The sequence below is a fragment of the Protopterus annectens genome, chromosome 11.part0 (assembly GCF_019279795.1).
Source record: "Protopterus annectens isolate FY-2018-M chromosome 11.part0, PAN1.0, whole genome shotgun sequence".
Lineage (NCBI taxonomy): Eukaryota > Metazoa > Chordata > Ceratodontiformes > Protopteridae > Protopterus > Protopterus annectens.
In genome coordinates, this window is record NC_056745.1 from 1,029,273,705 (window position 1) to 1,029,345,793 (window position 72,089).

Below are 72,089 nucleotides of genomic sequence, written 5' to 3' on the forward strand. Positions count from 1 at the left end.
CTGAGATAAGGGGCAGACAAATTGAAAGACAGTTGACAGAAAAAAAAACTTAATTTCTGTGTGACTCATAAGACACAGGGCTGTGGTCTCTTCTTACTGTAAATATGCAATTAAAAGCAAAATACAAGTACAACATAGTGTAAAGAAAATAAATCACAATATACAACACAGAAGAAGTCAATGAAGCCATACAAAATACAAGAAAGTACAAACTAACCTTTTACCCACAGCAAGCTGTGGCAGAGTCTGCATGAGCTTTTCCAGTAAAGCTGAGTTATGAAGATAAGTGGACTTTTTGTAATGGAATAATGGTTTACGGTTTGAATGCCAATGGAAAAATACCTGTAGTTGGAGAAAGATTAAATATATGAGTAAAGGATTTTGCATTTTTTTCATCTAAAAGTTTAAGAAAAGTAGGATGCAATTTGCTGAATTTTGTTCCTTGGGGTTAGGCTTAGAAATTAGGATTTAGTTTGGTTGTCCATTATGGCAGTAAGTATGTCAGTGAAGTGAAAAGGGATAGCATATAAGGCTAGTGGTTAGAGCTGGGGAGTATGGGTATCAGTGTCTTGTGTTTGTGAGGAGAATAAGCTGGTAATGCCTTTTATTGATGTGAGAAGATGGTTCAGTTCTGGAGTCAGTAATGTTTCCTGAAAAATATCTGATGTCTCTCCAGAACAACTTAAGTTTTGATTTGAGGGTGTTTTATCTTTGGCTTATGTATATGGCATTTGTTTTGTCAGTTCTGGAGGCCTTAATGTCATGAATTGTTAATGGAGGTTTTGATTGAAAGGTTACTGTTTCCAGGTATTCCAGGCCTTCCTCCTTTCCTTAATGTAATATAATCTGTAAGCAAAGGACATTTTTTCCCTGCAAGTCTTCTGCATGTTATGAGAAAGAGAGTTTCCTGGATATTTGAGATGGTAAAGGAGGAAAGAGCAAATGTGACATTCATTTTGGAGTACACAGGAAATCTTTCTATATCAATAAGGTTATTATGTAGAAGTGGAAGTTTATTTTGAGGGACAAAATTAATCTGATATGATAACCAGGACACTTTTTTTTAATTTGGAATGAACATTCTAAGATGGTGGGACAGGGATCACTAATAGAGTTGGGAAGAATAACGATATTTGTACATATTTGTTTTACAGTTGTTATTATAAGATCAACTGCATGGTTACCAGTTCCATGTTTGGTCTTGTGGCCTGTTTTGCTTGATATTCAAAGCCCAATATAAGAAACATTCTATTAAATTTTGGAGCATCTGGTCCAATGCCATTAAGATTAAAGTCATCAAGAGTAATAGAGGTTTTGTTTATTATTGTGGGAAACATTCTTTTAATTGTTTGCTGTATAATACTAATGGAAGAGGGTTTAGTATTTATACAAAATCTATGAAAAGACTGAGATAATTACCTAAGGTAATGCAATTGATTATCCAGTTGAGATTGCTATCATCTTGTGATAATGCAGTGGGATGGTTTACAGTTGTGAAGGAGAGGCTGTGTTTAATGAGAAGCACAGTATCTCCCTCAATTCTAATATGAGGCCTGTTGTCCTGCAAAATGTTACAGTTGTCATGAATGAAAGCAGATAGGCACAAGTTATCTTTAGTTCATGTTTCACTAAGGGCATCAATATGAGTTTGTTTATGAGAAGACACAAGCTTCATGTTGGGTGCATTTATTCTTAATACTACAGAAACTGATGCTAGCTGTTTTTAGGAGTTTATTATTGATTTTTTTATGTGAGAGGTGGAACAAGTTGCTGCTGTTTGTGATGGCTCTTGGGTAGAGGTGATATATACCCAGGTAAGCACTAGTTTATGTGCAAGATAATGTAGCTTAAATATGCGGCTATTAATTTTGCATACTATTGCTTTGGTGTTATGGATAAGATCCATTTGTAGTATGCATTGCCTTTTAGATATATAATTCAAATGCTTGATGTAGTCCTTATAGATAAGATATATGCCTATTGTAATCAGAGACTTTGTGAAGTCTATTTTAAATGCTGTAGTGCATGGAATATTATCAAAGATTTGGGCTGCCAGTGTAAGGAAGGTGTCTCAAGAGTCATCAGGAATGACCTCCAACACAGCCACCTGCTTGCTGCCTTACCCCCACTTCCCAGGTAGATAAAGTCCGGCCAAAGTTACTTGAAAAGGTTTCTGACCTAAGGGCCTAATTTGTTTGACTTCCCAGCCAATTGCTACTCCTGTCTGACCACTGTGGATTTGGCTATGGTTATGATTGAGGCTCTCTCCATCTTGGTAATGTCATCCCTCCTTCCCCTTTAATAGGCTATGAAACAAACTTTTGTGATAGCTGAATATAGCTGTTGTCTCTAAGCAGCCAACCACTGCCATTGTATTAGTTTTGTTTGAAGTTTCTTGAAACTATTGTTCTCCCCCCAGCTTAATGAACAATGAAGCTGTACATGTTCATTTGATTATATATGAAACATCTACCTGAACCTGTGGCTTCCTCCCTTGTCATGTATAATTGGTTGACTGTGCATTCACCCATGGGTTCCTATATACCCATTTACAGTGCTGGTCCCCTCCTATACAATGGCAATCAACTAGCTTAGTAGAGATCCTCTTTCCTCCTCATATCCTCAGCAGTGTTACACTTGTGGCCTGCCAACCAAATCTTCTTGTCCATAAGCATAATAATAATAAGGGTTTTTTCCCTAAACAAAGATCTGCAAGCATTTTAGATGTGCTGATCTTACATCCACTTACCCATCTGTAAAAATAAGTGCTGTTTTCTGTTGTATATTCTGTAGGACTTCCTCGTCTTTTCCTGTATTATCTAAATTTCTTTCTCTACAGCTCTGTTGTCAGTTTATAACAAGCAAGTGAACATTATTTAACTTTGATATAATTTAAACAATAACTTCAGTGAGTTTAGATACTACATGCATTGCTTTCCCATGAGCTAGAAATTTAAAAGCCTCTCCCAATGGCCTTGCTCAAATTGGTGGTGATTACAACCCCAGCAATGACCATTATAAATCTATCCAAAGTCTTCCCCTCTTTTAATTAATGAAAAAGATTTATACTAATTTGGGTTATTTGGTATGATTTCCCCAACCCATGACTTACGTGTCTCCATGTTGCACTCGGCACAAATCTGCCACCATCTCCTCTCTGTATGTATTATCCTACTGGCATTCTTTCACTTTTCTTTGTTTGTCCATGGTGTCACTGAGATTTTAGCATAGTTCTCAGAAGACTGTGTTTTCTGTTTATAAACAAAGCTGACTCAAAAATAAAATTACATGTCTTTATATTTTATCTTGCAGCTATGATGGTTAACACACACAACCACATTTGCACACACCTCTGGTAACAAAGCTGATTTAGGCTGAACAATTTCAATATCCTCACCACTGACCACCAATGTGATGGAGAAATCACTGCCACCACTACTAAAGGGAAGATGATATAATTGCCACCAGCGTGGCCTCCAAATGGCATCATCAGGTTTGACAGCAATGAGATCTGAATCACAAGGATGAAGTAATTGCAACAAAGTGAACATATGTCTGTTTCAATAATTAAATCACAAAATGCAACCTGGCCCCAAGAGTTCTGCTGCCCTGGATATGGCCTTCCAACATTCTCACTCAGACTGGACTACACACAGGCTGCTTACAGATCTGTGTCCTTGGCCAAGCACCATCCCCCAAGGCCCTGCCTCACCACTCTCTACAAGAGCCCATTGTCTATGGTGGTGATTTATCCACTGCCTTTCTTGCAAAGAATTGTTTTGACATCCACACATAGTCCTCATGGAAGCCTGACAGTATTCTCCAATTCCTCTCAGCTTTTTTTCCCAGCATGGTAGTTTTATATATATATATATATATATATATATATATATATATATATATATATATATATATGGTTCTAGGTTATAACTGACAGCTACTTTCACCGAAACCCATTTCGTTTACAGCTCATTTCATTGACAAAAGTATTCAAGGCAAAAACCTGGGTTTTGCCCCCCTCCCCACTGTTGTGCGACTGTGGATTTGTTATATATAGTTGGGCACAGCCCCACATTGGTGAGGGGGCAGCCCCATCCTAGAATGTTTGTCAATGAAATGAGCTGTCAACGAAATGGGTTTCAGTGAAATGGGCTGTCAGCGAATAGAAGTAGACCCATATATATATATATATATATATATATATATATATATATATATATAGATACATAGGAATCTACTTTTAAATATCAAAGATCAAAATACCGAGACTAGAATGTCAAAATCTCACAATATTGAAACTTTCAAACACGGACGCCCAAAATACTGAAAGTTTAGACTACAGAGTGTGATAACAATGAACTTTAAATTGGCAGTGTCGGAATACTGATATTACCATAGGAAGTCCTTATTTAGTGTTTGTAAATTAGGTATGTCTCTTTAAATTTGTATTGGAAGTATGTGAACAATTATGGCAGACATTTCATATGCTCCCGGCAGTAGTAGAGGTATGTACAGTACTATAAGGTAAGAAAAAAGTATATGCCTTTTTCCCTATTTATTTTATTGATTTTATTTTACATTTGTTGACCGGGCTAGTCTAATTGGATATATGTCCATTTTCAGTAGAGGCCCAGGGAGAAAAGCTCCAGGAAATAACATACAATGTAAGGAAAAGCATAGAGACAGTCCTATGCAGCTATAATAAGGACATCAAAAACAGTTTTAAACAGCTATAATTATAACAGAGAGTTATATTATAAATTCTATATAAAAATATAGAATAACATTTTTTTTTTTTTTGAACAAATCTTAGTAGGTCTTAGTTTGATAGTACACTTATATAATTTATAAGGGAGAAAAGGATATTAAGGTATTTTAAGAAGTTTAGTATTTAAAGAAGGTAGACGGTCAGAGACAAGAAAATGTTAGTCAGGGTTACAACAGGAGCATAACCAGTGGTTATTGAAGTAGTGTTTTAGATGTCTTTTAAAAAGTGGGAGAGAGGTCTGGCATGTAAGATCAGGTGGTAATTGATTCCATACTTTTCCAACAGAGTTGGAGAACAAGGAATCACCTGCTAAGTTATTAGATTTAGTTATATTCATAAGGATTTTGTTTGAGGATCGTAAATTTTTGAGATTACTATATGGTGTAATAAAGCTAGACAGTATGGGAGTATTGTTAGGCTGATTAAGGGCCTTGTGAGTTATTGAGAGTTGATGAAATTGTATCAGATTTGGAAGTTCAAGCCAGCCTAGTTTTTTTAGATTAAGACAGTGATGAGTTCTATAAGGGGAGCTAGTAGCAAATCTGGCAATGTTATTATAGGATATAGCTAGTTTGTTGAGGTTCTTTTTGGAGAGGTTAGTGTAGATGGGAGATGCATAAAGAAGGGTTGAGAGTAAATGAGTTCTAGCTATAGTGGATTTAGCTAATGGTGTTAGATATGGTTTTATTCTATAGAGGGATCCTAATTTTCTGTTGACTACTTTTATTGTGGTATTTATGTGTGGATCAAAGTTGAGGTTATTGTCAATTGTGACTCCTAAGAGTTTAGTGGTCAGATCAGGGGAAATAAGGGTGCCATTATTAGATGTGAGGGTGAAGTGTAAAGGGGTAGTCCTTTGGGCAGGTGTGAAGAGTAAAAGTTTAGTTTTTTTAGCGTTACGTAAGAGGCAGCAGTTGGAGAACCAGTTTTCTACTGTATTGAAAGCTTTTTGTGTTTGGGATTGTAGTTCATCTAGAGAGGAGGCTGTGCATACAATAGTAGAATCATCTGCATATTGAATACATGTGGAGAGTGGAATGGCTGAGTGGAGATCATTGATGTAAATGGAAAACAAGAGAGGGCCTAGTATGGAGCCTTGCGGGACACCTAATGAGATAGGTAGGTGATTAGATAGAGTGTTTTTCCAGAGTACAGCCTGCTGTCTGTTTTCTAGGTAGGATGTGAAACAGTTCATGGATAGTGGATTTAGTGAGTGTGACTTTAGGATGTGTAGAAGGATATGGTGATTAACCATGTCAAAAGCTTTTGATAAGTCTACGAAGACTGCAGAGGAGAGGATATTATTATTGTGGTTTTTGTTGATATAGCTTGTAAAGGAAAGCAAGGCAGTAGAGGTGCTGTGAAAAGGTCTAAATCCATGTTGACAGTTTGCCAGTAGGTTGTGAAGGAGAAGGTGGTTCATAAGCTGTTTTTGGACACATTTTTCCATTATTTTTGCAATAGGGGAGAGCAGTGCTATGGGACGAAAGTTGGACATTTCATTAGAGTTTCCACCTTTGTGTAATGGGATAATGTGAGAAATGTTCCAGATGGATGGGATTATACCTTCATTTAGGGTTCTATTTATCAGTATGGAGATGGGATAAGCTAAGGCTTTAGATGCTATTTGCAGGAATTCTGATGGGAGTTTGTCAGCTGAGGGGGTAGTTGGTTTTAGCTTTTGGAGAAGTGAGCGAATGTATGATGTCGGTACTGGTTCTAACTTGAATACTGGGGGAACCTTGGAGGTGGGAGTTTGTAAATTAGTGATATCGGGGGATAGGTGGCTGGCAATAGTTTGGATAGTATTGGTAAAGAAAGAGTTAAAGGCATTCGCTATATCAGTTAAATTGTCAGGGTTACTGCCTAAGGGGTTGGGGGTAATAGTTTCTACTGGATGAGTAAGTTTATTAATAGTAGACCAAAATTTTTGAGGTTCCTTGAGGGAGGATTGTTGTAGGTGAAGGTAGTAATTTTTTTTGTCTAGCATGATGGCTTTTTTGTGATATTTCTTTCTTGTTGAAAGGTTAGATGGTCCGTGGAGTTCTTAGTAGTTCGCCATTTGGCCCAGGATTTGTTTCTTTGTATGATTAGTTGCCTAGTTTTGTTTGAGAGCCAAGGAGCAGGTTTAGCTTTCATTCTAATACAGCGCATAGGAGCATGGTGGTCCAGGATTGTTAGGAATGTAGAGTTAAAGTATTCAACTGCTTTGTTAATTGGGAGGGATTTTAGAAGAGACCAATTACATTGTTTAAGAGGTCTGTTTGGAATTGTTCAGGGTTAAAATGTTTTTTGCTGCGAACTGTTCTAATAGTGATAGAGAAGGTTGGGTTCATTTTATATCTGATTATGTATGTTAGCAGGTGGTTACTAAGGTCATCTGGGAGGGTTCCTGTGGTATACGTTTGGTGAGGGCTATTAGTTAGTATCCAATCTAAGGTGCTTTCTTTTTTATTTAGTTTGTTGATTCTGGTGGGTGAATTAATAGCTTGTGAGAAACCATAAAGGGTAATGTGGTTGGAAGGGTTTGTATTGTTACATGGATTCCAATTAATGTTAACGTCTCCTAGAACTATGGTTTCTTGTGGGAGTTGAGAAGACAGTCCATTGAGTATTTTTTCAAGTATACCAATGTTGTTACCTGGGGGGAGATAGATGCATATAATATTTATAGTTTTATGTCTGTTGAGCTGGAGTTTTGAGATAAGTATTTCACTGCTGAAATCTAGAGGTAGGTTAAGATTAATGGTACTAAGTTATATGTGTGCTTTGTAGAGAATTGCTATACCTCCACTTTTTGTCAATGTGCAGTCAACACGAAAAATACTGTAGCCTGGAGGTGTGATTTCACTATCTTTTATTGTGGGTTTTAGCCATGTTTCTGATAAGCAGAGGATATCAAATTGATGGACATCAAGGAGGGCATGAACATGTGGTATTTTATTGCAAATGCTACGTATGTTAAGATGAGCAATGGAGAGAGAATTGGGTGGGTTGATAAGAGGTCCAGTGTTATATTTGGTTTGGGAGTTATTTATGGTGGTAGGTTTAGATGTTGGGGTGGGATTAGGATGAATGTCCCCATCTTTTAATGTGCGGAGAAATATAAAGTATTTTGGTCGGAGAGGTTTACAGTAAAAGTGAATTGTTTGTTTAGTTTTTAGTTTGTTATATTTAATGTGAACTATTCTATGAAATTTAGCACTTAGGTAGGTAGGTTGAGAAGTACTAGTTTGAAAGGTAGGTTGGTTTGGTATTATAGGTGTTCATAGGAAGACAAGAGATAAGTAGTAGATAGAGTTGTTAGGAGTGTAATAAGTAATGGTATTTGTAGTAGGTAGGGCATGATTAGGTGGGATGTGAACTAGTGTTAGAGGTAAGTGTTTAAGGTTGGAGGGAGGTATAGAGGGGTATGTTAGGAGGAGTTCTTGTAAGAGGGACTAATTAGACAGGTAGGAGATAGGTGAATTATTGGTGGAAGAGTGATAAGGTGTGAATGGGTGTGGAAGTGAAGGGAGGTATATGATTGGTGTAACATATGGTGTGAGTGTGTCTAATGGAGGGATAAATGTAGGAACACTGGGGGTGGGTGGGAATTGGGGGTAGGGTAGGAGAGTGGAGTGAGCCCGCAGAGCGAACGGAGCGGGTACAGACAAAAGAGTAGAGTTTCAAGGAGAACAATCTGTTAAGTGGGTGAGTTCAACAAGTAAGTCACAAGTGAGAAAGGGTGGGAGAAGGATTGTGAGACTAGCTGGAGGTTAGAAAGGGTAGCAATAGAGCAAAAGTGTAGGAGACAGTATGAGAGGGAGAAAGAGTGAGTTAAGGGAAAGCAATGACTAAGAGAGTGGAAAATAGAGGTATGGTACAGAAGATTAGTGTAGGAATAGAATTGCAGATAGTTAGAGGAGAGGTGCCAGTTAGTGTGTAGTCACTAAACAGCTTTGAAGATACACTTGCAGGGAGTCTGGCAATGGCGATATGGGGTATATTACTACCTGAGAGGGAGAGAGAGGTTGGCTGTAGGGGAATGTTTAAGAGATTAGAGAATTAGTGGTTTGATAGACTGGCTGCTGGCAGTCCTGCTAGGGAAACTTGTTTAACCTAGCAGTGACATTAAACATTAGGATAAGCTCAAAGTTCTAGGATCGGTTGTAACACATACTTTCACTGTCTTGTAGTCGGCTGGCTTCTCAGGGAGGTGATAAAAAAGGTTCCAGCTCGGACAAATATGTTGAGGTTTCCAGTTAGGTGAGGTCTAGTAATTTAGTACAGGGATGTACTGGGTCACAGGTTTCACTGTCTTGTAGTTGGCTGGCTTCTCAGGGAGGTGATAAATAAGGTTCCAGCTCGGAAAAATATGTTGAGGTTTCCAGTTGGGTGAGGTCTAGTAATTTAGTACAGGGATGTACTGGGTCACAGGTTTCACTGTCTTGTAGTCGGCTGGCTTCTCAGGGAGGTGATAAATAAGGTTCCAGCTCGGACAAATATGTTGAGATTTCCAGTTGGGTGAGGTCTAGTAATTTAGTACAGGGATGTACTGGGTCACAGGTTTCGCTGTCTTGTAGTTGGCTGGCTTCTCAGGGAGGTGATAAATAAAGTTCCAGCTCAGACAAATATGTTGCAGTGCGATCCCAGAGTTGTTATATATAGTTGGGGGGTATGGTAGCGCAGCCCTGCACATTGGGGTGTGGGCAGCATAGCCCACCACTTAGGTGGGTTTTAAATAGTCCAGTTTGCAGAGGGAAGGTAAGTGAGTAGTTATTTAATTTTTTAAAGAGTTCTTTGTTGTTTTTTGAAGTATACAGTGTTGCTCTTCTCTAGTACTGGTTTGGTGCAGGGAGGTTGTATGTAAGGTTTGCACATTTGTATTCGGTATTATGGGCATCTCTATTTTAATATTTCAGTATTGTGGGATTTCAGCATTAAGATCTCAGTATTTTGGTCTTTAGGATTCTGAAATTAAAGTATTTAAAGGTAGATCCATAGATTCAGAAAATAAATATAAAAATATAAATATATATATATATATATATATATATATATATATATATATATATATATATATATATATATATATATATATATATATACACACATATATATATATATATATATATATATGTATGTATGTATGTATATATAAATCAACAGTGCAAATAAAGATTAAAGACATGTAAACTGGCCCACACAGTGAAATATAATAAAATAGATAGGATGCATACAGAAAAAAGTTCCCTGGCTACAAGTTACTGCAGAAATACTGCATGTAACTATCATAAGTAAAATGAATTAATAACTAGTACTCATAGATTAGTCCACCACAAACAAGACAGCAACATCATTTTTCCTAAACTAGCACCCACCATTAAATGCAATGTTTTTTTTTCCCAGCCCCAGTATTCATCATATGATAACATTATCCTGTTACAGGGCCTTTATGTATCATGGCAACAATAGAAATACACAACCAAGTCTGCATCCTTCCCTTGTTGTGTTAGTGATGTGAACACCATTAAGTCCATCATCAATTGCAATAATTTCCTCTCAAAAGAAAACGTTCCTGGTCTTTCATCTTCTTTTCCTACATTCACAAGGAAAGAAAGGTAATCCAGAGATCCAGCAGACTTCAAAAGATAATCCGTGTTATTTTATATTCAAAAAGACCCATTCCTAACTCATGAGAACAATACACTGATTGAAGGTGAACAACAAGGACAGAGAAAGAATACATGTTTTACTTTTTTAACTGTTACCTTAGACCGGTAGCATCCACATCATTAGTGATCATTCACAATTTTCCTTATAATCAATAATTAAAGGACCTAAACTGAGTACTGTACTTTGCCTCTTCCTCTTCACAGTTTTCATTAATCTATTTAAAAATGAGCTTTAATAAAGTGAATAGGTTCTACTATGCTAATGACCTGTTACTTACATTAACTAAGGCTGTACTTCTTATCCATCTAAAAATCTGTTCTCACAAAGAGGAGCATAGAATTCTCTCTCTTTCTCTCTCTCTCTATATATATATATAAATATATATATATATATATATATATTTTTTTTTTTTTTTGCGGGGGGGGGGGTGGCTTCATTTTAGTGATTTAAAGTTAGAAAATTTAGGTCTACCCTAAGAAGTACATCTTAGTCTAAGCTGCTCAGAAACTGATAGGTGTACTTTCATAGGGAAATTGAGATTATCTATCTATCTGTCTATGTATCTATCTATACATATAATATACATATACCTGAGACCAGGGATCTACACTTTCCTACCATCTCTATAGTAAGCATAGTAGAAATGGTTATCCTGAGATAATGGAGAAATTATCTCATATTTGCTAACAACCATCTAATTCTCAAACAAGCCAATACAGTATGTGACAGATGTAATATATATAATCTTTGGAGACAAAGCTCTTACATACAGTCACTACAAATACAAAACAGGTTGTCAGAAATACACAACACTACATAATACCTGCTGCACACTCACTATAGGACAAACACATAGACCCACATATGCTAAGGCTCTTAAGATTAATCTACCCAATCCCAAACCACAAAGATTTCTCAGTACAGTAAATGCAATCAGTACTCTTAGCAATCTCAAAAACACATCACCCAAGCAACACTCATAACAAGACATTTATCCTCAACTCACAGTATATCTGTGCCAACGGACACAAGGCACACCACCACACAAATCCAATGCTTTGGTCATAAGAGACTCCATTGTGAGGCACATTGATGCCTCTCTCTTCTGACTGAGCAAAGAGAGGTTATGGTCAGTTGCCTATTAGGGACCAGACATGCACTCATGTCAGTGAACTACAAGTATCATTATGACTGAGTAATATTCCATGTGGGAGTAAATGATCTGAAACATACCTCCCTGGACTGTATTAAGAAAGACATGGTGGAGGTCTCAGACTATGTGTACCAGGTCAGCATGACCCTAGCAGTGTGCAGCATTTTACCTTCGCCAATGATGATGGCACAATATGAACAAAAACTAGTTCACATTAAAAATAGGCTAAATCACCCAGGGGAGGGATTTACCTAGAAAAGTAAACTAAACTGACTGTCCCACTTTTTATGTCAGAAAGACTGAGGAGGTCTTACAAAGAAGGATGCATGGACACAACATCGATATGAAAACAAAAACACTAACAATCCATTGTATAAACATTCTGTGGTATGCCAAGGTTTCAAGAAATTTATATTTGGCATCCCTGAGATCACTCCTAGAGGTGAAAGGGAGGGAAATTGGGAAAATATTTTGCAACATAAGGAGTTAAAATGGCAACTTAAGTTAAATGCTGGCAGGCTTCCCAGGACTCAACAGACATATTTCCATTACATCTGCACTGAAGATGAAAAATGCGATACTTTGAACACTGCCACATTTTTAATCAGTTTTTTGAAAGTTTCTTATCAGCTTTTTACAAGCTTTTTAAAGTTGTTTCTTAAACTTTATATATATATTTTTAAATTCTTATAAGACTTCAGTATGACTATTCATTATTGGTATGACTAACACATACTTTTTTTACATATTTATTTCATTTACTACTAATGTGAGTGGAGAGTACTGATTTCTTTGTTAGGAAAATGAATGACTATTGAGATCACATTATATCCAATGCTTCTACCAGTTTTCCATGGTGACTGAATTTTGATTGGTTCCTTCTAGTCATGTGACAACTGAACAATGTTATATAACAACAGTATTATGTAATGGATAACTAATCCTGATGAAGTCCTACCAATAAGGATGAAAGCACTTAACTTTGAACTGTTTTGTTTGAAAGATACATTTCTTGAACAAAATTAAAACTATTCTTTTTGTTTTAATACACTCTTTAATGGTCATTTGTTACTTAACACCAACTTAGTGATTTACCAAGACTGGGAGAACACTGTGTGAGCAGTTTTGATTTATTTGGTTGTTACTTGACTTTTGCTGCATGGACACATGCTACTTCTTATGATTATTGGTATTTTTTTCAGTGTGCCAGTGCTTCTCCCTTAGAACAAACCAGTCCTTTGTTGGTATGGAATCCTTTTCCCAACCTAACCCTTTTGCTCTACTGGTGGAAAAAGCTCCACTAAACAATATTGATAGGATGGACACTAGTCAAGGAGACCTTGCTCAACTGATACTACTTTTAACTAACAGGTGGCAGATATGTCCAACAAAACTGAAGAAATTTCCACCACCCCTTTTAATGGTGACAGAGCGGTGTGACCTAAAATGAACAGACACCAAGAGGAATCAGTTTCTCTACCAGATAGCAGAAGGAATGGTACTGTCTCAGCAGAAAATGACAACAACAATTTAGATTTAAACAATGGATTTTCCTGTGAACCCCCCAAGGACCTCAACTTCGGGTTAAATCAAGAATTCCATATGTCAGCCTTATCAACAAATCCTAATACAGATTACTACACACTGGCTGAACTTAAAAAGACAGTCAAAAGAAAATTAACAAAGGTGTGTAACCTTCAATTAAAAAAACTGTTATCTTAAAGAATGTATTATGACTAGGAGGATACTCAAGGAGCTGAGAATTTACAAATTCCTTAATGGAATTGTTGCAAGGACTAAAGACTATTTAGAATTACCATGTTCTGTAGACGTGGCTGTGAATTATTTGGCTTTATTATCAGGAAAAATGCAAACTGCAAACTTTATTTCTGATTTATTTGAGGAAATTAACACGTTAAACCAGAGAATTACAAATGTCTTCTTCTTTAACATGTTAAAACCCGATTATAGTAATGTTTATAAAAAATATAGTTACCTCAAACAACAATATTTTACACACCTTTAAAGGTTTCAACATTTTTGGGATCACAAAAATTTCTGTCAGGATATATATCTCACACATCCACACAGCCCAGTAACATACAATAAACATTGAAACTGATAAAATAAAAGAACGCACTCAAAGAAACAAACTGTAACTGCAAAATGATTTATTGAATGGTTTCGTCAATTTTTGTACATGACTTCTTGGGAATAACCATGCTGATACTATTGTAACTTTATAAAGCCAGACAAATTCATGTGACAATCAATTAAAACCCATTCATAACATGACATTCTTAAAGTCACAGTAAATTTACAATGAATGTTCAGTCTTTTTCAACAGTCTAGTACTAAATCCCTAATTAAAAACATATGTCCCATGTTCACACAAATCATATACTACTATTTAATATACTTAACAAAATCCCACTACATTAAACAACCTGGAAAATAAAAACATAACAATCTATCTGCACAATAAATACAACTTACTTTAACTAGTTATACTCTATTTACAAATGTTAGTTGTTATTGTTTTTTTAAATGATAATAATAACAGTGGTCAGGCCACCTAGGAAACACTTTATAAATGAGACTTTTCCTTCAATTTTAAATAACTGGTGAGGGAGACAACATAATTTAGTCCTGGTGGGCAGGTGGCATTGACTCTTAATTGCCACATAAGCTCTTTATATTCTAATAACAATTCAGTAGGACCACCTCTACTATTGTGTTCAATTTTTTTCTATAGCCATCAATCTCAATTTGTGGTGAGGAAATTTGTTGACATATTTTGGCAAGGCATTGTTGAGATTGCCTTTAATAATGTCATAAACATAATGGTAAATATGTTGCCTAAAGGCATTTTTGTTTTACCTATGTAATGGCATTCACATTGCTGACATTTTGCAACATACACAATGTTTTTACTACCACAGTTGCTTTTGTGATTTAACCTAACTATACCATGTTGGGGAATTATGATGCTATCACCCTACAAGATGTACTGGCATTGTGAGCAGTGTCCACATTTTTTCATCTGCCCTTTCCTTTTATGCCTATTACTCTCCTTATTCTGTTCAAGAACATTCTTGAAACTTAGATCTTTTTTGTATACTACTATGGGTTTTTCCCCAAGGTTGTTCTGTAATTGGTCATCACCTCTAAGGATGAACCAGTTCTTTCTCAGGATATCCTTAATCCCTGGAAACTGGGGATTATATGTCAAAATGTCAAAATCATAACATTTTTAAACATTATAACAGTGGTGGTGCTTAATCCCCTATTGGTAGATGTCTCAGGACAGGAATTCTCTTCCTGTATTCCTATCCCTAATAAAGGGGAAAAAAATGACCTGTCATCCTTTTATCTGTAATCTCATCCAAAATAGGTTTTACAAACCCAACCAGATACCCTCTTCTCACCAACATCTCTTGTGTTATAGTATGTCTCCAGGTCACTGACCATATGTGCCAACCGTACTCCTTGGCATTTGAGCAGCCTCCTTTTTTGATACAGTGGGTGCCCACTCTTGAAGTGTAGGAGAGAGTTGGAGTAGGTAGGTTTTCTGTACATGGTAGATGTAACATTCTTTTGCACTCTGTCCTTAGTAATCTGGATATCCAAGTAACTAATGGTGCCAAAATGTGTTCCATGGTAAAACAAAGAAAGGAGGTGCTAGAGATCAGATAATGGAAAAAAAAAACTCATTTAACTGGTCTAAACTGCTGTCCCACAAAATAAGAATGTCATCAAGGTATCTACCATAAAATGTGCAGTGTCTGTACCCTAGAGATGTAAAAACCATGAATAACTCCCACTGCATCAAAACAATGTTGGCAAAAATTGGGGAACAAGCTGTCCCATAACAACACCTGATGTTTGTTGGAACAGTTTACTGTCAAAAATGATATAATTATTTTCCAAAATCAACTCCATCAAGGTCCTAAATATCAATATCCTAGAAAGTGTAAAATTAGTATGCCCACAAAGGAACTCATAAAACATCTCTGTACCCTCATCATGTGGTAACACATTAAATAGAGCTTTAATATCTATAGTCAGTAAGATGTGTTCATCACCATATAAATGCTTACTAATTTTCCATAAACAATCCCAGAGATCCTTAATAATGTGTTGGAATTTCTTGAGGGCTGTTTTTAAACAAAAGTCTATAAACTTCACCATAGTCAAGGTTTTGGATGCTTTTGCATCAACAATAGGTCTGAGGGGTGGGTTTTTGTGTCTTTGTGGATCTTAGGAATTCCAAAAATCATTAGAATTCTCAGGTTGATCTGTAATAAGAAATGTAACTCACTGCTAGTAATCTGGTGGTTAAGAAGCAAGTCGTTTAAAGCTATATCAATGTTCCTATAAGCGATATTAAGTTAATTCAACGATACTTTCTCATATCCATCACCATAAAGAAAAACTAGCATCTTATCCACATACAGCTGTTGATCCATAACTACTAACCCCCCTCCCTTGTCGGGTTTCATAACCCTGATTGACCTATTGTTGGAAATGCTACTCAAAAGACTATGTTCCCTCTCTGTTAAATTTTGTTTTTCACTGGTAACATCACTTCTCCTATATAGTTCTCTGATGTCATTCATACATATGGATTCAAAAAGTTGAACTAAAGGGTGTAGGAAAGGATTATATACACTTGACTTTTTACACACAACTTCATTATCCATGAAATATTCATTATTCATGATACAACTAAAATTCAGTTTCCTGATATAGAGCTTAAAATCCAACACGGTTTAATCAACCTGAGCATTTTGTGTTGGCACAAAATTGAGCCCCTTTTGAAATAAATTGGCTCATTCACTGGTTACTTGGTGACTGCTCAGGTTATAGATTTTAAAGTCATGATCCTGATTTTAAACAATATTTGGATGTTCTTCATCTGGTAAAGTGGTGTTGTCAAGGATATTGTAATTTAATGCCATCTTGTAACTCCCCCTCCCCCTCCCTGTCCCCATCCGTCGAAAGCCAGTCCCTTGATTATGGCCATTCCAGTAAGTCCTCTGGTGTGGCCAGCTGTTGTTGGAATCCTGCTGCCTCTGATTCCATATCCTGTCTGACCTCCTGAGAGGTACGCCTAAAGGGACTGCTTTGTCACTAGTGTTGTGGTTGTAAACTTCATTAAATTCAGTGCCTTCATCTTGCTCACCCACAAAACCACTGTCATTATGAACATTTTGCTCATCATAAAGTCTCATGGGGTTGTTACCTTTATGAAGAGGAAAAGTATTCCCTATTTCATATTCAAGTTTGTCCCGCTTGACTTTTTTAACTTTTTTGTTTTTTATATTACAAATTGTTTTGTCCACATTTACAAATAAAACACTATACTCATTCTGTTTAAAACTAAAGCTTAAATCATGTTTTATACGTTCATTCAAAACGTTAACAGATTCTTTGAGATTAGTTAATTTTTTGTCATTATCCCTTACCAGGGTTTCTAGCAGCTTGCATCCATGCTGGTTGAACATCGCTAATAGCTCTCAGTGCAATTCAAATCCCCTCACTAAGCTGTAAGGGAATTTCCATCAGCGGAGGCCCTTAGGGACATGGTCGCTTCTCAAACATTCCCTAAGGTACTTATTTTCCATCTGCAGTTTTTTTAATTTTAATGCATCCACTTCCAAGGCCTTCAATTGCTGATCTAAAGTCCCATTTGTAACTTGTTGCTGTGTTTGTGTAAAAACATAGTCTCTCTTGTTATTGATCCAGTCTGTGAGACAGAAGCTCTCCTGTGTATCCACCCAGTTGGTAGAATTCATATCTTGGTGCCGCCCTCCCGCATTCATGGATTGGTTGTACTTCCCAGCCAGGCTGATGTTAATGGGACTTCTCTGTCCCCTAAGAATAGAAATAATGTGGGTCCCTTGCATAGCCTGCATGCCCTCCACCATATTGGCTCCAAAAGTAGTAGGAAAGGGGTGAAGTCTCCTTCCAAAACCGATGCGTTGCTGTGTGAGCACTTCTTTAAGGACCAAAAGGTTCCCCGTGGATTTAACCAATTTTGTGTTGGAATCTGCAGCTCCTGAAGCTCCTTGTGTATCATCCTCTATCCACAAAATCCGGTAACACACGATAAACACTGAAACTGATACATTAAAAGAATGGACTCAAAGAAACAAACTGGAACTGCAAAACGATTTATTGGGAACTTTCATCAAGTTTTGTACTTGACTTCTTCAGAATAACCATACTGATACTATTGTTACTTTATAAAGCCAGGCAAAATCATGTGATGATCAATTAAAACCCATTCATTAAATTACATTCTTAAAGTCACAGTAAATTCACAATGAATGTTCAGTCTTTTTCAACAGTCTAGTACTAAAGCCCTGTTAAATGATAATAATAACAGTGGTCAGGCCACCTAGGAAACGCTTTAGAAATGAAACTCTGCCTTCAATTTTAAATAAACTGGTGAGGGAGACAACGTCATTTAGTCCTGGTGGGCAAGTGGTATTGACTCATAATTGCCACATAAGCTCTTTATATTCTAAAAACAATTCAGTAGGACCACCTCTACTATTGTGTTCAATTTTTTTCTATAGCCATAAATCTAAATTTGTGGTGAGGAAATTTGTTGACATGTTTTGATAACGCGTTGTTAAGATTGCCTTTATTAATGTCATAAACATGATGGTAAATATGTTGCCTAAAGGCATTTTTTTGTTTTACCTATTTAATAACATTCACATTGATGACATTTTGCAACATACACAACGTTTTTACTACCACAGTTGCTTTTGTGATTCAACCTAATTATATCATGTTGGGGAATTCTGATACTATCACCCTCCAAGATGTACTGGCATTGTAAGCAGTTTCCACATTTTTTCATCTGCCTTTTCCTGTTATGCTTATTACTCTCCTTATTCTGTTCAAGAACATTCTTGAAACTTAGATCTTGGCTTTATTATCAGGAAAAATGCAAACTTTATTTCTAATTTATTTGATGAATTAATACTTTGAACTAGCGAATTACAAATTTCTTCTTGTTTAACATGTTAAAACTCAATTATACTAATGTTTTTAAAATATATAGTTACCTCAAAACCAATATTTTACACACCTTTAAATTTTAAGCATTTCTGGGATCGCAAAAATGTCTGTCAGGATATATATCTCACACATCCACACAGACAAAGTGAGACATCATCTGGCTTGCCTTGCTTTAGTAAGTAATTGGGGAACAGTAATTCTTTAGTTAGTCAGGGATATTTAGTGAGAACACTTTAGTATTGTGTTTTGCATCAGTGAGAAACTATCCAGCTCAATTCTTTTTATATCTCTGTGGTTGAAACGCTGTTGTTTATTGTATACAGTATTTTCCTATTTTCTGTTTTATTATTTATCATTAAATATTTTAATACCTTTCATTGTGGCTGGTCCTTTAGAGAATACTTTTAACATCTTGAGAGTACTTATGCTTGTTTTGGTGACACTGTGGCTGCTCCTGAATGCCTTGCTGCTTTGGACACACCCTACCATTTGTATTAGTATTACTTTTACATAGTATAATTGGGTACCCTTTGTAAAAACCTTAGGGTAGTTGACTGGTGGCAGTGTGATTACCTCAGAGTCTGGGCAGAAAGGGGCACAGCTAGTATTTCTGTGCCAGCTTTTCCCAGATGTGTATATGTGTGTGTGAAACTCAAATATCCAAGTGTGTGTGTCAGTTACTGGGAAAAGGGACACAGAGCTACAAAGTGGTCAGTGTGGAGTTTTGTGTGGGTCTGGAGAGAGAAGGAAAGTCCAGCCCCAGGTCTGGAACCTGCCCCCTGTGTGCTCTTAAGGGAAATTGTGCTTGTTCAAAATAGCCACATCTGAAAATACTGTTTGTATATCCATCTTTGCTCTTAGTGACTGTCCCTCACCTTTGTCAGTAGTGAGGATTGAATCACCTTGATTGTTGGCCCAGTGTAGGGACCTGTCACAGGGATTCAAACCAGTAAGACACTCTAGCTACAAATATGTATCCAGGTAAAATGTGCAGGCATTCTGTTCGCTGCTGTCCCAATGAATCATGGGAAAGCAGCAAACAGCACTTTAGATAGGGTCACTATGGCTGCGAGCAATTAGTTATTTATTTATACTTTTAGGTAAGGAAATATTTCTTTACTTAAAAAATAAATAAAGAGCCCAAGCTGAACACCTTCACCAGACTATGCCATGTACATGCAAATAACAGGCACAGCCATAGGCTCACAATATCTGTCATTTATTTTTTTTTCTTTTCAATTAAGCTGTAGCCCTTCTTTGGTGATTGATTGTTATCATTGTTATGATTGATTGTTATCATTGTTATGTTCTGCAGATAAGCTAAATCAAATGAGTAAGCTGTGCTCAGCATAACAAAAATGACTAGAATCTGAAAGGTTTTAATTAAAATGATTTCCTTTTCTGGCCATGGGCCTCCTAGAGGTCTGGGACCTGGCAACTGCCCAAATTGTTCAAATTACCCCTGTTATAATCTGTCACTGACCAAATATCTGGTTGGTCTAGCCACTTACCACAGAATGCATGGATTACAAACAAATGTAGCTAGGGCAACAATAGCTCAGTACAACATGCTTTACCAGTGTTTCAAAGCTCAGCCAGCAAGTTAATAGATAAAATGCAAAACATGGAAAATAAAATCTTCCAAATTGCAACTGATGTTCCATGCAGACAGCTTCACTTCCACAATCTTGCTGAGGCAAATTGGCTTCTGTACAATCAAGGGCTAAGATCCTTCTGTGGGATTCCTGAACATTCTGCCTGATGGAGCAGGGCAGTACACATTAGGACTTATGCTAAACCCCTTTGTGACTGATAAATAGTACACAATGTATGCTCTCTACGTGGAAGGAAATGCCCCTTCCAAGTATCATATATAATTCACAGATGCTACATTGACTGTGTATAGTCTTATCTCAGAGAAGTAACTTTCAGGATTAGAACCATGTACCTACAGATGGCATAGCATTTGTGACCATACCAGATCCCCTTTCCTTCTCATGTGTTGCTTGACTATATTTTGCAGCTGTTTTACCATTTGTGATTGAAGTGTGTTTATTTTAGCTATCTTTTTTAGCATGAGTTGCCTCTCAGGTTTCTAGACTTTCCATTTTCGGTGACCATGCTTATTTATTTTTATTTGTTATAACAAGGCATTAAACCTACCCCAGACTCACTCATGTTGTTTTGTGACTCTTACATGCTGCTTTTATAAAAAGTAAATTTCAAAGTAGCAGTTGGCTTCTTGATGCTGGGGTCAACTTTTCATGTAAGTGTACTGTGCTCACCAAATGAAGTTTGACAACAAACTAAGTTGTCCCGGGACATCTTCATGGGGGGGGGGGTTGGGTTAATATTAGGAGGAATTAAGTGGGTTGGGGAGGTGAAAGGGTTAAGTGGAGGCAGGGAGGGTTGGGAGGAAGTGAGATAATGATGGGGAGGGGCTTAAGAGGTTTAGTCTAGTGTAGTTGGGTTAAGCAATCACATTTTGGTGTGAACGTGCTAAGTGCAGAATCACGTCCATGACGACCAGAAGTAGGCTGGTGATCAGGTAGGCCTTGGGATGGTTTGGAGGAATGGGTTGGTGAGTATGGGCCTTTGGCTGATTGGCAGGATTGGAAGAGTTTAGGACATCAGTAGGTGTAGCTGAGTAGGGGATTGAATTTTCAATTGCCTGCTGGCATGGTAAGTTAAATGATGAAAGGAGCAGGCCCAGTATATTGGAGTGCATTGGAACATTTGTACCACAAGGGTTTTCACTCTAGAGTAATTGTCACTTTAAAGTAGCAGTGTAATTCCTTCCACTTCACAAATCTGCCACACAGCCTAAAATAAAAAAAAAAAATAACTATATATGTTTTGTATTTACAGGAGGGTTGTCAGGGGTGATTGGCTGGTCTGGGATGAAGTCTTTTTAATGGGGGGGGGCTTACAATTACTGCTGCCCAGCTGGGCCAGAACTTTGTTAATTTGGTAGAATTGATGTGGTATGGCTTGTAAAGGAAGTAACGTTGCTGTGGTGGTGTGCCTGTTTGCTCCAGGACTCGTGCGGTTCTATGAGTCCTTGCTGCCTTTGTGCAAGTGTGGTTGAGCTGTTTGTATTGCTCACCATAGACAGGGCTTTGCTCATCGTACAATACCGGCCTCTTGCCTTTAAGACTAGTGAATTGCTTATGGTTTTGGGAGTCCTCTTGCCTGCTCCAGTTTGGCTGCGACGTTGATAGCATCTCTCGGTAATGTAGGGTTAGGGCTTGGGGGGGCAGGGCCATACTGCATTTTGGTAGTTGCAGATGGTCTGAGGGATTTTCAACTGTGCGTGAAAGCATATTACAGGGGACTGAATGGACTAGATGCAACCATACCTACCGACATAGCAATGCAGAGTAAATGTTGTCAGCAAACTAACTGAGTAATACTTATCTTCCTGTCAAGAAGAAGACATAGTTTGCTAAACAATAATTTGTTACACAAGGGAATGAAAACATATTTTAGGGTTGTTGTGAAACTAGTAAAATAATAATCTGAAGGCAGAATCCATTTCTTTGGAGGGGGAGTACACTGGCAGCTCTGGAGGCTTTGCCTGGCATACCTTTTAATTGGACAGGTTTTGTTACAGTTTTTCCTTTTGTTGGGTCGATTACATTGGTATCTTTCTGGTAAAGTAGTGGAAATTATTGAAGGTTGCAGTTAGTTATAACCACTTCTTGCCCTTCCGAGGACTCCTGATATGGCTAAACAATTAGATGAAGGAGGAGAGTGACTCAGATCTAGCGCAGCTTGACATGCAGCTGCTGTATGGGTAGGGAGTGTGAAATGGTGTTTGTTCTTGTAGTTGGGATTTTTGTTTCGGGCTAAGTCCCAGCCTGAGTGGCTTTTTATGGGCTGTGACTGTTAGGCAACAAGTGCTCCATGCACATGCATGCTACAGCAATAACTTTTATGCGTGACAGCAGTATTCTTTTCTGTGGTGGGTTACCATCAATTGGTTTTGCAGCCGTTCTTGGGCACAAGTGCCATGGGTTGCTGTACACAGCAAGCAGTCTGGTTTCTGGGTGATCCATAAGCTTTTGATCTTACTGGGAATGTTTTCTTTCAGTGTGTTTTGGTGTAGTGGGTGGAGCGGCCTTTTCACATGCTGAATGTCAGCATGAGTAATGGTTATTGCTGTTTGTGGAGCTGGGTTGTCTGGGAGTTAAGTAAGGGCCATGTATCAACTGTACTGTTTCCACAGATGCCTACAGAGTTTTGCTTCATGCCTTTTATAGAGTAGTGGTTTTGACACGTTGCTGGTGGAACATTGGAAATGAAGTTAGAAAATAGCAACAAATATTTGATTTTCAGACTTTATGCTCGTCGGGAAACTCATGTTGATGCAGAAGATTACATTCCATAATCTGTTAGGTTTGTAGAAGTATTATCAAAGAGTTGCTTCTGTTCTGGGCCCTTTGTCACACTCTTATGGAAGGTGTCGTGATGTGGGTATTAACGCCTTTGGTTGGTGAGGTTAGTTTGCATGTGCTTCTAAACCACTTATCCCTTGCACAGTTGGCTCACTATGCCATTGCACTTGTCTGGTGTTCTGTTTCTGAATACCCCTGAGTCGGTTTCATCAGTGATGGGGGGAGATCTGAGGTGGATGATGTCTGGTTTTATTCCTCTGGCGGGTGAGTGGTGTGGTGTTGGGACTGGTATTGGTGCCGGTGTCTGGCGTGGGGTTGTGGAGAGCCTCTGGTTCATGTGTCATGTGTGAGCAGATGTTGCCTTGCATTTTTGGTGGGTTTTCTTGCATTGTGGTCTTCTGGCAGGTTCTGGCAACTCATTAAGCAAACAATGACAGACGCTTGAGTTTTGCATGTTGCATTTTCAGAAGCTTTATGTTGAACAGGTTCTGCCAACTTTTCAAGTCAGCAGCTATTGCACAAGTCTGGCTTTGTTCAAGTATGTCTATATCTGAGCAAGTTAGTGGCTAATTATTACATATTGAAGCTAGATGTAACATTTGTTATTGTTCTATGGGCACTATAAAGCTTTTCCCCAAGGTGTCTGCTGAAACACTGTCTTGCTTTCTGTTAGACTTCTCTGGCCAAAAAAGGGGATGGGCTTTCATTGCTGTTCATGCGCATTTGTTGCCATTGGGGGTGTTGACCATCAGTAGTCAGTGCTATCATGGGGGGGGGGTTCGCAGCATTCCTCTTCACATTTTGCCCATTTATTCCACATTATGAGTGAGGGCTGATGTTCCTCATTTTGGAGAGGGAGGGTTGAGAGCTATGATTTTAAATATTGCTCTCTTTTAAATTTGTAGAGTGGCTAGAGTAACAGGATTTGTTTTACCATACATTGCTCAGAAACCCCGTTTTCTTCAGACTTTGACAGGATGAGAGATTGCGCATTAATACAGTGTACAGATTTTTGTAGTATGTCCGTACTTGAAACCTACCTGTAACATGAGCGTGTTTTGTACTGACTGCTTGGGAAACACAGCAAGGTATTTCTAGCTACAGCCATTTTACATGTGAGGTGAGGGCATGTGCTTGTACAATTAGATACTAAAGCAGGCATCTTGTGCAGTTCCCCTTGGGAACCTTGTCTACTAAGCACGGGGACACTTTGGTTTATTAATTTTAAATGGCATAGAATAATTTAAGGTTGCCCTTATGTCATCAGGTAAGCACTAGGGTGAATTATAATATGTTATGCTTGGGGGGAAGCTATATTTGAAGCTACCTGGCAAATCAATGGGGTTATTTAGAAGGGTATTGACCACATTTCAGTGATACAGATTTCACAGAAGGCCAGATTTGGCTTATATTTGGACAGTTTTGTATAGGTTCATAGGTTCATAGGTAGGTACTAGGCTATCGACCCTGGGGCCTATACAAGCCCAGCCAAAAAGGTACCCTGGCTTTTGCCACCCAAGAAAATTATTTTCCTGTGCCACTGTCAAGCAGAGCCACAGAGGTGATCCCCGGGGTGAATTTCTATTTCCCATCCAATCATCAAGATTTTTCTTGAAGAGTGCTAATGAGGAGCTTTGTTTGATATAGATAGGTAGTTTATTCCAGAGTATGGGAAGTCTCTAGGACAGGAATCTATCCCTCCAGCATGTTCTGTTTATTGTGGTGACAAGGTTTAGGTCCCTAGAGCGTGTAGCTCAGAGGGATTGGGATTTCTTTAAGTGGAGCATGTCCAACAGCTCTGGGTTTGACATAGCTTTGTATGTTAGGCAGAGATCACCTCTGAATAGGTGATATGCAATGGAGTAAAGCTGGAGTTTTTTGAGACGGTCTGCATAGGGCATCTGTCTGAGGCTGGTAATCCTCTTTGTGAGGTATTTCTGCAGCCTTTCCAGTTGTTGTAGATGTCTTGTGAGGTACATATCAAAAGGGGTGTTGTACTCTATAATGGGTCTAATGAGTGATGAGTAGAAGGGAACAATGAACTCTTTTTTACTGGATGAGAAACCTTTAGTGATGAGGTGTGCCACGTAGAAGGATTTCCTAACTACTGTGGCGATGTGATTATCAAAGGAGAGACTACTGTCCACCTGTGTCCCAAGGTCTCTTATCACACTTTCGGTGTTAGGTATACTACCGCCTATGTTGTAGTTCATGGGTACAGAGTTTTTACTAAAGGGAATGACAATGTACTTTTTGGCATTGAACTTGAGGCCATGGCTTTGACACCAGGCATCTGTCTCAGTGTGGCCCTTTTGTAGGATATCCACATCGTTAGGTGTTTCGATTATGGCTCCAAGTTTGCAGTCATCTGCGAACTTCATTAGCCAAAGACCTTCTGTGTTAGCCTGTACTTCAGAGAAGTAGATACCAAACAGTAGAGGACCCAGGACCGAACCCTGTGGTACTCCACTTGTCACTGGTCTGAAGTCGGATTTGGAGTCTGCTACTTTCACAGTGTGGGTTCTGTCAGTGAGCCAGTTGGCAACCCATCTTGTGACATAGGGATTTATACCTAGTTTAGTGAGTTTATCTATAATTCCAGGGTGGAGGATGGTGTCAAAAGTCTTGGCAAGATCTAGATAGGCTGTGTGAACCACCTTACCCTTGTCTACGGCTTTGGTGACTGCTTCAAAGAAGTCTATCAGGTTTAGGAGATATGATCTGCCTTTTACAAACCCGAACTGGGTGGGGTCCAGAGTTTGGAGATTACCAATGTCTTTGTTTATAAGTTCCATGATGATACGTTCCATGGCCTTGCAGACCAGGCTTGTCAGGCTAATGGGGCGGTAGTTCCCAGGTTCCATGGTGGCTCCCCCCTTTTGGAGTGGGATAACCATCGCTGTGCACCATTCAGCAGGCACAAAGCCTGAGGTGAGGCTATGATTGAACATGGTACTTAGGTGGGGTGCCAGTTCGTTCTGTAGTTCATGTAGAATGCAGCCTGGGATGTTGTCTGGTCCCATGGATGCTGTGTTCTTGGCTTTGGAGAGTGTGGTTTTTACCTGTGCAGCCGTGATTACAGGAACTTTGCATTCTTCTGGTATAGAGATGGGCTCTTTAGGGGGTGAGAGGGAGGTAAAGTTAGCACTGAACCTATCTGCCAGGATGTTGGCAATATCAGTTGGGTCTGTATATTTAGTGTGATTGTGCTGTAACTCAGAGCAGATCTGAGTATTGCCATTGAGATTGTTGACATAGCTATAGAATGCTTTGTGGTTGTCTTTAGAATCAGTGGCGATTTTGTTTTCGTAACTAGCTTTGGAGGATTTTATCATGGATCGCAGCTTCTTACTGAGGCTGACCAGGGAGCTCCTCCACTCATGGGATTTTACTCTCCTTTGCAACAGTTTCTTCCTTCTGTTGTACAGTTTGTTTATGGCAGGGGACCACCAGATTGGCTTCCTTATTTTGGAGGATAGTGTCTTGGTTCTGTTTGGGATAGCACAATCCATGCACTCATGTAAGTGCTTATAAAGTGCAATTGTGTAGGATTCAGTAGTCATAACTGTATTGTCCATCTGCATGGGTGTCATGAAGTTCACCACTTCTGTCTTAAGAAGCATGAAGTTGGCTTTGGAGAAATTTTTTACCATGGTTTCCTTAATGGGAGGTGGGGTCAGGATGTGGATATCTAGGGTAATTAGCTTATGGTTGGATCGGACCAATGAGGCGTTGACTTCAGGTGTGGAACACCAGTCACTCATGTTGGTAATGACTAGTTCTAGGATATTGTTGCCCCTGGTGGGGGTGTGGATAAGTTCATCCAGGGCATTGGGGTTTATGAATTCCAGAAAGTGTTGAGCAAAGGAGTTGATAGATGAGTAGTTTTCCCAGTTAATGGTGGGGTAGTTGAAATCGCCCATTATTAGGGTGCTTGGTTGAACCCTAATATTTTCCAGTACATCAAGAAAAGAGGAGTGGGAATCCTGGGGCATGGTGGGTGATCTGTAGCAAGCTACAATTTGGATTGCAGTTTTGCCCAGAGTTAGTTGCACTTGAATAACCTCGGCTGCATTATGCTGAGCAACTAGCTCTTAATGAATATGGACACACCTCCGCCTTTGGTGTTCCGGTCCAGGTTACATGGCTGAAAAGTGTGGTATGAGTTATAGCCTGGTAGTGCAGGGGTGCTCTCTGGAGCCTTGAACCAGATCTCAGTCACTACACATATATCGATGTTCTCCATTTTAAGGAGTGCCTCGAGTGAATGCATTTTGAGATTTAGACTTCTAGCGTTGAGTAGCATCACCCTCAGTTTTTGCTTGCCTGTTCCTGTTACGGTTGTGAATTTGTCATTTGAACCTTGCCTAAAAAAGTCACTATAGGGGCGGCAAGAACCTTAGCCAGTATCTGGAATCCCAGGGGTGACAGGTGCATGCCATCTCTGGCAAAGCATCATGGTCTGTCGACCATGTCATCCCAGGCAGACAGATACTGGATCCCTTTAGAATGGCACTAGAAACTTAGCCAGTTGTTGAAGTCAATCATTTTGTCCTTGTACTGCGGCATCATTCTGGGTGATGGCAGAATGCTACTCAGGGCTAGGGTCATACCTGCCTGGGCTACAAGATCAGACAGCTCTTCCATGTCTCTTTTCATGTAGTCCAGGGAGGTACGTCTCAGGTCATTCACACCAACATGGACAATGACAGAGTCATATTTGTACTTGTTGTGGAGTGACCTGAGTGCGTGGGTTATGTGGCAGATCCTGGCACCCGACAGGCAGCTGACAGTAACCTTCTCCTTGTTTAGCCTGGTGAGTGGGACATCAGTGTGCCTGACTATAGAGTCACCTATGACTAGTGTGCTGGGTATGTTGTTTTGCCTTATTGGTTGTGGTTGAGTGGCACACTGAGTCTACGGGCTATGTGTCATTTGGGTTGTGTTGGGGGGTGGAGGTTGCTTGCATTTCTGCTTTGGAGGTCTCTGTTGCTTGAGCAGATTATTACTGAGAACCTCTGCAAATGTTTTTCTGTTTCTATGTATGGATTTTGGTGGTGTGGATTTAGTGAGACTATGTGATGAGTGTAGTGTGGTGCAGGTGTTTACCTTCTCTTGACTGTCAAGTTCAGACTTGATTGGAGAGAGCTTTACCTCCAGTTTGACTAGATAATTGCATCTCTCACATGTTGTAGTGTTGGGTGGTAGGAGGAGAGGGTTGTCTGTGTACATGAGGCAATTTCTACATTGCTCCAAGATGCCCAGATTCATCAGATAGACAGGAGGGAACACTGGGAGCTGACCTTTAGACATGCCTGAATAAAAAACTATTTTCCTCTAGATAAGTGAGGAAAGTGAATACAAGAGCTGTTTTTCTCTAAGCAAGTGAGGAAAGTAAGTACTAAAACTGTTTTCCTCTAGGTAATGAGGAAGGTTGAGTGCTGTAGTAATTAGTAGGTTATTTAGTGCTTACAAGTTCTGAACAAGTGCTGATCATGAATAAGCAAATTCAAGTGCTAAAACTAAGAATCTGTATCTGGACTAAACTAGTTACAGGAAAGGAGGGAAACAATTGCAAATGCGGGCTTTTAAATCAGAAAGTTGAGAGAGATGGAAAAACTGCCCAAACTACCAATAACTACAATTTCTGGGCCAGAACCACTCCTTATGTGGTAGATAGGTTACCTAGTGCTTACCACTCCCACTGATAAGCTAGAAGGCTTCCCTCCAACACAGAAAACTTGGGGGGGCTCAGAAGCTTACATACAGTCCTGGAAGCAGCAAATCTGAATCTGGACTACACTAGTTACAGGAAATGTATATATATATATATATATATATATATATATATATATATATATATATATATATATATATATATATATACAGAAAAGTAGCTAAAACAGCAGTAAAAGCAATTCAAATGCAGTGCAAGCTAGCACACTTGAGTATGTAGCAATGTTAGACCAAACAGTTTAAAAAATGCAATTAAATTAAAAATGACTAAAAACAAGTGCAGAGGGAGTCTATTAGGTAGAATGAGGTAAAGAGATAGGACTGGGGTGAGTGTCCCAGATCAAATCTACAGTGGGGGTGGGCAACTGCAAAAGCCTCCAAATTTAAACAACAACATGGGAATAGGGAGGGTGAGTATAGGAAAACCAACACCTTCAGCAGAGATCTGAAAAACTATACAGTGAAGCAAAAATAACAGTGCACAACTCTGAAGTCAGCCAGCAATGATATAAAATTAGTCAAACAACAATTACCAGTACACAACTCTGAAGTGCCAGAAAAATATACTCAGCTCTGTATATCTCCAGATCGTTTGAAGAGCACTCTGTCAGGACACAGGAAGTCTCCAGCAATGATATCTACATAGTATACATTGTGTTTCTGGTAGAATAGCGGTAGTCATAGTGGACAGGATTTTAGGAACTAACAAACATCTGAGTTTGAGACATCATACCCTGCTGGAAGGCAGATTAAGGCAAAAACTTGTCATGTTATTGACTTAAGTTTGTAAAAGGAATATAATTGGGACCTGGGTATGGGTAGATTAAGCTATGAGTTTTTCTACTCGTATTAACCAATTGGGTAAGGATAGTTATAGAACTACAGGCATTAGGGAAGATGGATAAGGTTAGGTAATCATTTAAGGAAGTCATTGTTAGCTACATTAGACCCAGACTTGAGTTTGGAATAGCAATATGGAAACCCTATAACAAAACAAGCATAATTAGATGGGATAGTTAAATTTATCTTGGGTATTTGCTAGGGTTATTGGAAGCACAGCTTCCGTTATGGTTGCTTTGTCATAGATGTGAGTGGTGGTGGTATATTCCTTCCTATGTTGGTGGGATAGGTTGTCGTTGAAGATGTCTGGGAATGGGGTTTATGCATTTTGGATGATTTACATTTCTTTTCTTTCTTGCAGGTGGGGTCTTGGAATGCTGCAGAGGTAATTTGGAATAGGTGGGTATAAGATGCAGCCTTTTCTTTACATTTTAGAAGGTTTACTCTTCTCCTTTTCTTTGTAGATGTCATGCGAGGAGATTACACATGGGGAGCACCAGTGGGCAACAGTTAATTATGGAAACAGTAGTGTGCCAAATACCAGCTGTGGTGATACACAGGGAATTCACAGGAGATGGAAGCAGTGGCAAGTGAGGAGGTTACACAGGGGGACCGTAAGGTGGCAACAGGTACTGACTGAAGTGGCGGAAGTCCGGAAGTTGATGGGGCATTGGTGGTGATCTGAAGGAAAGTAATTGAAAGGTGATGGAGGCAGTTGCCATGGAAGTCCTGGTCATTTTGGTACTGCACAATGGAGGCACAGGTGGGCTACTGCATAGAATTGGAAGATAATGGATTCTGCTTTTGATTTTGTTAGCCTCATTGCATTCATCAAGGGGATTTGCATTAGGGGGTGTTTAAGGCTGGATAGGTAGAGTACTTCTTTGTTGGGTATAGGCGAGTTTTCACGAATCAGGTCAAGGGGTGCTGGTTGGGTGTGAGACTTGATACAATTTTTTTGATTGGGTAAGAATTGAGTTCAATGGGTTATAGTTTGTGGTTTTGTGGTGGTTATAGGTTGTCAATTCGTTCAGATTGAGTCGCGATTTCAGCTTTGAAGGTAGCGGGCTGAAAAGGTATGTATTCTCTTGGTGTGAATGTTCCAGTGTTACAACAGGGTCATGGTAATCCTACTTAGTTTCATTAGGATGTGTTTCAGTGATGGCATGGTATAGGGGTTTCTAACAGGATTTTAAGGTGCTTTACAGATGATGGGTACACTAAATGATGTTTGGCTTGACCCTTCCCTTTATGGGAAGTGGATTGAACAATTTTGGGTAGAAGGCAGGGGGAACAGCCTGGTCAGGCTGGTTGGCGGAGCAGAGGGATAAGCTTGCCCTGTTCTGTTCCCCCTCTGATGTCTGGATGTTCATTTCAATGATCTGGGGAAAGGAAATGAGTAGTTGGAGGAAGCTTGCTGAATAGATAAGCAAGCTGAGGTAAGGATGGTGCTTATTTGGTGGAAGGTTATTCAATGGATGGTATATGAAGTGAGTTGGGACACTGCTTCATAAGTAAAGGAAGCGAGCAGAGGTATGGACCCTGCTTGGGCAGGGTGAGTAGGTACGCTGCCCTGATTAACATTGCAATGAATGGTGTATGACGTGAGATGGGATGCTGCTTCATAAGTAAAGTAAGTAAGTAGAGGTATGGACGCTGCTTACTGGGGCAAGGAGAGTAGGTACACTGCCCTGGTTAACATTACTAGGATGTTATGCTGTATTTAGAATCATTTATATCATGAATAGTTGTAATTAATAAAGTTGGTGATCAAAGCTATGTTATGGAAATTTAATAAAGGTCGTCAAATGTCATTTGGTGTGATGTGTGTTATTGAAGGGGATCGGGACAAAGTGTATGCTTTCCCACAGGATTCATCTCACTAGGGAATTATTTTGTTCAGCATTCTGATGCATTCTTTCTGAGTACCTTAGAGATAATAAACAGCAGCATCTTCTAAAGCAGCTGAATTTCTGACTTTGCTAGATAAACGCTGTGTTTCTAGTTTCTAGAGGTGGTTTTATAATATATATTAAACAAAGAAATGCTTTTATTGTTACTTCAGGAGCTTAAATTTGTCCTTCTGCTAATAAGAATAATAAATATTTCTGATGACAAACTTTCATGCATAAAGCAAATGCAGGGTGAAGTGCTTTTTGTCTTCCCTGTCTTTGTGTTATCACTTGTGTTATCTACACAATGTTTTGCATGTGCAATCATTATTCAAATATCTGTCTAGACAATAGAAAAACTGAATATTTTCTTCCTAGTTTTTATTTCTGAGGCAGTTATAATATTCCAAGAGGAGTTACAAGATATCTTTCCATTGAAATAGCACTTCTGCCTAGATTATGCTTTGTTTTTAGCTATTGTATACCACAATGTAATTAACATTCATTGTTTATATTGCTTTATATCCACACAATGAATACGTGCATCCCTTCAATTTCACTGTTATTTTCCTCATCTGCTTCTATAGACATAATTTTTATTGCATATCGGGCTAGTTTTTTTATGTTTGCATGTTATTTTACTCATCTAATATTCTTTTACATGTGTATATCATCTTTCATTGCTTTATTAGATTACCCACTACTAAGGTAATTATGTATACAGGTTTTTACTGAATGCATCCTTTTGTGGTGTCATAGCTAAATTGGAACAACTCCTTCCTGAGCAAAGTTTAGATGAGCCAGTCTAAAGGTATGTGTCTACAAGCAGCTCATCTCCTATGTTTTGGATCTAGCTGTCAAGTTATGTGTGTGTGTGGATCCACTATATCTCTTGTAGAATTCAGATTTTGTATTACATTTAGTGAGTCACAAGAAATCATGAATACAAGCATTGTCATAATACATGTACTCCTTATCATGCTTTGAAGGGCACTTGCCACCCCAAACTAAACTGTTTGTGTAGGATTTTACCCAGCACACACCCTTATTATACTGTCCTCACTCTAATGCCGCAATGTTATTGCACCTTACAATAAGGGTGACCACTGATGGGCAGCACATCTGTCTTGCAATTTCTCTGAAATGGTAAGATAATTTCAACAACCCCCTCAAAAAAAAAAAATACCCTGAGAGTATCCACATGGAAGGACTGAAAAAAAATAATGGCCAAGCTCCAAGACAGTTGTTGAATCTTTAGATAATTTTATTAACACAATCCACCAGCAAGTTTAGCACTTTTGTTCCTTACATAGGAGCTTCTTCAGAACTGGTGACATATAAAAAGCAAAGCATTTAAGAAAGCATACATAGTCCACGTATGTAAAGAACAAAAGCACTAAACTTGCTGGTGGATTGTTTTAACAAAATTATCTGGAGATTCAGCAACTGCCTCGGAGCGTGACTATTATTTGTTTTTTAACCTGAGAGTAATATGATCTTGTTCCAGTATGAAGTAGCAACTGTTCACAAGCAGCTGCTATGTAGAGAGATCATGCTAGAGCAAATGTGACTCAAGCTGATTTGCTCCAGGACATATAAGTCTTATAATTTCCTGTATGTTCACCAACATTCATGAACAATGGTTTGAGCTAGAGCTTTACTAGCAAGATTAAGGCTGAAATGCAGATTGAGAAAGTCCTGTCCATTGGATGACAAACCTGGATTGGATTACAATTACATGGTCTACCATTTGGAAACTTCATATGATACGGCAACATTCTAGCTTAACAAAACTTCATGCAGTTGTCCAGCGAAGAATGTCCATATCATTGGGAGATTGTACATTCTGGAATCTGTAAAGTTTTTCAGTCTCAGACTTTAAAACAGCTGCTTGCTTCTTCACTGAGTCAGACATAAAGACATGACTCCTTATAAAATGTTTCCATACGCACAGCTGTGATCCAGCCAAAGAATCTTCTGGTTGTTTTGTGAATTACTTTAAATATATCATTTACAAACGTTGCATTGGACTTACAAAGCTGATATTTTTTCTTAGTAATTCATAAGTCCGTGTATTTTCCCTATTGTGTCATTATCTTTAAAGACTAGTAATTTTCTGTGCTTTTCTAAAAGATATAATCATCACCTGCATTCTTAGGAAACCACAACTTGATCTGCATAATTTGGAAAATCTCCATCCCATCTCAACTTTTCCTTGTATAGACAATTTTATAAAGAAGGTGGTATATGTTTAATTATAATCTTACCAATTTTCAAATATTCTCTTAGTGGTATATGTTTAACTGGAATTATACTTATTGTATTCTTTTAGATTCATCTCAGCCCAATTTTAGACCAAGATATAGTGGTGAGGGTATCTTCCTTTGGGTTGTTAAAGACAGCCTAGTGGCAAGTCATCAGTGGTTTGATTACATGTTGTCATCCTTATGTTTGTTAGTATTTGGCACAATGTAGCAGAATGTTTTGACTAAGAGATTGCTTTGTTCATGTGGTCTTCTCTCCAAAGTCTTAATTTGGTTTGCCTCTTACCATTTAGGTGAAGCCTGCAGATTGTCTCTTGTATACATTTCTTAGGAAACATCCCATTGCTCCTACATGGCTTCATTTTAACTTTCCTATTACTAATGTTGTACACGCTTCCTCTCAGAGATTTCATACAAAGTAGCTGCCTAAAAAGTAACTGTTATGCGGATGCTATCCAGGTGTACATCTCCTTCTCTGAGGAATAAACACCTGATTTAATTCCTTTCAGTGTCTGCATGGAACCCGTCCTTATGTGGATGGACAGTAGCTGATTTAATTTCAGTGGGTCAGTACATAGACAATGAACATGTATGTTTGTGCTCAGCTTTCACTTCCTCCAAACCTGTCTTCTTTACTTTACAATATTGGAACTGTCTGGAATTTGTGACACTTATGTGAAATCTGTTTGTCTACCTGGATATTATGTCTTTACTGAAGGACTAGGTAGTGGTTGTTAGCAAAATGTATTATTACCAGCTTATGAACACTTTTGATTTCAAATATTTAATTCATATGACAGTCCTGACTAATCTGAATTATTGCTTTACTCTTTTATGTTAGGCTATATGACACTGACCTAAGCCCTTGTCTAGATTTCTGCTGACAGAATAATGACTATGATATCTTATCACGGTATACCACGTCACTGCAGTGGAAGTTGCTCTGGTGGCCAGTATCTTATCATGGTATATCACCTCAGTGCAGTAGAGGCTGCTGTCATGGCCAGTATCTTAGCTTGGTATATCACCTCAGTGCATTGAGAGTCAATCTGATGGCAAGTATCTCATCAACGTATACTATCTCAGTGCATTGCACTGACATGGTGTCTGGAGATTCAGCAACTACACTACAGCATGATTGTTATTTTTATTTAACCTGAGAATAATATAATCTTGTTCAAGTAAGAAAAAGAAATTGCTGTGGTGACCACTATCTCACCATGGCATACAACGTTCAGTGTAGTGGAAGTTGCTTTGGTGGCCAGTGACAGTGATGCCTTTAAAACATTGATAATAACAAATTGTGTCTTAGCATGGTATATCACTTCAGTGTAGTAGAATTTGCTGTGATGGCCAGTATCTTAGCATAGTATACCATGTCAGTGCAATGGATGTTGCCCTGGTTGTCAGTATCTTAGCATCGTATATTACCCCAGTGTAGTGGTAGCTGCTCTGGTGGCCACTGTCTCAGCATGGTATACCACCTCAGTGGAGTGAAAGTTGCTCTGGTGGTCAGTAACAGTGACGCCTTTAAAATATTGATATTAACAAAATGTGCTTCATTTATTTTGTGCCCTGCTATGTCAATTATCTTTTGGTTTCTTACTGTGAGCTCTGCTCAAAAGAAGAGAAACTGCCAGTGTTTCACAAGATGGTTCTAAAATACCTGATAATCATGTTTCTATATATTATTTTCCTATGATACGGAATATATGCATATGACTCTTGCATATGAAACCGAGGCTTCTTTTAAGAAATCTTCAAAATCTTACTTATTCATGTACACTTATGAATTTTCACTTAGTGCAGTTTATTCAGAGTTGCTGTTGTAACCACACCTCTCAAACTCTTAACACAATACATCTTGATGAAGCCTAAAATAATGGGGGTGGCAAAGGCCTAAAAATAGTGAGATATTTTAAATATTGCTCTAATAAACTTAGAAAGTTAATAGAATAACAGGATTTGTGTTGGCATGCATTTTCTGAAGGATGCAAAGTCTGACACTCAAATGTATATCATTATTTCATGACTTCAGTTCTTAGTGATTTGTCTGAAGAACAGGTGATAGATATGACACAAAAATCTGGATATACTGTGAACATCTGCACATTTGAAAGGTATGATTGCAACTGATAGTCATGTTAACTTCTGTGCAGTGTACACATAACACAAAAGCTTTAATTATATTAATGTAAGTAACATATTTACAATATATCCATTTTTATTATATATGTCTGAGCATGACTAACACACCCATACTCTGGATTAATCTACATTCCCAATATATGCACATCAAAATAATTAACTAACTAAATAAATAAATACATAAATAAATACATGACTAAATAAATAAATATATACATACATAAGCAAACCTGGACATACTTAGAATAATTCTAAAAGTTACAACAAACTTACAGGTCAAAGTGGTATCAAAATTATCTTTGAAACCTGCTTAGGAAAGGTCCTCACAATGGAAATCAAACTTTCTACCCAAAAATACATGCTATTTTCTGTCAGTTTCGAGTAAGCATTTATGTGACCATTATCCATCAGGCTTTAAGAACTAGAGCTGGTGTGGAATTTAACAAAAAGCTAATTCCAGTTGAACAGCTTTATGTCTGATATGAAAAAGTCTTTATTGAAGGATGAGAGATTCTTGCTTTGATTGTATCAGTGTTCCTTTTGCATGAATAAGTGACCTCTGATTATGTACATTGATACATGGTCACACAGAGTTTCTCAAGGTGAGCCATTTGAAAGTATTTTATTTGATGAGTTCAGAAGAATCTAGTCTATTGTGGACTCTCTATTGCTACTCTCATTATAATGGGTGGGGTGGATAAAAGCTGGGTAAGGTCATGCTGGTTTATTCTGTTTTGGAGAAGTTGCTTTCAACATTTAGCCAGTCTATAGTATTGTTTGCTAATATAATTGTGTCATACATTATATTTGTAGCTACCCAATGGAAGAATTCTTCAGCAGTATCATTATTGATTCCAGGAAGAATATATATATATATACCTATAATATTAATTCTTTTGTTTTTATTAAGTATGGAAAATGGAATTATTGCATTTTGGAGAGGTGGTGGTAAGTTGTATATAAGGAGATATCTAGCTAGCAATTCCTCTCCATTTTTGTCAGCTCTGTCCTATCTGTGGATATTGTAGCTGTGTGGGGAGATTTCTTCATTTCTTTGTATCATGCTTTAGCTATTTTTCTGTAGCTATGTTTATATTTGGAGATAGTAGCAATATCCATGCATAGAATTCAGGAACCTTGTTATATATGCTACAGAGTTTTATGCAGTAGAGGTGTAAGCTTGCATTTTTTTGACTATTTTGGGTATGGCGTGTTGGAGCTGTTGCATGATGAGGAAGAGGTGTTTGGTGATGGGTTTGGGTGGTGGATTTAGCTGTATATCACCATTCAGAAATAGTAGGTGATTGGAAAAAAGATGTGAAAATAAGTGTTTTTGTTTTTTTTTTTTTTTTTTGTATTAGACTTGGTGTATAGTGTTTGGAGTGTTTGGTTACTTGCAGTATTTTAGGATTACGGATGACAGTAGAAGTTAAAAGAGTAGGTGACATATAGAAGTGGTATGAGGAGTCTTATTGGTTATTGCCTTGTTGCCTTAGAGAGGTAAGGGAGACATTAAGGTTGGATGTCGTAGTACTATGGAGGATGCTAGTAGTGACATTGGTAGGAGTAGGGAAGGAGCGCATGTCGATAATATTAAGTATTCTTGTTTGTGAGGAAGAATGTGTAGAAAGAATGTGTATTTTTGGGGGGGGGGATAAAAGAATGGTAAAGAGAAATGACTGTTTTAGGAGAAGAGATAGTGCAATTAGAATATTATAAAAGATAGTGAGATTTGACAGGTACAGTGAGAAGGTGTTCAGCTTGATAGGATAGACAAGGTCTTAGCTTTTGAATTCAATCTGTTGTTCAGTTGGTAACATACCTCCCAACCATACTGATTTACTCGGTTTTTACCGAGTTTTGGGGTCCAATTGAAGGGGTGCCACGATTCTCGAATGGCACCCCTTCATTTCCGATTTTTTTGCTTTTTTTTTTTTGTTTGTTTTTTTCAATTTTTGCGCTGTTGGAGCTGACATCATCATGTGTGCAATGACATCAGCTCCACCGGGGCTACCAGCCAGTCAGAATTGAGCTCAAGGAGCTCATGTCATCATTTCCGGCTGGCGGGCATTAAACAGCTGCTTTGCTGCCAAGAATGGGCTTGGCTGGCTCTGCTTTTAAACAGCAGGGCGGGAATTACAACGGGCTGGCTCCAGGCTTAAACAACTGGGTGAGAAGAGCTCTCAGGATCAGTTGTAGGACTTTAATTTGCTGCTGCAAGAATGGAATGGAAGGCTTAGGCACTCAGTTGCAGGACTTTACTTTGCTGCGAGAATGGAAGGCACTCCGTTGCAGCAGGACTTTACTTTGCTGCGAAAACAGAATGGAAGGCACTTGGAATTAGGTAAGCAACAAGTGTCTGTGTGTGTGTGTGTGTGTGTGTGTGTGTGTGTGTGTGTGTGTGTGTGTGTGTGTGTGTGTGTGTGTGCGTAATCCTGGCTGCTCCTATGACAGTAGTTTTGTTTGTACCTTATTTGAAGTTTAAAAGTTGGTGGGAGGAGTCGTAACCAAGGCTTACAAACTTTATATATAAGGTTATCCTGAAGAAAAGTGCCCCTAGTAATAGGGAGCTAGTTTATCTTTTCTAATATGATGTCACAATGACAGTTAAGGTTGGCCAGAAGAGCAAATCGAAATATTTTGTTTTCAAATTTTGAATGCTTTTGGTGTTATGTGAACAGTGAAGAGTACTCAGCTTTGGGAATTGATACATTGTTTTGGCCATAGTTATACATGCAGCTGTGCACAGAAGTTGTGAGGTATGATAACATAGTCTTAGCTGTTACAAGACATCTGTGATGATATTGTGTATGAAAGTTGAGGTTGAGTAGAGGGTCAAGTGTTTGTTATTTTTGCTGAGTAGCATTCAACATTACATTCCCTTTATTGTTGTTAATTGTTTATGTGGGAAGTACTGAAGAGTCTTTTTGTGCAGAGATCATAGTATTTGGTTTTATACTTGTTAATAAGCAGTTTGTTTGTTGGAAACCAATTGTGCAGCTCAGTGAAACTAGATTAGAACTTGTTCTGTAGGGAACAAGTTGCAGAGTATCATCTTCGAACATAATTATATTAAGGTTGGGTGGGGCCTGAGTAAAGTCATTAATGAAAAGTGAAGAAAGAAGTGAGCTAAGTGTGTGAAAATGCCCACAATGTAATATACCTGGTGGCTAGAGGTATTTTGGGCTCAAGCCCTGCACCACTGGTACAGGGTAAAAAGAGCCTAAAGTCCCTAGCCACCACAATTTCTGAGCTTTGCCCAGATTTTTTTGTGCTAAACGTTGAGAGCTATGGTTAGAAGTGAGAACAGAATTTGTATTCCCCCATTATTGGCTTTGTTGTTTGTCCAGTTTTTTTGTTCTAAGAGTTGAGAACTATGGTGGCAAGTGAGAACTGAATTTGTATTCGTCCAGGTGTTTTGTGCTAAGAGGTTGGGCGCTATGGTGAGAAGTGAGAACTGAATTCACTAAATGATGGTCTTCCTATTTTTTAAACTGCTGATTTAGCATAGTGGTATGTTGCACTGACTAGTGTATAGGGTTCTGTGTTCAACACTTGCCAGTGACATGCATGGTGGTAGCACAACATTTTATTCTAGCAACTTTCAAAAATTATACAAGCAATGTTTAAAATGTGTCCCTGGTTTTTGACCTTTTGCCCCCCCCCAAAAAAAAAAAAATTGAAATTAAAATAAGTGTGAGAAGCTGTGTAAGATGCCTGTGGCTTACACTGCCATTCTGTTTATAGTTTGGGTGTGGAAGTAGGCTTTTATGATGGAAATGTTTTGAATTGGGCAGTTTTGTAATTATTGGTTTATGTATTTTCTTTCATTGCCTATAGTACAGCCTACTGGAAAAATGTTCAAACAATACATTTAAAATGTGCTCTGTCTAACAAGTATGCTGTAATATACAAGGAATATAACTTAATAAAGTCAGGAAGGTGTATCAAAGAAAAGAACACATGTATGTTTCTTGTTTTGTGTGCAAGGGGCCAATAATTTGAAAACAGCCCAAAGGTAATTTTATCCACCACTGGCCAGATGCATTTTCTTTGGATGTGGTGAAGGTTTCAATGCTGTTTCAATGAATGTGAATTTCAAGGGCAGAGAAGTTTTAATGCCAAATCTATTTTCATTGTGCATGTGCTGTGCTGCAAAATGTAAAAATAAAATCCAAATAATCATTGTAGAAGTAAAGCAGTATGCACACATTAGCGTTTATGGTAAATGGGGAGAAATACCCAGGTAATGGGACATTGGAATGGCTGCAGGGGACTCTGGTGTCATATTTTGGCTGTCTGTTCTTCAGTTTGCATTTGAAAGTTGGTATCCCACAATTCCGTTGGAGTGGGTGGGGTTATGTAATTATGTATACAAATTACATGTTAATCAGCGTACAGATTTGTACCTATTTTTCATGGGCCTTGTCCAGATTTTTGATGATTCCAGGTTGAGAGGTATGGTTGGTAAAATGGGAAGTCCGTGTAATGACATTGATCTTTCTGATTGGTGGGAGCAGAGAAGTACTTACAGCTTGGTAGTATATATGTAGAGATGATGGGGCTGGTGGAAACTAGAGTCAGAGTAGGGGGTTGGAATGAGGATGAGAGGACTGAGGGTGAGCAGAACAGTGCTTATCCAGTGAAGAAAGCGAACCTTGCTCAGGACAATCAGTAAAAAGAGATGTTTAGGTAAGTGAAACTGCAGCAATTGTAAAGCATTAAGATTTACACCTAGGAATAATGCAAATACAAGATGGAGTAATGCAACTAGTGTATGGGACTGCTGGCTCAGTGGCAGTTAGAAAAAGAGGCAGGTAGAGAGATACAGTGCTCGGTACCCAGACGCTTTCACATACAGCCATTTGTGTCTCCACATAATATAAATGGTGATTTATTAGCATACAGTCAAGCATTGAATCTAAAACATACACATTTTGAGTGTTATTCCATTTATACCTTTTATATTCTTATATATTAATACTGCGGTGGTGGTGCTGCAGTAGCGTTGCTGCCTCATAGCAAGACGTTGTCCCGTTCGATTCTCAGCTAGAGTGTCTTCTGTTTGGAGGCATATGTGAATGGGGTGTCCCTTCGTTAAAGGTTGTGCATCAGGGCTGGTAACCCGGTACATAAAAATCCACTACCAATCATTAGCAGACCGGAGTTCCGCTGTGGCGACCCCTAACCGGGAAAAGCCGAAAGACACAAACATATTCTTATATATTAATCCAGGGGACTTCAAACTTCTTAAATTCCACATAACATTTTTGCAAGGCATGATAAAATTTCTCATGCTTTTGTGAGGAACTTATGTTCTAATATTCATATCATGCCATGAACATGATCTAATGATGGTTGATTTACATGCTGGAGTACTTCTTTGCCTAGCTACATTAATAGAGTTTATAAGTCTAAATGAGTGACTATCCATCTTTATTCCAACAATAGACTAATGTTCCTTCCTTGTGGCTTAATTTATTTTCCTTTCATAACTCTAGGACCAATCTTGATATGCCCTAGTCCTACAAATGTACAATATTAGACACCTCTGGCAATGAAATGTTATTGCCCCCATACATCTTTGTATACTCCAAGACCACACTAATGCTATTAATTATTAAGCTTCTTGTTATCAGACTTTTATGTGTTCAGATGACATTTTTCTACATAGTTTTCATAATTGCTGCAGTAATCTCAGGGGAGTAAGATGGCATTTGCTTTTCTTATGATTCACAAAATGATTTACATTTTGTCAAGTATTCAGTTTAAATTAATATACTACTATTAATATATAACACATTTAGCACAATAACGTTATATCTAAATTGTGTATTTTGCACTTTTGCTGAAAACAGATTTGATTACCTGCTATGACATAGCTGTTTTTCAGCATGAGTTGCTTTTCAGGTATCTAGTCTTGCCATTTTCTGTGACAGTGCTTCTATTTATTTATTTTTATTTGTTATAACAAGGCATTAAACCTACCCCAGACCCTGACACGTTGTTTTGCGGCTCTTACATGCTGCTTTTATAAAAAGCAAATTGCAAAGAAGCAGCTGGCTTCTTGATACTGGGGTCAGCTTTTCATCTAAGTGTACTGTGCACACCAAAGTATATACTTTCCCACAGACTTCATCTCACCAGGGAATTCTTTTTTCAACATTCTGATGCATTTGTTCTGACTACCATTCACATAACAATCAGTAACATCTTCTAAGGCAGGAGAATTTCTGACTTTGCAAGATAAAAAGCTGTGTTGTTGGAGTTGTTTATAAAATATATGTTCAACAAGGAAATACTTTTATTATTACTTCAGTTGCTTAACTTTATCCTTCTGCTAATAAGAAAAATAAACTTTTCAGATGACAAACTTTCATACAAATGTAGGTTAAAAAGACTTTTTTTTTGCTTTCCCTATCTTTGTGTTGTGACTTAGATCTTCTTCACAATACTTTGCATGTGCATCATTATTCATATATCTGTCTAGATGCCAACAACACTGAATATTTTCTTCTTAGCTTGATTGAGTACTGCTGAGTTAATCTCAAATATTAACCAGCATAACGTTCTCTGCTGTTTTTTTCTTAACGCCTTCAGTTTGTGTTAATATTGACAGTGACAGTGGTTTGCATAATACTCTATGGCACACAAATAATGGACACATCAGGAGGGAGTTAAATGTGCTAGTTATGCTACTAAGAAGTATATTGTTTCCAGATTTCTCTGTTTAATTTCTCCAAGTTTTTTGGGTTTCTAATACCATGATGGGAATGGACCCCATTCCTAAGTCAAAGTATGATTAATGTTCATGAAATTAGCATTGTTTCAGTCTTTGATGGTAGCCAAAAATGTTTTTTGCAGCACCCAAATCATGCCCAGAATTGACTCCTGCATTTCATATGGAGTTACTTGTATCAGTACCATATCTAAATAAGACTAAATTATTTTTATGAGATCAATTGCTCCTGCTACTATTGGCAGTGTCTGGGTATCCTTCTTCCACATTGCCTTCATTTCTGCCTGCAAATATTGGTATTTTATGACATTATGTCTGTAAGTAATAAATTGGAATCATTAGGTGTAGCATTTTTAGTGATCAATGCTACTTTTCTCTTTTTTTATGGACTACTATATCTGATTTTCCCTGCATCTATTTTTTGAACTGTTGGTAATGGGTGATCCCATGTGGTATAAACTTCATCATTCTCTATAATGCTCTGTGACTCATGTTTCCAATGCATCCCAGCTACTTCAATATTGTAATGCTTGCACAATTCCCAATGCAACAGTCTTGCCACATTTTTATATCTTTCAGTATACAGACCCTATGACATTGGTGCATCACACCCAGCAACAAGATGTGTGACTGTTTTAATTTCTGTTTTACAGAACCTATATTTGTCTTTTTCTCCCACATGTTCAATGGGCTTTGTAAACCAATGTGTACATAGTCCACTGTCCTGGGCTGCTAATATTAACCTCCCATCTTTTGGGTTATATACACCTCCCATAACCATTCCTGCATCAGATCCTGATTGACATGATTTTTTTTGAGGAGCTTTCTGTACTTGCAACTACATTTATGACTTTTCCACATTTCTTGCCTTCTCATCTGACCCTTCTTATATTCTTTCTTTTGTTTTTTGGCACATTCAGTTGCTGCCTGATTTTTGTTTATTTCTGGTTTGATTTCCATTCTTGCTTGACACCAATATGTTTCTGTTAAACTAAGCAGGGAAGTCATCTTAGATTTGTTCTCCTCATGTTTCAAAACATTCAATATGTTTGGATCTGGTGAGGTTAGTAGATATGTATGCAGTCCTATTATTGTAGATCTATTCACATAATCGATTTCAAGGAGGCCCATATCTCTTTCAGAATGAGGAACATATAATTTTGGTCTACACTAAGTTTTATATATCATTGAATAAGTGAGGAGCATTTTTCTTGTATTTCTGTCCATCTGATCCAATACCTTTTGGAGAAAATCACACCAAACATGAATGGCAGATTGGTTTATAGCCTGGACTTTGTTCCTAGATGTCAGGATTGTTTTCAGTATTGATTTCAGTCTTCTAAAATATTCCTTTCTGAGATTTGGTCATATTTGCTCATATTTTTGTCAATCTTTCATCAATTCCAAAATATTTACACACTGCCTCCTGCTCAACTTCCTTTATATCACTTTCCTGTCTCAGACTGATATTTTCTTGGTGCGGCATCTTTCCTACTTTAAATGTTGCTTTTGCACATTTATCAAGACCAAATGACATTCTTATATCATTGATATATGACATTCTTATATCATTTATATAATCCAAGCAGCTGATGAAGTAAAACAAGAAGATTCTGATCCAAATGCAAGTTGTTTCTCAAGTAAGTGTGAACTAAGACCTGGTACTTTTTCTTAGATCGCATAAATGATCCCTTTCAGTTGTGCTTTCAGCTCCAAGTCTGATGAACAATACAGTTTTAAATTATCTATAAAAGGAGATGAGAAGTTTTTTACACTATTACTAAATTGCAACCATGACCTGGTCTGTTAAGTAGATAACTTAATGGGTTAAAGGTAAGACAAAAGAGCAGCAGTGACATAGAGTCACCCTTTAATATCCCCCTTTGATTTTTTATTCCTGGGATAATAATTTGTCCATTAGCATGGCTTAGCTGCAAAGTGGGTTGCCACTGTCTCATGGTCACTATAATGTAATTGATCAATGTAGGGTGTATCTTACACATCTGGAAGAACTCCTTTATTCATGAATGCAGGATGATGCCAAATGCTTTTTTTGTGATCTATCCTTGCCATACTTATATTCTTCCCCTTTTTACAATTCTCCATTATGACATCATTTAACAATAAATGATCCTTTGTTCAATATGACTTTCTTTTATTACCCTCGTGATGCCCCTGCACTGGCCCAGTAATCAAGGAGCCTCAATCCTCACTACTGGCAATAGTGGGGAATGTACATACTGGGAGGATGACAAGTACACACACAGTAAAGGGAAATCTCCCTTAACATCACACAGAGATCACAGTCAGTCTGGGGCTGGTTTCTCCCTCTTTCTCCAGATCTCCAATAAGACTCCCCACTGGCACAGCTATAGGGTTGAGATCTCAGCTGAGTGGCCAAACCAAGATCTCCAGTACCCTCTCTGCCCAACCAGTGCTTTGTGTCCCTGCCCAAGTGGCTGACACACACACACACTCACTGAGATTTGATTTATACAGAAACACAAACACACACACACACACACACACACACACACACACGCATGCATGCACACACACACACACACACACACACACACACACACACACACACACACACACACACACACGCACACACGCACACACACACGCACACACGCACACACACACACACACACACACACTCCTGGCAAAGGCTGGTACAGGTTTACTAGCTATGCCTCCTTCTGCCCAGACTATAAAGTAGTTCCGACTGACTCCAGCCACTCTTTATCAGCTACTTTAAGACCCTTAACAAAGGGTGCCCAATCCTACTGTGCAATGTTACTATTAATCCAAATGGTAGTTTGACCAAGACACCAAAGGCTATTAGGAGTGGCCTGTACAGTGTCACCAAATAGATATGCAAGAGCTTTAAGAGCTTAAATATCTCTAAACTGACCAGCCATAATTGAAAGTTTTAAATATATTTAATAATAAATAGTAAAAGAACAAGACAATCCTCAGTAAACAAATACAGTTACTTCAGAGTTCAAAATCACAGGAAATATTTAAAACAACATTGCAGGACAGTCTCAAATAAATAAAGAAAACATCTAAGCTATACTTTACTATATTCTTATCTGAATCTAAAAGAGTTATTATGCCCTAGAAACTTATTTACAGCAAGGCAAGTGCAGGTGAGTGGATGTTCTTGTTAGGTCAAAGACAAAATACAAATTGCTTCCCTCTCTCTCTCTCTCACAGAGTTCTTGTATTGATATCAAATGATACTGCTGGGTTAGCTTGGATGACATCACCTTTTGTCACCTGACTTTAGTTCTCAAGCTAAACTCCCATTGTCAGAAACTACCCAGGTTTAACAGCTCTCTGTGAAAATAGATAGCCTTCAGATGTTTGCAACTGCTAGAAAACATAAAACGATAAAAACACTTACAAAACAACACAGAGTCCCCTAGTGTAGACATCCTATCTCTCTCGCTAACTGAAACTGAAAGATAACTTTTATAGCACAATTGTAACACAATTTAATTTCAACTATTTTCTTGAAGTTTTACAAGTTAGCCCTCTATGTTCTAGTTTGCACTGTTAAAAATATATACATTCACACAATTAGAATAGTTTATATACATTTCTGTTCTAAGCCAGCAGGGTATGCTGTGGTTACATTTTAGCTCAGCACATAACATACAGTTCTAGCACAGTTGTAGCACAAGCATCTTACATGAAGCATGTTGGCATTCACAAATGGCACATATCCACTTACAAAATTCCAGATAGCTGGGCTGACAGTATCTCCTTCAGTCACACTTATATATAAATCATATTAATATTCACAAATGACACAGAATTATTTACAAAATTCCAGTTATCTGGGCCGACAGTACTTCCCTTTGTCACAACCCTTTTATTCTGTTGCCTTGATTGAGTTTTCTTCTAAATGACTATAAACTCTGCCGACATAAATTCCAGTATATAGTTTATAAATCATCAGAAAGCAGTTTATTGATGTATAGTTTTGAGGATAGCTTGCAAGTTTGCTCTTAAGGAGTAATATAATTTTTCCTGTTGTTAACCAGATCTGAACAGTCTGTTCAGGGAGCACATATAAGTGGTTCCTACTCAGGGCTAAAACTTCATATAAAGCTGCTGCTACTTTTAGCCAGAAGTTAGGTACTGCATCTGTGCCTGGGGTTTTACAGTTAGGGGCTTTTCTTAATTTTGTTACAATTTATCTGGCCATTACTTCATCCCATTTCTTTTACTTCTTCTATCCATTCAGCATCTTTGTCATGTTCCCCAGGATATTCATAGATATTTCTCCAAAATGTGTCTACATCTTCTTCTTCTTTTTTTTTTTTTTGTGGTGTTTCTATTTCTTTTGTTTTCTTTTCCAATTCTCTATAAAAACATTTTCAGGTCATCAATGATTTGCTTATCTTGTATTTATATTTATCTGCATGTCTTCTAAGTTTTTCTGCCTGTGCTGACATCATTAGTTTATTATTTACAATATTGTCTGATAGATCCTAGTCTGTTCTAATACTGTACACAACTTTTATCACATCTATCTTTCTAAGTATTTTTGTTGATCTGTTTGTAGGTTCATAGGTTTATAGGAGTTACTAGGCTAACAGCCCTAGAGGCCTTGCAAGCCTAACCCTATTTATCCCAGGTTGCCCCAGTTGTCGGTTATTAGGTAAAGGAAGTTCACAGAGGTAAGGGTCTATGGTAGTTAATACTGCCTTCCTCTGTCAAGAAGGGACATGGTCATCACCCCAGGAGTGACTTTGCGGTTACCCATCCATTGATACAGGTTGCATTTGAAGAGGGTCAGGGAGGGGCTCTGTTTCACCTGAATTGGAAGCTTTGTTTCAGGGAATGTCAATCTCTGGGAGATGTATCTATCTCTCCAGCATGAAATGTTCATGTCAGAGGCTAGATTAAGATCCCTGGAGTGAGTGACCCTCTTGCAGTTTGATTTACAAATGTGTAGCATTTCCATCAGGGCCAGGTCAGAGACTTCCCTGTAAGGCAGGCACAGGTCACCCCTTAGCAACCTGTAGGAGACAGAATACAGTGACAGGTCTTTCAGTCTTTCTGCATAAGACTTGTTTTGTGTACCTTGTAATTTCGAGTCTATATTGGAACACCGAAGTTTCCAAACTTCGAGTGTTTTAATATCGAACCCTATTCAACGAATGTTGAAAACATCAAACATACGGAACAGCAAATGTTTTCCTAGGGAAAAAATTTGCTGTTCCAAAACACATACACACATCACAAGCACACCAAACAAACAGCAATCCATACACATACACCTAAACTCTTACACCTAACCCTACACTAAACTATACATACACCACTAACTATCCGCTTACCTTAACCCAAACCTTAACCCTAAGGTCCGTCACTATCACACAATCATCTCACCCGTGCCCTAACCCTAACTCACCTACCCCACCCTAACCCTCACATCCACGCAATCGCACACTTACCTGACCCATGCCCTAACCCTAACTCACCTAACCCGCCCTAACCCTCACATCCACACAATCACACACTTACCTGAACCTGACCTGCAACTTTCCATCACAGTGCTGAAAATACAGAAGCAACAGAAATGGACAACCAAATTCTTTCCCTAGGAAAAAATCTGGTTTTCTGTTTCTTTAATATTTTCAGCGTTCGCTGAAAACGGGTCGATATTAGAACATTCAAAGTTTTGAAACTTTTGTTTTCTAATATAGACCCATAATTTCTTGCTGAGAAATCTCTGTGGTCTCTCCATTTGTTGCAGGTGTCTAGTGAGGTACATGCAAAAGAGAGCATTGTGCTCAATTATTGATCTGATGAGGGCCAAGTATAATGGAATTATAGTATCCTTAGATCTAGATGTGATGCTTTACTTACAAGATGTGCAAGGATTTCTTTACTACTGTGGATATGTGGTGGTCAAAGTTCAGATTGATATCATCCTGACTACCCAGATCATGTACCACACTGAGTCTACACTTAGGAGGGTGCTGTCTATAATGTAATTAGCAGGGATATCAGCTTTCCCAAGGGAAATATAATGGATTTTTTCCATTTAGCTTTAGTCTGTGGCTTTGGCACCAATCATTTTTTCTGAGTTAACCTTGTTTACAGTATATTAACATCATTGTGGGATGCAGTGATTGCTCCCAATTTGTAATCAGCAGCAAACCTGGTCAGCCACAGCCCATCCAAGTTTGCCTAGACCTCTGAGAAATAAATTCTGAACAGTATAGCACAGCACAACAACCTGTGGCACACCACTGGTGACTGGTCATTTGCTAGAGGTGAATTCACCCACTTTGGCAGTATATGTCCTGTCGGTGAGCCAGTTGGCTACCCATCTGATACTGTAGGAGTTAATTCCCAATTGTAAGAGTTTCTCTATAATACCTGATTGGGCGATTGTGTCAAATGCCTTGGCTAGGTCAAGATAGGCAGTATGCACTGTCATTCCCTCATTCAAGGCCTTGATGACTTTCCTGAAGAAATCTACCATTAACAAATCCAAACTGGGTTGGGTCCAAAGTTTGGAGATTACCAATGTCCTTGTTAATAAGGTATTTCCCTTTTTAATTTCTCCATATATTTTGGGTTTCTAATACCATGACAGGAATGGACCCTATTCCTAAGTCAAAGTATAATTAAAGTTCATAAAATTAGTATGTTTCAATCTTTGATATTAGCAAGAAGTGTTCTTCACAGCACCCACTATGTGCCCAGTAATGACTCCAATTCATATGGGGGTTACATATATTGGTCACATATCTAAATATGATTGTAGATTCTTTTTTATATGACCTGTTGCTCCTTCTACTCTTGGAACTGTCTGGGTATCTTTCTTTCACACCACTCTCATTTCTGACTGCAAATCCTGATATTTTATGACTTTGTGTGTCTCTGTACGCAAGACACTGTAGTCACTGGGTGTTGTGATTTCAATGTTCAATCCTACTTTTGTCTTCTTTTCATGGACCACTATATCTGCTTTTCTAGCATTTATCTTTCGAAATGTTGGTAATGGGGGATCCCATGTGATGTAGACTTTATCATTTTTTATGATGTTTTGTGGCTTATGTTTCCAGTGTTTTTCAGCCACTTCAGTACCATAATGTTTGCACAATCCCCAGTGCAACAGTCTTGCCACATTATTATGCCTTTCAGTATACAGTCCTTCTGCCATTAGTATGTCACAACTAGCAACGAGGTGTGCAACTGTTTCCAATTCTGTTATACAAAACCTACATTTGTCTGTTTCTCACACATGTTCAATGAACTTTGAAAAAGCAACGTGTATGTAGCCAACTATTTTGGGCCACCAATATCAACATTTCATCTCTTGGTTTGAATTCGCCTCTCCTTAACCATTCCTTTGTTTGATCCTGATCAACATGAGGTTCTTCCAGAAGCTTTCTATACTTGCAAGTATATTTATGCATTTTCCGCATTTCTTGCCTTCTCATCTGATCCTTCACCTTATATTCTTTCTTTTGTTTTTTTGGCAAATTCAGTTGCTGCCTGATTTTTATCTACGTCTGGTTTGATTTCCATTCCTGCTTGACGCCGATGTGCTTCGGCTAGATTAAGCAGAGAAGTCATCTTAGATTTATTCTCCTCATGTTTCAAAACTTTCATTATATTTGGGAATTGTGAGGTCACCAGATATGTGTGCAGTCTCACGATTGTAGATCTATACATGTAATCAATTTCAAGGAGGCACATCCCTCCTTTGGAACAGGGAATATATAATCTTGGTATGCACTCATTTTTATAAATCATTTGGGGAGCATGAAGCATCATTCTTATTTTCCTGTCTAATCTATCCAACATGAGAAAGACAAACATACAGATACCAGATGAACACCTTGATCTTCACCTCAGAGCCAATAGTATGTGTAAAAAAGTTGAACTGCCACAGTAGAAGGAAAATTCTTTATTGCAAGGACAAAGTGAGTGCTTTTATCACCTTCCAGGTTGCTTCATCAGACTTGATAAAACATCCCATTCCTTCGTTGATATATATACTTTCAAAGTGACCAATCAGTTAAGACAAACAATTAAATAGGTTTATCAGATTCAATTAATTTAAAAATTGTAGAAAAAACATAAATAGACATAAAACTGTTAACAACAGTATGCAAGTTCAAATGTGAATGCCTATAGAACCATGTAGAAGGGAATTAGTGTGTTAAGGCTCTTGCCTTTAAAATGGTTTCAAAGAAACTGTTTCATTAATGCCTGGGAGTTTGTCTGCATTTAGTTGCAGAATCCATTTTTGCTCAGCCTCTTCTGTTCTGTTTTTAATGTCACCTCCTCTGATATTTTCTTACAGAACTTCTAAAACTAAAAATTTAAAAACATGGTGCATCCCTTCAGCTTCTACATGTTTAGCTAGGGCACTACTCTCCTTTTTGTTTGCTGTGTCCCTCATATGTTCTAAAATGTGTTCTTTGAGCATTCTATTAGTCTTGCTTACATAAAAAAAAATTACAATATTGGCAAAAACTCAGATAGACTATGTTTCTAGTCCTGCAGTCTGACTAGAAATTAAATTCAATTCTAAACTTTTGCTGAGGATGTAGAAAAGTGCTACATGAGAAAATGTACTTACAAGTTCTGCAGTTCCTGTACATATATGTCCCTATCCTATCTGATGCATTCAGGGACTTATGTGTTTAGGTTTTATAACATAACTGCCTTTTAAGTAATTTTTTGTTTGTAAATGAGAAGTGAGGTCAAGAGTCTAGGACGCCTTCAAGTTCTTTAGTGGCTAACAATATGTTCCAATTCTTCCTAAATATATCACAAAATTGAAAGACATCACTTGGATATGTAATGGGGAACCCGGCTTTCTCATCCCTAGAGTCAGTTTCAGGGTTATCTCTTGTAGTTTGTTCTGAGAAGTAAGGTTTACCCTTCCCTTGATGTTCTTGATATACTCCTTCTATGGTGGTGTCTATTTCTGTCTAGTTATATCCTCTATCAAGCAGTTCTCCCCTTAACACTTCCATGGACCTCTCCAACTCATCAATTTTGCTATGTAATCTTGAGGGTCTCAGGAACTGCCCTTTCATAATGTTTTTGATAATATGTCTTGGATGCATTCTGTTTTTATGTAATATGGAATTATTTATACTTGGTTTTCTATACAGGCTAGTAGCCATCTGCCCCATTTCTGATTTTTTCACTAGAACATCAAGGAATTCTATCTGTTCATTTCAGTACTTACAGGTAAATTTAAAAAATAGTGTCGTGTGTAGGTACTCTAAGAATCTACCCAGCATCTCTAATGAGTTTTCCCATAGAAAAAACATGTCATCCACAAAACGTGCATACCACAGAACATATTTGTTAAATTCATTCCCCGTAATAGAAATGTTTCTTCCCATTGGACTAAAGTTAGGTTGGCGTAACTGTTTGCACAAGCTGTGCCCATAGCTATGCCAACCTTTTGTAGGTAAAAATCATCTTTAAAGACAAAAACATTATTGTCCAAAATTATTTCAAGCAGACTGCATAACAGATGCACTGTATCACTAGAGAAAACACATTTAGAACATAGCAAACACCTAATGTTCTCTTTTCCCCACTGATTTGGAATCACTGTAAAAAATGATGTAATATCTAAGGTTACAAGCAGATATTCTTTATTTATCGAAATTGTCTTTCTATACAATGTTTGGAGAAAAGATTTTGTGTCTTTCAGTACTGTTTCACACTTTTCAAGCACTGGGTAAAGATTATTCTCTGCATATATTGACATGACTTCTGTTGCCCAACCTCTACTAGACACTATGAGTCTCATAGGTGGACATATGATATCTTTATGTACCTTGGGATGGCCATATATAACTGGAATGGTGGGAGTTTCTACATTAAAATACTTAAATAAATCCTCTGTTATCAAATTTGTAGTCAGCAAGTCAAACAACAAAACAATAATCCTGTCCATAACACATTTAACTATATTTACTGAGATAAAGGCATAGGTTTCATGGTCATTCAGTAGTTTCATCATTTGCTGGATCTAAAATTCCCTATCCGTAATCACAATTCCCCTTCCTTTATCTACAGGTCTAATTTCCACTGAAGGCATTTCCCTCAGGTCATATAGAGCAACAGATTTTCTTTACTCAAGTTATAAAAGACAGCTCTTCTATGTGAATTAAATGCTTCCCTTATTTGCTTCTCACATACTGATACATAGGCTTCTGCCATAGGATGTAATTTAGGTGCAAAGGTACTAAGTTTTTTAAAAATATTCACATTGTCAGTCATCTGTCCTTTAAACATAGTTTCAAAGTTAAGTTGCGACCAAATAACTTAAGTTCTTTAAGAATGTCAACTAACACAGTTCTCTGGGCAGGAATAAACAACAGCCCTTTATTCAAATGTGACATATGTGCATCAGTTAGTGTTAAAGATGAAAGATTTTTTCCCAGAGTTTTGTGTTCTTGCTGCGGGTTACCATTGTGTTCTGTGTTGCTTCTGTGTTTGGTATCTGCCTGACTCAGCCCTTGCTTCCTCTGCTCCTTGATCTGATTTTTATCGGTAAAGCATTCATTATTGTGAAGGGTATCATTTGAGTTCCTGGTATTCCCTTCTGTTGCATGGGAAAAGGGGGATTCTCATTAGATATGTTTCCATTGTCATTCTTCTTGCTGCTTCTTGTATTTATATTTTTGGTTTTACTGTTGACTGCTGCTCAGCAGGAGTCATTGGTAAACTCTGTGTTTCCTCAGTGTTATTAGCTGCAGCCACTCCCTCTTCAGTTATTTGGCTACTCTTTGCTGGCTGTGTGTTGTCTATCACAAAATGGGCTCAGTTTATAGGCTGGTCTGTTGCTGTAGTGAAATTTGGGCCATGAGAAACAGCACCGGACTGGAAATCATGCATGCCCCTTTGAAGCTTTTTCAGCTTCGTATTCTGTAATCTTTTCTCATAGCTGGATATGCTTTCAAAGAGAGTATCTAGTTTGTCACCAATAATGCTATTTGTAAAGTTATTGCATAGATCAATCTGCAAAGCCTTCAGTTCATTTGCAAGTTCCCTTTCTTCAGGTAAAAAATAGTCAGTTAATAAGTTAATGTAGTCATAGCTTAACTGCAAGTTAAGCTGCTGCCATTTCTTCAAGAGGTCAGGGAGAGCATTACCGTAAGTTGGCATAGTTGGAACTCTCAGACCTCTGGGAACAATTTTATATCTTAAGCACGCTTCCAAATAGAATATCTGCCATTGAAGATTTTTATACTTATATAACTTGTTTTCAAAGGCTCTAAATTTGTCTTTGAAGAGCATTTGTTCCCCATCATCCACATCAATAGAATATTCATCAGAGAAAACTGGTCTCTCAACCTGTGGGTTTACCTCCATGCTTAGGATTCTACTAAAACATTTTATTCCATTTTGAGTGTTGCTATTCCCATTTGGATTGTAATTCAGTTCGATGTCATACTCTTCTGCCATGTTCTGGTCCTGATGTTTACAAAAAGTACAAAGAGAAACACAAAAACACAGGTATCAGATGAATAGTTTAGTCTTCACATCAGAGCCAGTAGTATGTGTAAAAAAGTCAAACTGCCGCAGTAGAAGGAAAATTCTTTATTGCAAGGATAAAGTGAGCACTTTCATGACCTTCCAGGTCACTTCATCAGACTTGATAAAACATCCCCTGCCTTCCTTGATATATACGCTTTCAAAGTGACCAATCAGATAAGACAACCAATTAAATATTTATATCAGATTCAATTAATTTAAAAATAGTAGAAAAAAACATAAATAGACATAAAACTGTTAAAAACAGTATGCAAGTTCAAATATGAATGCCTATAGAACCATGTAGAAGGGAATTAGTGCTTTAAGGCTCTTGCCTTTAAAAATGGTTTCAAAGAAACAATTTCATTAATACCTGGGAGTTTGTCTGCATTTAGTTGCAGAATCCATTTTTACTCATCCTCTTCTGTTCTGTTTCTAATGTCACCACCTCTGATATTTTCTTCCAGAACTTCTAAAACTAAAAATGTAAAAACAAGGTGCATCCCTTCAGCTTCTACATGTTTAGCTAGGGCACTACTCTCTTTGTTGTTTACTTTGTCCCTCATATGTTCTAAAATGCATTTTTTGAGCATTCTATTAGTCTTGCCCACATAAAAAAACTGTACAATACTGGCAAAAACTCAAGGTACATAAAGATATCATATGTCCACCTATGAGACCCATAGTGTCTAGTAGAGGCTGGGCAACAGAAGCCATGTGAATATATGTAGAGAATAATCTTCATCCAGTGCTTGAAAAGTGTGAAACAGTACTGAAAGACACAAAATCTTTTCTCCAAACATTGTATAGAAAGACAATTTCGATAAATAAAGAATATCTGCTTGTAACCTTGGATATTACATCACTTTTTACAATGATTCCAAATCAGTGGGGAATAGAGAACATTATTTATTTATTTATTTTATTTATTTATTATTTTATTTACATTTGTTGACCGGGAGTGTCCGAGTGGACATAGGTCCATTTTCAGCAGAGGCCCGGGGAGAAAAGCTCCACAGTTAAAATAAACAGACAGTATTCACATTGGATTACATAGCGATTAACAATATAACATAGCAATTACTTACAACATATTTACATATGAAGAACATAGTATATCAGACAACTAGAATCTTTATCTGTGAAGTACATAACAGACATTAACAAACGTTACAATAAGAAGTTCCTGCTGTATAATAAGTACTAGGCTTATGAGCATCTGAGCTTGCTTTAATCAAGGTAGTTAGTGAAGTGGAAAGAAAGGTAGTGGTTGGATGGGGTGGGTGATTTTAGAGTGGGAGTTGCAAGGGCATAGCCAGTATGTTTTTAGGCGCACTTTTAGTAAAGTTTTGAAGTGGGTGCATCATGGTACGGAGGTAATTGTGGGTGGGAGGGAGTTCCATAATTTGGCTATGGTGCAAGAGAATAGTGCTTCACCAGCAGAGTTATTGGCTTTAGTGATCTGCAAGTGTTTTTTGTTGCTGGATCTTAGTAGTCTGATGGTGCGATAGGGTTAGAGTAGATTCTGGAGGGATGGGACATTTAGTGGATGGTTTACTAGTTTGTGGGCGAGTGAGAGTTGATACCATTGAAGGAGGTGAGTCAAGCCAGCCCAGTTCAGCAAGTGAGAGACAGTGGTGACTATGGTAGGATGCCCCTGTGGTGAATTTGGTTACTTTGTAGCAGGTCTCTAGCTTGTTTAGATCGCATTGCCTTAGGTTGGTATATATTGGAGAGGCATAAAATAGAGTGGAGATAAGGTGAGAATTTGCTATTGAAATCTTTGCTGCTTTGGTGAGAAGTTGCTTATTTCTGTATAACGCTCCTAGTTTTTTGTGGACTTTTTTATGGTCATGGAATAATGAATGTCAAATTTTAGTTTATTGTTTTTTCCACTCCTAGCAATTTGGTGTGTTCAGTTGGGTATATAGTAGTGTTGTCTTTTGCTGTGATGTTAAAGTGAGAGTTGTTTTGAGTATGTTTGGTGGGTTGGAAGATGAGTAGTTTAGTTTTGTTTGGGTTGAATATTAATTGGGCATCGGATAACCAAGTTTCAACAGAGGAAAAGGCTTCCTGTGTGACTTTTTGCAGTTTGGGGAGGGACTGGTCTGAGCAGATGATGGTTGAGTCATCTGCGTATTGTATGAGTGTGCCATGTTTGGTGGAAGAGGCTAGATTATTGGTGAAAACAGAGAAGAGTAGGGGTCCAAGGATGGATCCTTGGGGAACCCCTATGGAGACAGGTAGTTGGGGCGATATGTCATTCTGCCATACAATGGATTGTTGGCGGTCAGACAGGTACCTCTGAAACCAGTTGGTGACTGATTGAGAGAAGGATAGGTTATTTAGGACAGAGATAAGTTGTTTGTGTGGGACCATGTCAAATGCTTTAGATAGGTCTAGGAAAGTAGCAGAGGAGAGATATCCATTGTTTTTATGCTGAAGGATAGTGTTAGTAAAGGAGAGTAAGGCAGTGGTGGTGCTATGGTTTGGTCAGAAACCATGCTGAGTATTGGAAAGGAGGCTGTTAGTAAGGAGGTAGTCTGAGACCTGAAAGTGTATGTATCTCTCTAGTATTTTGGAGAGTGGAGAGAGAAAAGCTATGGGGTGGTAATTGGTTAGTTCTGTGGAGGGTCCGCCTTTGTGGAGGGGAATTATATGTGATACTTTCCACAGTGTGGGAACGTAACTTTCTGACAGAGATTGGTTAATCAAGATGGATACTGGGTAGGCCAGAGCATCAGCTGTGATTTGTAGGCATTCACTTGGGAGGTTGTCTGATGCTAATTTGTTGGGCTTAAGTTTAGTTAAGAGTTTTTTTATGTTGGAGGTAGGTACAGGAGAAAAAGGGAAGGCAGTGGGGAGATTACTAGTTGAAGGTATGGGTTGGAGGGGAGGGGGGTTGTGTTGTTTAGCTAGTGATAGTATGGTTTGTGTGAAGTGTGTGTTGAATGAGGTAGCAATATTTTCTGAGGAGTGGGGGATGTTAGGAGGAGGGGTACTGACTTTACCTGGGTGGAGGATGGAGTTTATGGAGGACCAGAATTGTTTGGGGCTGTGTTGGAAGGAGTCTAGGGCAGACTGATAGTATTGGAATTTGTCCTGTTTTATTAGCTTTTTTACTCTATTGTGTAGCTCTGTCTAGTTGGGGGGGGTTTGGTTTTGCGCCAGTGCTCCCAGTCTTTATCCATGTTTTTCATATCTGACTTAGTGGTTTTCTGTAGCCATGGGGAGGGTTATGATTTGGTTCTGGAAAGTCTTATGGGGGCATGGTAATTAAGGATGCTCAGGAAGGTAGTATTAAAAAATTCAACTGCGTCATCAAGACTGAGGTACTTTAGAGGATGCCAGTTACATTCTTTGAGGGATGAGATGAATGTGAATGGGTTAAAGTTTAGTTTTTTATGTATTTGATGGTAGATGACAGGTTTAGCTTGGTATAGGTATTTTTTAGTAGGAATGTTGGGTAGTGATCACTGAGGCTATCTGATAAGCAGCCTGTTATATATGACTGGGGGCTCTTACTGACTAGTATCCAATCCAGGGTAGTGTGCTTGCTGGAGTTTTTATTTATCCTGGTTGGCGACTGGACTAGTTGGGTGAAGCCATGAAGGTTTACATGATGGGTTGGATGGTTGCCAGAACAGGATTGCCAGTCAATATTGAAATCACCTAAAATGATAGTTTCTTGGTGGAGATGGTGGGTAGACCACCTGAGGAGGTTTTGTAGTGGAGGGATGTTTTGGCCAGGTGGGAAGTAGCATCAAATTATGTTGATGGTTTCGTTTTTGTTTATTTTGAGGTTGGTATATATTATTTCTTCATTGCCTATTTGTGGAGCTGATGATTTTATGATCTGGATGTTTAGATGCTGTTTAAATATTATAGCTACACCGCCTCCTTTCTTGTTTAGCCGGTCTACTCTTAGTATGCCGTAAACTGTAGGGAGTATTTGCTCACTGGTAATGTGAGGTTTTAGCCAGGTTTCTGTCAGGATTAGGAGCTTGCTATGTTCTAAATGTGTTTTCTCTAATGATAGAGTGAATCTGTTATGCACTCTGCTTGAAATAATTTTGGACAATAATGTTTTTGTCTTTAAAGATGATTTTTACCTACAAAAGGTTGGCATACCTATGGGCAGAGCTTGTACAATCAGCTACTCCAACTTAACTTTAGTCCAATGAGAAGAAGGGAAGAAACATTTCTATTACAGGGGAATGAATTTAACAAATATGTCCTGTGGTATGCACGTTTTGTGGATGACATGTTTTTTCTATGGGAAAACTCAATAGAGATGCTGGGTAGATTCTTAGAGTACCTACACACGACACTATTTTTTAAATTTACCTGTAAGTACTGAAATGAACAGATAGAATTCCTTGATGTTCTAGTGAAAAAATCAGAAATGGGGCAGATGGCTACTAGCCTGTATAGAAAACCAAGTATAAATAATTCCATATTACATAAAAACAGAATGCATCCAAGACATATTATCAAAAACATTATGAAAGGGCAGTTCCTGAGAGCCTCAAGATTACATAGTAAAAATGATGAGTTAGAGAGGTCCATGGAAGTGTTAAGAGGAGAACTACTCGATAGAGGATATAACCAGACAGAAATAGACACCACCATAGGAGTATATCAAGAACATCAAGGGAAGGGTGAACCTTACCTCTCAGAACAAACTACAAGAGATAACCCTGAAACTGACTCCAGGGATGAGGATCTCGGGTTGCCCATTACATATGCAAGTGATGTCATTCAATTTTGTGATATATTTAGGAAGAACTAGAACATATTGTTAGCGACTAAAGAACTTGAACGTGTCATAGACTCTGGACCTCACTTCTCATTTACAAACAAAAAAATCACTTAAAAGGCAGTTATGTTATAAAACCTAAACACATAAGTCCCTGAATGCATCAAATAGGATAGGGACATATATGTGCAGGAACTGCAGCACTTGTAAGTGCATTTTCTCATGTTGCACTTTTCTACATCCTCAGCAAAAGTTTAGAATTGAATTTAATTTCTATTCAGACTGCAGGACTAGAAACATAGTCTATCTGAGTTTTTGCCAATACTGTAAAGTTTTTTTATATGGGCAATACTAATAGAATGCTCAAAGAACACATTTTAGAACATAAGAGGGACATAGTAAACCAAAAGCAGAGTAGTGCCCTAGCTAAACATGTAGAAGCTGAAGGGATGCACCATGTTTTTTAAATTTTTAGTTTTAGAAGTTCTGTAAGAAAATATCAGAGGAGGTGACATTAGAAACAGAACAGAAGAGGCTGAGCAAAAATGGATTCTGCAACTAAATGGAGACAAACTCCCAGGCATTAATGAAACTGTTTCTTTGAAACCATTTTTAAAGGTAAGAGCATTAAAGCACAATTCCCTTCTACATGGTTCTATAGGCATTCACATTTGAACTTGCATACTGAACAGTTTTATGTCTATTTATGTTTTTTTCTACTATTTTTAAATTAATTGAATCTGATATAAATATTTAATTGTTTGTCTTAACTGATTGGTCACTTTGAAAGTATATATATCAACGAAGGCATGGGATGTTTTATCAAGTCTGATGAAGTGTCCTGGAAAGTCGTGAAAGCGCTCACTTTGTCCTTGCAATAAAGAATTTTCCTTCTACTGTGGCAGTTCAACTTTTTTACACATACTAATCTATCCAACATGTTTTGGGGCCAGTCAATCTCTCCAAAACTGTATGTTAGGACAGGAAGAACAAATTGGTTTATAGCTTAAATTTTGTTCCTAGATCTGGACACTGTTTTCAGGATTTATTTAAGTCTTATAAAGTATTTCTTTATTTGCATTTGTTCATGTTTTACTGTTGATCCTTCATCAGTTCCCAAATACTTATACACTCCCTCTTGCTCGAGTTCTTTTATATCACATTCTTGTCTCATACTGATGTTTTCTTGGTACTGAAGTTTGCCTGCTTTAAATGTTGCTTTTGTGCATTTATCAATCAAATGACATTCTTATATCATCTAAAAATATTTTCACAACTTGTAGTAGTGCTTTCAGTTCATCATCTGATGAGCTATACAGTTTTAAATTATTAATGAAGAGAAGATGAAAAGTCTTTGCACTTTTTTGTTTACTAGGAGCCAAACTATAGCCATGGGCTAAGTAAGCTGTTAAGTAGACAGCTTAATGGGTTAAGGGCAAGACAGAATAACAGCAGTAACACAGAGTCACCCTGGAATATCACCCTTTGAATTTTTATCCCTGGGATAATATTCGCCTTTATCGTGGCTTAATTGTAAAGTGGTCTACCACTGTTTCATTGTCACTGTAATGTAGTCGATCAGTGTAGGGTGTATCATAAGGTCTATTGTGATTATTTCCATTGTCCTGTAAATAAGGCTAGTCAAGCTTATGGGCCTATAATTCCCAGGATCAGTTGATGGTCCCTCTTTGTGCAGAGTGATTACTGTTGCTGTCCTCCATTCTGCTGGAACATAGATAGTACTCAGGCTATGGCTAAACAGGGATCCAAGTGTGTCAGCTAAGTCATGTTTTAAGATGTTTAAAAGTCAACCTCAGATGTTGTCTGGGCCCATTGATGCTGTGTTTGGCCTTGGAGAGAGCCACGATAACTTCCTCTTTTGAGATAATAGGCTGAAGAATGGTAGCGGGTATACTTTGGAAGATTACTGGTGGGAATGGGAAGGTGAAGTTTTCTGCAAATCTGTCAACTAGCAGGTTGGTTATTACCTCCAGCTGACTGTGGGTGGTGCCATTCACAACCAGTTCAGTGCATAATTAGGTACTCCCTTTTAGATTTTGGAAATAGTTAAAGAAAGCCTTGTGATTATCCTTAGCTAGGGTGGCTGTTTTTGCTTTGTGATTAGCTCCAGAGAACTTGAAAATATCTAAAATTTTGTCAAGATTTCTTGTTTAAGCTAGAGTGGGATTTCTTCCTCTAATGACCCATTTCCCTCTTGTTCTTGAACATTAGTATTTTCTCATGTTGTATGGCTTGTTTATTCTATGGGTCACCAGGTTGGCTTGCTTTTTTTTTTTTGGCAAGACCTGGTTTTAATCCAGTCAGGTACAGCTGATTCTGTATAACTACTTAAGTGGTTAAACAGGGCATTTGTATACACCTCTGCTTAGGAGTCCATGTTATCTGCATCTGAATGGGCTCTGAAACTTCTTATACCATATCTTAGTAGGACGTAATTTGTCTTGGAAAAATTCTTAAGCATTTTTGAGCTTGATTGGGTATCTGGTCTTATAATTACATCAAATGAGACTGATTATGGTCCAATCTTACCAGGGAGGGTATCACACGGGGTGGGGTGCAATCCTCTCCCACATTAGTAAGTACTATTGCCAGGACATTTGAGCCTCTTGTGGATGTATTAACTAGCTGTTGCAGAGCATTTGCATTAACAGAGTCTAAGAACCTCTGAGCCAGCATGTTTGTGGTCATGTGTTTCCTAGTCAATGGTAGGATAATTAAAATCACCCATGAGTAAGAAGTTGGGCTGCATGGCAAGAGACTCCAGTAAGTCCAAGTATGAAGCATGTTTTTCCTGTTTCATAGTTGGGGACCTATAACTAGCTATGATGTGGCAGGGGGCTTTGCCTATAGTTAATTGGTCATGACCAGTCTTGAGGTATACTTATACTTAAGTCTGTGGCCTGAACATATGGAAGGAATTGCAGCACTGCACAGCCAGGATGCTTTCTGTGCCTTTGTACTATGTCTCAGTGACTGCACAGACATCAGCAACTGACAAAGTAAGGAGTGCTTTCAAGGAGTGCAGTTTCTTGTTTAGACAACTAGCATTAAGCAGCAGGACCTTGAGTTTATCTAGAGAGGATTTTGTTATGTTGGAAAGTTGGTTATTTTCACTCTGCCTAAAAAGGCACAATAGGGTGGCTAATACCTTTGTCAGTATCCAAAACCCTAGATGAAACAGGTGTAGACCATCTCTGGCAGAGCAGAGTGGCCTGTTGAACATATCTACCCAGGCTGACAGATATTAGATTCCCTTGGACTGCTACCAGAAGCTAAAATAATTGTTAAAATCAATCATTTTTTTTTGTCTTGTAGCATCATCCTTGGAGAAGGTGGAATGCTGTTTAAGGCTAGGCTTATACCTACCTGTGACACATAATCTGAGAGCTCAGTCATGTCTCTCTTCATATAATTCTCTGAGGTACATCTCAAGTCATTCACCCCCACATGGACTATGACGGAGTCACCCCGGTACTTGTGGGTGAATGACTTGAGTGCTTGAATGACTCGATGGATCCTGGCACCTGTCAGGCAGCTAACCATAACCTTCTCCTTACCCGGAACATTTGTGTGTCTCACAATGGAATCACTTATGACCAATACATTAGGTTATGTGGAGTTATGCCTTATGGGCTTATTTGTTGAGACATTTGTGTGTGTGTGTGTGTGTGTGTGTGTGTGTGTGTGTGTGTGTGTGTGTGTGTGTGTGTGTGTGTGTGTGTGTGTGTGTATTATGTGTTGTGGATGTTTTATTCACTGTTATGTGTGTAAATGGTTTCTGTTTGGAAGGACTGTGATCTTTTGGTAAGTTACTAGTGAGTACCTCCACATATGTGAGTTTATGTGCCATGTCCTTATTTACTGTGAGAAGTATGTGTGTGCTGACAACCTGTTTGGCATTCAGTTTGTCCTTATGTGAGAGTCTTACCTACAGTTTCATATTATAACTACAGCTCTCACATAAAGTATTTGTTTGTTTCAGGAGTAAGTGGTTGTCAGTATACATGAGACAGTTGTTGCATTGACTCAGGATGCCAATTTCTATCAGGCTGGACAGAGTGATGATGGGAAACTGTATGCCCATGACAGCAAGCTCTTGCTGTTTTATTAGGGAAGAGAATGGGTTAATTTGTCTGGACTGTGCAGGTAGTGCCTAGACTACAACAGGGACCTATACTTTGTGCAGGCTAAGGTTGATCAATAAGGCAACGCTGCTCAGCATGCAACTGAGTTACTCATAGAGCAGAAGAAATCCTTGGAAGGGTTTCACTGACAGCTGTTTATGGAGAAACTGAGCTTGTAGGCTTTTATGTCTATAAAAGGGCACTGCTAGCTGCCACTATGCGAAGAGCACAGCACTACACAAATGCAAGGCTTAAATATGAGCAAAGAGACACAGGTTTTAAGGAAACTACCACTCAGAAAAGCATACAATAAGCCTTCCACCATAATTCCCAAACATGACAAGTTAGATCAGCACACTTCTACCATAAGAATGCAGAAAAATACCTTCTTAATGTAGAATAGCTGGTTTGGATCCCAAGAGTAATAAGATCAGAAAAGCTACTTACAACTGCCATACAACTAAAAGATACAATGTAATATGGTGCAATAAATTACTTAAAACAGCAGCAGCAGAAAATATATATTTTTGAAACAGCTAAAGTACAGTTACAGTATATAACAGAAGTACAAAAAGATACTTAGAGCCCTTTTATGTACTTCCAGCCCAGATAGACCAGGTAAGCATCTACTGCCACTAGATGAATAATCCCAGTCCTCCTAATGTAAAATCACAGTAAAGGAGTGTCTGGAGTGAAATACTGCTACAAACAAACTTAGAAGATATGAAATGCTACCACAAACACATTCAAAGATATGGATATAGCAGTAGACTTTAAACAGCTTATATAAGCATGATTATTAAATAAAAGTCTTCACTTTGTACAAATGTGCTAAGAGCCACTCAATTGCACAGAATTTGTAAAGGCACTAAAACAAGATAAGCTGATTAATAAGCCCCCGGCCAATAAAACTATATGCAGAAATCTATAGAAATCTCAAGTGTTTCTCCAACCTAAACAGACCAGGCTACCTCAGAGTATACTAGATGGAAAATCCACTGGCCTCTTAATGTGAAAACAAGTGCTTGCTAGAGTGTAAAATGCACTACTTTATCCAACAACTAGCTAGATAGTGAATTTAGAGCAAGTAAATTAGTAGAACAGGCTGAGATGTAAAATGCACTCTTTCAGTATAAGCACAGGGAAAGACAAATAAAAAATTAAAGATATCAATAGCAGTGTATAAAAGGGGGCTTATTAAGCTCAAATTACAGTAGGTGTGGGCAGCTTAAAATCTCCAGGTTTAAATAAAAAGCTGATCAACAAAGGTGAGGTAAAGTGGCAGAAACTAGCAGGGAATCACCAGCAGTGCTTTAGTTTATGCAGGTTTGAAATCTTTTTGAAGACAAAGACCCAGAAATTCACTGTGCATTTAAGTATCACTCAAAAATGTAACCAATGAAAAAACATGAAAAATATGCAGCCTAGCTAATTTGTCTATTTCTCACAAAGAACAAAAACACCAGGCAAAGCAGATTTCTTAAAACAGACAACAAAATGGTGCAGGTAAAACAGAAAGCAACTTTATCACTCACAGCCAAGAAAATATTACTTACTTTCCTCACCCAGCAGGGAATCACCAGCAGTCCTTTAGTTTATGCAGGCTTGAAATCTTTTTAGAAATCTTTTCTTCTATAGTCTTTTAACAGTGACACTTCTTGTCTTAATTGTTTGATAGTTTTCTCTATTCGATACTTCCATGATGACATTTGATTTCTTCCCTTCCTAACCCTTATTGTCCTGTATTTTTGTGGTAAGTTTTTATCTGTTATTAATTTAGCTGAACAGTAGTATATATCATATATTTCTATTATATCACATGAATTTCTGTTAATAGTCTTGATTGCTATCCTATGTTTATTTGTTTTATCAGATTTCTGGCATGTTGGGTCTTACTGACTTTCTGTACTCTATTTCTTTCATTGATCTCAATATGTCTATCCATCTCTACTAAATCAAGCAACGCTTCTCTTAGATCTTTTTCTTGTAAACTGAGGGCACTTTGTTTATCCTATGTTTCTTGTGTGCATTCTACAGAAACTTTCAGAAGTTCTTCCTGTGACATATTCTCTTCAGCTTCATCCTAGTCATACATTGCTCTTTCATATGGGACCTAATTGCCCTATTACTCCACAACATTGACTGCACCAAAGTTGACACTGTTTCATGCTCCTTCCTTTGCAATGCAACTCCATCTGAACTTTTGTACTAGTTGCCTACTGAAGGCTTCAAAGGAACTTCATATTGTACCTGATCAGATGCTTCCCATTTCACCAGTTTCTCCTCAATTTGTGGACTCATTGTTCTGTCATACAATGATCTTACCAGAGTTAGATTTTGTACACTAAATCCTTTACTTCACAGGTAATCCATAACTTCAGTTTCTATTACTTTAACTTTTGCATTACTAATCCTATTTCCTATTTGCTTACCTTCTACTTTATTAATCTGCTATCCTACACCCCCCCCCTTTGTAATCGTATTTTTTGTATTGTAAAATTTTCCATATCTGGGTGCATTTGCATGTATTTCTCTTCAAATATGTTTAAAGGTGCTTTCTTGTATTGTTTAGTTTGGCTTTTTTCCTTTGCATAAACATTGTAGCATATCAGAGCTCTCTTTCTTTCTCATGTCCATGTTTCAGTTATACCTTTCAAAAACTCTACATTTTGTTCTTTATATATATGCACTTCCTCAGTCCCTTCTTTTTTTTTTTAAATGGCTCAAAGTTTCTTTGTCTAAATAATGTTTTTGTGAATCTGTTGCATTAATGAACACAAATTTACATTTGAAGTTTTTGATAGTTTTTCTTGAGGAAGTATTTTTCTTTCCTCTAATTTCTCTCAATCTTTTTGTATATTTTCTGTCCAGAAATTCTGGGTTTCTTGTATAATAGTAACCATGCATAATTTCTTTCTTATCCTCAATAGTCCACTCTATATACATTATGGATCATTTTGTGTCTACTTTATTCCCGCGAAAGCCGAATTGGTCGAATACAATTCGTGTGAAACATAACGAACGAAACATGAATATGTCGAATGCACTAAACTGCGAAAGTGGAAATATCGAATTTGCAGAGTTGGCCCATCTGCGGAATAGCTCTGTAAGGTAAGTGTGCGATAGTTATGGACCTTAGGGTTAGGGTGCGGGTTAAGGTAAGTGCATAGATAGGTAATGTATGTAAGGTTTAGTGTAGGGTTTTGTTAAGTGTATGTATGTGGAATATTTAGTTTGTTTGGGTATAGCTCAGTAGGGTAAGTGTGCGGTAGTTATGGACCTTAGGATTAGGGAGGGGTTAAGGATAGTTCATAGATAGTTGGGTATGTAGGGTTTAGTGTAGGGTTAGAAGTAGGGTTTTGGTGCTTTATGTTAGGGTTAGAAGTAGGGTTTTGGTTAGTGTGTGTATGTGTTGTTTTTTACTGTGTTTCAGTAGGTAGTATGTTGTGGGTGGTGGGGTTGGCCAACTATGAGATATCGAGATTTCGAATTTCGTGGTTTAGTGCATTCGACGAATTCGCGTTTCGCTCGTTATGGTTCGCGCAAATTGTATTCGACCGATTCGGCTTTCACGGGAATAAAGTAGACCCATCTTCTTTTGGGGCCTGTAAGTTTTTGTGTTTTTTGTGGACTACTACTTCCTGCTACAATGGGGGCCATCCTCTATATTTTAAGTGTGACATTGGTAATGATCGGTTAATAAACTGCTAAGATTTACAGAGATTCCACCTGCAATACAGTTTATACATTTCTGTATTATGTGGTGTTTTCTGTGTCTTCATTTGGACTTAGCCAGTTTGGGAAGACAGTCCTACTCCACAGATAAGGCTATAATTTGCATACACAACAGGAATTAATGTCAAACTGCTATTCCCATTTGAATATTCTTGGAAAATAAACATTATAGTCTAGGCACTCATGAAGTGAGATAAATATGCCCCAGAGGATGGTGGCCCATTGTTATGAATATTATAGTATTAATTGTGTAAATTTATAGGCATGTAAAGGAACACACACACACACACACACACACACACATTATATATCCACTTATCTATTTTACACAAACACACACACACACACACACACACATATATATATATATATATATATAGAGAGAGAGAGAGCGAGCGAGAGAGGGATGGATAGGTTATATGATATTGCTTTGAATTGTCATAAAGTTGAAGTACATAATCTAAACCAAATGGTCAATTATCAAATTATGACAGGATCGAAAAAAGGAAAAGGCAAGATATTACTTTTTTTGGAGGGGGACAAGCTATCCTGGTTTACATACCTGTCATGCATTATGTACATTTTTGAACAAGGAAAAAGACAAAAGAAAAAAGTGCAACTGTATGGAAATAAGTTAATTACACCACCATCTTTTTCTGAGAAAATTTACAGAATAGTGGGAATTGGAAAATGTGCCCTTTTCCCACTGTTATATGATTTCACAGTTGATATATATTGAGTAAGGGGGTGTTGGATCATGTTTTTTTTTTATTCTTTGTTAATATTTCCATGATTGACTTTTGAATTTGATCATGTGTATAGTTTTACAGACAGTGTTGTTTTCTTTTTTCTCCACTGTTGAGCAATTTTAGAGCAGGTATATTTATGACTAGGGGTGTAGGGGTGTCCCAAGCCCCCCTACAATTTTTTTGAATGTACAGCATGTGATGGCAGTGCTGTTGATGGATCAACATGTATACACACACACAAACAAACACACACACACACACACACACACACACACACACACACACACACACACACACACACACACACTTTTACACGTATGTCTATTGCAAATCTTGTAATCAGGCAGTTCATTTAAGGAGCATCCAGTTAATTTTTTAGCTGTCACTTTTGTTAATACTAATTCTAAGCCATAGGAGAAATACCAGGTACTTGAGACTGCTGTGATAGAAGCTGTGCAGATCATCAGTCTTGAAAGGCAAGTTTGCACATGTGCATGTCTGTTGTATGTGTTAGTGTGTGTATGCATCAATGTGTACATGCGTATAGCTGAATGTGTATGTGTGTGTATTTTGTACATGTATCTGTTTTATTTGTGTGTATGTGTGTATGTATGCATGGATGTCTGGATGAGTGATCATATCTGTATATGCATTAATTAGTAAATATTTCTTTACCATACATAATTTTTTAAATTTTAGCATTTTATTCATTCAAGACATTTGACTTAAAGCATATTTTGCCAACTGACACCATGTATTTATAAATTTTACATAGTCTCTTAATTCTAGAGCTTCCCTATTGTTTAACTATAGGGGGAATTCAATAAAGCCTACACAGATTAATTTTCCATGTAAGCATAGTGACATGGTGCTTCACAGAAGTAAGCAGTCGTGTGAGCCAGTAAACTGAGCTGAGGGGTGTGCACGAGTGTGCAAACATGGAAGTGTCCGTGGCATGCAAATTACCTCATAAGCAGGTGAATTACGTGCAAATGAGGGTGCTGGAGTGATCCAGCAAGCAGATAGGTAGCCCTGCAGACCCTGTGTTGATGTCTGAAGTGTACACAGAAAATTTCCATGTGCATGAAATTAAAAATTGAACAGGGGCTGTAAAAGGCAAGTTAGAATGTCAGCAATAACATAGCAGACACAGATATGTGCAAAACTATGCCCTGTGTGTCCAAAATGTAATGGAAAATAGATTAAAAATTATTTATTTATTTTATTTATTTTACATGTGTTGACTGGGCTAGTCTAGCTGGATACATGTCCATTTTCAGTAGAGGCCCAGGGAGATAAGCTCCAAGCAGGTAAAAAGAGAAAATACAATACTTAAACAATACAATACATAAATTTCAATGTTTGTACTTTTAAAATTTCAAATTAAGTCTAGAGGTATAGACTCAAAACATGGTTTAAGATACAGCAATTGTAGATACACACAAGGTCAGAAGATAATAATATTTAGGCCTAAGAAAGAGAGATGGAGGCATAAGAAGGTTATGGAAGAAAAGAATAGGAAAAAATAATACCCTGGCTAGTATATGATTGGTTTGCATAGAAAAATTGATGTAGAGGGCACATGGAACAGGAATAAGGGTTGAAAGCAAGATGAGAGAAATAAGGAGAGGAAGTAGGATTCAGTCTGGTTTAGAGCAGGGACAAAGCCAGAGAATTTTCAGATGGTCCTTAAGGTTTTTTTTTTAAGAGAGATGTAGATGAGAGAGATGTGAGTGTTCTAGGGAGCTGGTTCCAGATTTTGCCCACCACATTTGTAAAGAATGAGTCGCCTGCTTTGTTGTTAGATTTAACATTGGAAATGAGTAACTTATTAGCTGAGCGAAGTGTTTCCAGATTTTTATAAGGGGAGATCAGGTTAGTAAGGATAGGGGTATTATTTGGGTGGTAGAGACTTTTTTGTATGATCACTAGTTGATTATACAGAAGATGGTTTTGAAGATCGGACCATCCAAGTTGTTTGAGATTAAGACAGTGATGGGTTCTGAAAGGAGTGACTTTGGCAAATCTGGCTATGTTGTTATAACTGGTTTCAAGCCTGCTTAGATTGTGCCTTGATAGATTGGTGTATATAGCGGAAGTGTAGAAGAGGGTGGAAGCGAGGTGAGTCTGGGCAATGGAGGTTCTAGCTTGTGGAGTGAGGAAGGGTTTGACTCTATACAGGGAGCCTAGTTTTTTTATTAACAGATTGAATAGTATTGTTGATATGGTCATCAAAGTTAAGTTTGTTATCTATGGTAATGCCCAGGAGACATGTAGTAGTATCAGGGGAAATAGTAGTTCCATTATTAGAGGTAATTATGAAGTCGATCTCTGGTATCTTTAGGGTAGGAGCAAAAAGCAGAAGTTTTGTTTTTTTGGGGATTTAGGAGAAGGCAATGATGGGTAAAACAATTTTCAACAGTGTTAAATACTGTTTGAGTGAGGGTTTGAAGAGAGGTTGCTGATTTAGCAGTACATGTCAAGGTTGAGTCATCGGCATATTGTATATAGGTGGCTTCAGGAAATACAGTGTTGAGATCATTAATAAAAACTGAGAAAAGAAGAGGGCCTAGGATAGATCCTTGAGGGACTCCAATGTTTACGGGTAGAGGTGTAGAGAGAGTATTGTCCCAGAGCACTGCTTGTTGTCTATTTTCAAGATAGGATGTAAACCAGTGTATTGCTTGTGGGTCAAGAGATTGGGCTTTTAGTACACTGATCAGTAATTTGTGGTTCACCATATCTAAGGCTTTGAATAAGTCAATGAATAGTGCAGAAGAAAGATAGTTATTATTTCGATTTCTGTTGATATAGTCTGTGAACGTTAGTAGGGCGGTAGTTGTACTATGAAAGGGCCTAAAGCCATGCTGGCTATTGGCTAGTAAATTATTATGGAGCAGATGCTGAAGTAGTTGATAGTGAATACATTTTTCCATTATTTTGGCCAGAGGGGAAAGTAAAGCAATAGGTCTAAAATTAGAGATATCAGTGGAATTACCACCTTTATGTAAGGGGATGATATGGGAGACTTTCCAAAGGGATGGGATGTTTCCTTCTATGATTGTTCAGTTTATAAGGATAGATATAGGATATGAAATGACTTTGGCTGCTATTTGAAGATATTCAACCAGGAGGCGGTCGGCAGAAGGGGTACAGGGTTTGAGTTTTTGTAGGAGTTTACAGATAAAGGATGTTGGTACTGGTTGTATATGTAAGGAGGGCACTGAGCTATTTGTGTTTTGGAAAGGGGTGGGGGAAGTAGGGGATAGTGTATTAGCAAGAGTTTGGATAGTTTCAGTGAAGTAATTGTTAAAGGCATCTGCTATTTGTAAAGGATTATTATGTGGAACTGATGATGGGGCTGGAGTTTTGGCATGTCCTGGTTTGAGTAGCTTGTCGATGCCTGACCAGAACTTTTGAGGACTTTTCGGGTGTGTTTGTTGAAGGAGGAAATAATAGTTTTGTTTATCTAATAAAATGTCTTTTTTGGTTGAATTTCTTACCTGTTTACAGACTTGGTGGTCAGCAGAGTTCTTAGTGGCTCTCCATTTGGTCCATATTTTGTTTCTAAGGAATATTTTTTCTCTGGTTTGTTTTGTGAGCCAAGGGGCTGCTTTGTTTCTAATTTGGGAAGAGCAAGGAGGGGCATGATGATCTAGGATTTGTAAGAATTTAGTATTAAAGTAGGAAACAGCTTCATCTAGTCTAAGTTCTTTCAGAGGTGACCAGTTGCGGGCCTTTAGTTCTCTTTGAAAGCTCTCAGCTTGAAAGTGCTTTTTTGAGCAATAGGATGTAAAATTGTTGTTATTACGACTATGAGCTTTTTGCTTTGCTATATATGTTAGTACATGGTGACTAATGTCATCAGGAAGTGTTCCTGGTATGTAGGTTTCATGATGAGTATTTATAAGGATCCAGTCAAGGATGGTTTCTTTATTACTAGGTTTGTGAATTCTTGTGGGAGTGTTTATTATTTGTGTGAAGCCATAAAGATTAATAAGGGAGTTAGGTTTGGAGGAGCTACAGGTAGTCCAGTCAATGTTAAAATCACCTAATACAATTGTTTCTTGAGGTAGATGGGTGGAAAGGGTATTAATAATGTTTTCTAAAGTGTTAATATTGTTTCCTGGAGGAATATAGGTACAAATGATATAAATAGATTTTGATTTGTTAAGGTGGAGTTTGATGGAGAGGGTTTCTGCATTATTATCAGAGGGCAATAATACATTATAGGATGAGACTAAGAGTTCTGATTTATATAAGATGGCTACACCGCCACCCTTTTTGGAAGTTCGGTCATTTCTGAGGATGTTGTAACCAGGTGGGGTTATTTCTAGGTCATGATTAGAAGGTTTCAGCCAAGTTTATGTAAGGCAAAGGATATCAAATGCATGCACTTGTAAAAGAGCATGCAGTTGACTAAGTTTGTTAGTAATGCTACGGATGTCAAGTTGAGCAATTCTTAGTGAGTTTGCTACTTGTATAGAGGTAGAAATATTTTTGGATATATGTTGTTGTGGG